Source organism: Tursiops truncatus, chromosome 21 (genome assembly GCF_011762595.2).
Source record: "Tursiops truncatus isolate mTurTru1 chromosome 21, mTurTru1.mat.Y, whole genome shotgun sequence".
Lineage (NCBI taxonomy): Eukaryota > Metazoa > Chordata > Mammalia > Artiodactyla > Delphinidae > Tursiops > Tursiops truncatus.
In genome coordinates, this window is record NC_047054.1 from 20,228,914 (window position 1) to 20,301,002 (window position 72,089).

Here is a 72,089-nt window from a genome sequence, read left to right on the forward strand (position 1 = left end):
TTTGGGATTTGCTGTTTAGATCCAAAAAAAAAATAAAAGGGAAAAGTTAATGATGCAGAAATGAAAGTGAAAGGAGGGGCAATTTCAGGAGCCAAGTTCTTAAGTATGGATCCAATGTGCAGAAAGAGGGAGACTTTCACAAACTTTAATGATTTTTTTTTTTTTTTACTTCTTGTATATAAAACCTTTAAATTAGAACAGAAATTTAAACTGAAAATGTAAAAATTAATGTTCAAGTTAGCAAACTTATCGTTCTGGTTGAATAGAAAGATTTACTGAAAATAAAGAGAGATGATACTAAAAATATGGGATGGTTTATGGAAGAAAATTATTACTCGACATGGGTATTTGGATTTCACAAGATTAGTAATAAGGAGACACTGTAGATTACTGTCACTCTAAGAGCACTGCTCTTAAGTATTCTCCTAGGTTATATTCTTCCAATTAAAAATTTTGCAGACTCAGGTTTATGAAAACACCTGAGGCAAAGCTTTTGCAAACACAATCAATTTAAGACTAGGTTCTGCTTCCTTCTTGCACTGGTCTAAACTTGTATGATTTAAAATACAGAAAAATCAAGATTACTAGCTAATAGTTTTGGCTTTATGGAATATGTTTGGTTAAATTAGGATAATCAGTCTACTAGTACATTGAGATCCTCAACCTATCAATATGTGATTAACTAAGAAAGTTTCACCCTCAATTAGCTCTTGGATGCAACTTGATGCAGAGGCAGAAACACTGCTTAAGTGACCAGTAAAATCCACTTATATTTCTGGTCCCATGTTAGTCAGTAGCTTGTAACAAGAAACCTGGGCACATACATAAGAACTACAGATGTACTTAACCAAAGATGATAAAATGAAAGTTATTTTAGACATTTAACAGGTCAATGATCCACACATATTAGTGTTTCCTTTACATAAAATAAAGCCTATTTTACATTCTTCCTTTAAAGTCTGTTTATAGAACGCTTTACATAATAAATCTCTAAGGTTTGGAGGAGGCAGATTAATAGCTAAATACATGACCTATTTTATAATTTGTTTCAAAACATATCAAAATATATATTTACATGGCAAATTATAATGTTGCTGAAGAAACCATTATATGCTACAGAACTGAACTAATATTGCTTATCTCAAAGGTTTCCAAAGTAATTATTTGTGAGAAGGAAATAGCTTTCCAATCTCTAATACAAGGACCCTTTGCACCTTGCAAGGGAACTATGAATCCATGTGAGTACCAAACACTGTCCTCGATCTGATCCATTGTATCTTACACAATTTTTTAAATTATCTATGGTAATACAAAATTAATAAAATATTTTAAACATTTTAAATACTGAGTAGTTTTAATAAATTGATTGTCTGAAGTTTTTTAAAAATTTTTTTAAAGACTTAATGAGATTATAAATGCAAAATACCTGCAACGTGGCTTGACAAAAAGTGGCATATATTTATTCAGCACATAAAACATGCCATGCTCTGTGCCATGCCCTTTGCACATATTTATTTTAAGATTCAGAATAACTCTACTGTTGAATATGATACAAGAAACAGAGAAGTTAAGTGATGTGCCCAAGGTCACACAGTGAGGAGACTGTAGCACAAGGGTTATAAGCCAATGCTCTTGATCACTATTGGCCTCTGCTTCATATGCATCGCCTGTCCTTTGTATGTTATGTAACTTATCTCCCAGTAAAGGCTAGTTTTCATTCCTTCCTATCCTTTCCACTTTTGCTATACGTCTGTGTTACTACTACTTCTCTACTGTACTATGAATTTTCAGAATTTCTTTTCAGTCTTAAAGTGCAATGACCATCAATGGAGGGTTAAATTTTTTTTAATTTTTATAAAGGGAGTTGCATCCACTCTAAGTCAACCGTTCTAAATCATACAATCTCAAATAAGGGTGCATCATAGTAAGACTGGGTTGTAGTATCATCTTCCACAGGTGCATGACCATGTTAATAAACTTATTTACTCTTCCATGATTGTTTGGTACCAGTCCCAAATGTCTCTCAAATCCATGTCTCATGTTCCATTTCTACTGGCTCTCCCCTAACACAGACCTGCTATATATTTCACGTTATGAACGGTACTTGTCTCATATAACACACTCATACCATCAATTTGACCTGACAGTCTCAAATATTCCTAGATGAATCTAACATAGTGTTCCTCTATAGTCAGTAAAACATCAAACACAGGGTATTTAATATTTGGTACGATTATCTTCTGTCTCAATGATAGGACCAATCATATTTTACTCTGGGTATACAGGATGTTTTTCAGCAAGCTTTACCTGCTTTACAAATATCTAATGGACTTCTCAAAAATAGCATGTTTCTTGGTGGGTGAATGAGTGGTCTGTTGTTAGTTACAGCCTACATTTATTCATTCATCAAATACACATCTGTTTCTTGAGTAGTTAACATATTTCAAGAGTGATCTGAGTACTAGGAATACAAAGTACTAGGAATACAAAGGAATGAGGACAGGATAGTTCCTGTCCTCATAGACAACGAAACACATAGTTTTAATATAGAGTAATAACTTACATATGGAAAAATATTAAAAATATTTAGAAAATAGGGTACTTAAAAGCATAGAGAAGAGACAGGTTATAGGATGAGGAAATCTTAGCCTTGTAGCAGAGAAGTGGGGGAAAAACATTCCAGGCAGAGGAAAATAGCTTATGCAAAGGCAAAGAGACTAAAGAACAAATTAGAAGGACTTTGGTATAGCTGGAATGGGGCTGGAAGAGCTTTACTAGGGCAGTCAGTAAAACTGGAAAAATTGGCAAAGACCAGACACAGAAACTCCTGTATGTCATGGTGGAAAATGGAGGTTACACTGATGGCAAGACAGAACCACTGAATAGTTTTAAGTTAATGACTGGCATGGTAGGATTTATTTTGTTTTGCTTTTTAAGAATATTACAGTTGTATTTTATTTGGAAATGTGGATTTGAGAAAGAAAAATTGAAGGCAGAGAAGGCTGTAAGGAAGCTACCATGGTAAACACATGAACAATAATAAAGAATTACATTAAGACAGAGGCAGAGAGGATAGTGTTCACAAAACTGGGTACTCAAGTTGAGAGAGGAGCAATTACCAATGTAGGAAATATACACTGGGGAGCAGATTTTAGAGCATCAGATCAGTAAACAAAACATGGGGTTTTGTGGTAGACATGTTAATTTAAAGTGCCAATGCTAACCTAAAAGAAAATGCATGGTACACAATTGAATATGCAGGTCTATAATCAGAACAGGGAATATTCACCAACTCAACCCAACTGTGCACTGGCCCATGTTTAACATAATGTCACTAGGCTGGGTGCGGGAACAGCTGTAATAAGGATGCTATTTCTGGCCATGTCTCCATTTCAAGGGGGGGAAGATTACTGCTGCCACTAGAGAGGTCAGCATTCCACTGACTGAGTCTCAGATGTTTCCACTTCTTCAGCAGTGCAAAATTTCTCTGTCTTAAATCATCAGATAAATCAATCTCTAAATCTGCTTCCTCCACTGCAGCATTATTCTTTCAGTTTTGGCAACCACTAGAGCTTTCTTTTTCTGATAATGCCAACTAAAGGGCAAGTATTTTAATAATGTGAACACTCCCTGTTTTTCAAATGAAGAAGCATGTTCACGGTTGAAGATTTGTTTAGGCAGGATAAAAAATAAATCAGAATGAGGGCACTGGATTTTCAAAGTCTGAAATGTGTGATGGCCTTGATAAAAGATTCAGCTAGAATGTTTTTGGTGGTGCTTTAGGAAACTGAGAGCCAACTGATGTAGCCAGAGGATGATTTAATGCACTGCTAATGCATTTAGCTCTGGTGAAACCAATCCTACTTCTTTAATACAATTCTTCCATCCCCCAGTATCCCATTAGAAAAACTTCAGCAAAGACGAAACATTTTTCTCTGAAGAGCTTTGATATTATAACAAGATAATTGGATGAGTACTGACTCGATACTTTTAGCATATGAAGACCACTTACCCATCTCACATATCTTTAACTCACTCTGAATTTCTAAGCTATCTGGTCATAATAATGTTCTCTGCGTATATGAGATGCAAACTACATCAGACCCAGCTTCCTATGCCATTTTCAAATCCTTTCATGATCTGGTCCCACTTAGAGGTAGATTTAGTAGGAAGGTAATGAAGTTTAATATTCAGGGCTCCTCACTGGCACAGGTCTCTTCCAAGGCCCTGGGAAGGGCCCCCAGCACTGTGTTCACAGCATCATATGTGAAACTGACAAAATCAAAACTTTTTTTTTAATTACTTAGGACCACTGCCCTTTCCACTCATGCCTCCCATTTGTCAGACTTGCCCTCATGTCAAGTGATACTGAAATGACTGTAGAGATTTGAAGGATCCAGTTGAAGGAGCAGACAGAACATTTAGTTTGTGCTTGGGGATTATTTGGGCTGTTCACAGTCACTATCATGCATACTTACTTCCAGCCACCCTAACAGAAATGGCTTTCAGGAATACTTCTGCCACCCACTGACCAACTCACCCAGTGTCCTGACAAGAATTGCAGGGCCAGGTGATATGCAGATGTTCTAAAATATGAGTGTAGTGGAGGAGAAACAAGGTCTGAAATGTACCAAAGAACACTTTATGAAGGATTTTCCATCCTCAGTCATGTAAAACTCTAAGCAGAGGATTTATTTCTCCTAGACCCCTAGCCTGACTCATCAATAATGAAAAATAAAGTATTCATGCTAGAGGAAAGACAGAACCATCTTTCTACTCTTCCTACACAAAATGATACTTCAAGATGATTATCATAGGAAGAGGTGATTATAAAGGATGCAGCCAAATCGTGTAGAAAAGAAGAGTGTCCTAGAGGAGTCTGGTGCTAAGTAATAAAAATATCATTTTTCTGGATATGCATTCATTTTTCAGATTTGTGATTTGTTGTGATTACTTTTATTCTTCCAAGTAAATGTTTCCTTCCATAACTGAGATAACGTCCAATCCTATTGTCAAATCAGACTCCTACAATTAGACATCTTTCATCATCAATAATTTCATAGAGGGGCTTCCCTGGTGGCGCAGTGGTTGGGAGTACGCCTGCCAACGCAGGGGACACAGGGTCGTGCCCCGGTCCGGGAAGATCCCACATGCCGCGGAGCGGCTAGGCCCGTGAGCCATGGCCGCTAAGCCTGCGCGTCCGGAGCCTGTGCTCCGCAATGGGAGGGGCCGCAGCAGTGAGAGGCCCGTGTACCGCAAAAATAATAATAATAATTTCATAGATATAAAGCAGTTATGAGGCAGAGACAAAGTGGGAAAGAGCCAGGGCCTCAAATGCAGCTCCTCCTGGGACTTTCTTCTCATATCTGAGCCCAAGTTAACACAACACATCTCTATGCAAAGTGTACAGTCGCCTCACAGTGGGAGCCATGCGGATCCTGACACATCTCCATTTTATACATAGATACACAGTTCACGTGATGTTTTCCAATACATTAGTAGATTCCAGGTTTATTTACAAAAGCTCTATAAAGTCAACCTCCTTGCGTATGTGGTGAGCCCCTCCTGAATCCCACCCTTGGCATGCTTTTGAATACAGCACTGCCACTTTATGACTGAATTTTGCTGGTTTCTCCCTCCCCATTCAAATTGCTTTGATATCACCCAAGACGATGACTGGTTTTTCCCACCTGCGATGTCTCTGCTGTGGGTTGTTTTCACCACTGCCTCGTAACTGACAGCTGCTTTCCAATGGTCTACATTGAGCAGCTGCTTCAGATAGTTTATAAATCCAAAATCCAAGATGTCTTCACTTTATTTCATTTCTGCCGAAAGCTCTGGTCTACGTACAGTCAATTATGATTCCCGGTGACCAAGTGCGGCTGCCTGCACCACCAACTTCTCTAATTCTTTTAACCATTATTTCTCTGCTCATAGCCCTCTACACATTCAAATTTTTCTAGTGCCTTTGTGAAGAGGGGCCATGAGGGGTCCTAGAAGAGGAGTGTAATTTCTCCAACATGTGAACAGTCCTGATGGCTTCTAGTGTCTTTCCTCTTGGCAGGGTCTCTGAGAATGTATTTCTCAGGGGAATGACCTGGATTGTTCCAATCCACGTAATTCCCAGGAATTTCAGACTGAGCCAGGCCTTGAATTTTAGCTGGATAGGTCAGCCAGCCTCTTTCTGTCCTCCAGAGCTTCTTCCTCTGAGGACTCAGTGATAATCATGTCATTAAGGCAGTATACTACCTTGCTCTATTGGTTATCAAGTCCAAGTCCTCCCTCATTAGATTGTGGACATATGCCTGAGAATTCAAATTTCTCTGTATCAAAACAATGAGTGCATACTGATTTCCATCCCACAAGATTGCAAACTGTACCTGGCTGGGCTCCAAATCTGCTATTGAAAAGAATGTGTCAGCCAAGGAGGTAACATCATACCAGCCCCCACTGGTCTTCTGTACTTCCTTGTGGAATCCATTGTGTCAAACACAGCTGCAGGAACCAAATAAACTACCTTGGTTGACCCTCCACAGTCTAGTATTAACCTCTAAACACTGTCTTCCATAAGTACTATCCACACAGAACTATTAAAGAGAGAGACAGCAACCATTTCTTAATGAGAGCAGCAATTTCATTTCCCTCTTGGAACTCTCTATAGCTTAATGCTTATTACTGAGGAAGGCTTGGTTCAAAAGGTTCCCATTTATCATGGCCAATTAAAATTGCATGAAAGGTGGATTTAGCAGATATCCTCCTTATAAACGGTAATATGCCCTATTTGCACATAATACCCATACCAAGCATGCACTCTTGGAAAAAGGCAGGGGCCTATCCTTTCCAGTCACGCTTCCCAAATCCTAACTCTACTCCTACCTTGGTTCCCTCAGGAGCACCTCCAACCCTCCTCCCAGCTCTATCGCCATGCCACTCAAAGCACACTCCCTACTCTCCCACACCCACAGGAATAATTTTACACTGAACACCTATAGTTAACGTTCCTAAGAAGGTTTTGCTCACCAGGCCACTTGCTCTAATCACTGCGTACAGTCTAAGACCCCTTGGCAGAGATTAAGCAAGCAGATCTTGGCCTTTCAGTCATCTTTTTTGGACTTTATGGCTTAGCCTTTAGCTGAGGGAGTAAACTTCTTCAGACAGGACAGTCAGAGGAAATTTTCCATGGCTTAAGAGGTAAGAGTGAGGCTGAGAATCTCTCTCACCCTTGTCCACTGCAGCTTGTTCGTTGCAGACCATCCAGATGCCTTTGCTCATCAAAGCTCTCAGCAACTTGGGGATCAGCCATCAACCCAAATAATCACTTCCATTCAGCGATATATAGTGTCAACTGTATACCTCCCTGATTGCTATTTCTAACAGATTATGCCAATAATAATTCTCCAGGCTTTTCTGATGATTTGCTTTTAAGTGTGCTAAGGCTTGAACAGAAAGGATCTCTAGGGATTCCAAAGTTACCTGACTGGGTCTCCAGATGCTTATATAAACTTCTGAGTAACCAACCGTTGTAGTTGAGTTACTTCGCTAATGAAAGTAACACCTCTCCTGGTTATTGAAGAGACATGAGATGCTTTCCAGGACTGGAAAAATCTGACCTTAATGATTTTATCTTTTCCCACTGCCATCTACTCTTCTTTTAGAAGTCTATCTTTTATCAAGGCTGCTAACAATGACCAGTGAATAGAATTTTTAATTAATCTGCCCCCTTTTCAACCACTCTTTGTCTATCCATTTAGCCATTTCCCCATATATAGGTGGATTTTTCTACAAATTCCACTGATAAGACTTATTTCAGTAATAACACATTGGGTTTTCACCATTTCAAAGACTGACAGGCCACTAACCTGATGTCAAGTCTTCATCATATTTCCCCATCTCCTCATTTTTTAGCCAAAATAATAATAATAATAATAATAAATGTCTTAGCTATTGGGATTTGTGGATCTGAAATACAACCCTGCTCAATGCACCAATGTGAAATGACATGAAAAATCATATTGTTTATTAGACTTACACAAATCAGAGATCAATTCTCTAATCAGACTAGATCAAGCATTACTAGTAATTTAAAGAATTCAAGTAATCATGAGGCTTAGGCAAAGCAGGAAAAGATCCAGGGCCTCCACTGAAGCTCCCTAGATGAGTTCTGGGCCTAGATTAGTAAGTGAAATCTCTAAATGATATGTACAGTCACACCCCTTACATAGAAGGAGGCATTCCTGTCATTAAAACATCTCCATTTTATTTTTAGATAGCTACATAGTTAATGTGACATTTTCCCCAGAGCCATCCCATAAAAGTTTAACTTCCACAAGCAATCCTAGAGAACTAAGTTTATCCTCTGGAAAAATAATCCAAAGACAGTAACTTTTCTGATAGCAAATACCATTGGTTCACTTGTTAAGAGATCTGTTATTAGGAAGTCTACACTGAAATCTGATGAAGTCACCTTCTTTCTCTCCTAGAAGCATCCCCCTTCCCTGGTAAGGGAATAGAACGGATCACAGACCTGCTGCTATTTACTTAGCAGTGCCTACATTTATATTTGTAATCTCGGATTCTTTCTCCCAACAAAGGGGGTCCTGAAATGATATCTTTCAAGTCTCACCAAATGGATCTATCCTTGACTTTGCTATATGCTAGCAGTGAGAGAAGAATTAAGATGCATCCCATCCTTCTCTCTTAACTCTCTTCTAATTACCTTTCCTGCTGTACTTTGTCTGATCTCCTCCAGGCCCCATCCATCCTCCGCACATTTCACCCTGGGCTCCTACACATCTGTTTAACTCTGCCTCAACTCACCTACCTTCTCTCTTAGGGCAAATCCTTTATAGCTTTCAAATTTCAGTTTTCTTCCCATTATCTACGCAAAACATTCTCTAATTTTGCTGCCCCTTGCAAATGTATCCTTTCTTTGAAATTTAATTGCTTATGCAAACTACTTTGAATTAACACTAACAATAGCTACTTCAATTGAATGTCCATTATTTGTCATGAACTTCTCTAGACAACTTATAGGATGATAATAACTACATCAACCCTACAAAATAATAATCATTGTACATTTTATAATCACTTGCCCAACATCATATAATTAGCAGGTAACGGAGTCTAAACTCAGATCTCACTTTGTGTCTGACTACCTTCAAAGTGCACGTTCCTCTCAGCATAACATGATGTATCAACCCTATTCTGTTTCACAGTTTTCTCTAAATGCTAAATTTTCCTATTTCTTAACTTTCCTATTAAACAAGAAGCACATTCACAGGAAGTACCACGCACTGTAATCTTAATGTCCCGCTTCTTCACCTTGAATGCTGTCCTACCCAACTGATATATTTGTCACGGTAAAAAATAGACTACTTCGGTAAACACTCCAAATGCAGGGATTTAAAGAACATAGATGCTTATTTCTCTCTTATATAAAGCACTGAGCTAGTAGCTGTCTTTGATCAAGTAAGTCATCCATGGACCAAAGACATGGGGTGAGCTCTGCCATCCTCAACATGAGACTTCCACAACTGCAGAGGCTGTCATTCCCAGTCGGCACTGTAGCCCAGGGAAACAGATACCCTTTCAAACAAGTAATATGGAAGTTGAATATATCAGTTTCTTTCCTATTCTGTTGGGGAAAACACAGTCACGTGACCCCAAGAGTGGACTGGAAAGTGTAGCCGTTGGCCCTCTGGGTGACAATATGCTAGAACAAAATTAGATTACTAGGTAGGGTAGGATAGGCTCAACTCAACAGTCAATCCTCAACTCAACAGTCAATCCTCAACTCTCAGTGGCTTAAAAGAACAAAGTTTTATTTCTTACCCATTCTCTATGTCCATCAGCAGTCAGCTGGAAGCTCTGCTCAGTATTTCCTCTTTGTCCTTACTCTGAGATCCTCCCTGGACCTATGCCAGATGCTGTGAAAGAAAAAAAAAATCTTAAGAGTCCTTCATTAGCATTTATAAGATCTGGCTCTGCCCTGGCATTTATATGTTCTGGTCCAATAGTGATACATGTCACTTCCATTAAAAAGTTCACTGAGATAGACTGGTTCAAGATGGCGGAATAGAAGGACACGCTCTCACTCACTCTTTCAAGAACACGGGAATCACAACTAACTGCTGAACAATCATCGACAGGAAGACACTGGAACTCACCAAGAAAGATACCCCACATCCAAAGACAAAGGAGAAGCCGCAGTGAGATGGTAGGAGGGGCGCTATCACAATATAATCAAATCCCATAACTGCTGGGTGGGTGACTCACAAACTGGAGAACACTTATACCCACAGAAGTCCACCCACTGGAGTGAAGGTTCTGAGCCCCACGTCAGGCTTCCCAACCTGGGATTCTGGCAATGGGAGGAGGAATTCCTAGAGAATCAGACTTCGAAGGCTAGCGGGATTTGATTGCAAGACTTCAGAAGGACTGGGGGAAACAGAGAATCCACTCTTGGAGGGCACACACAAAGTAGTGTGCGCATCTGGACCCAGGGGAAGGAGCAGTGACCCCAGGGGAGACGGAACCAGACCTACCTGCTAGTGTTGGAGGGCCTCCTGAAGAGGCAGGGGGCAGCTGTGGCTCACCAAGAGACAAGGACACTGGCAGCAGAAGTTCTGGGAAGTACTTCTTGGCATGAGCCCTCCCAGAATCCGCCATTAGCCCCACCAAAGAGCTCAGGTAGGTTCCAGTGTTGGGTTGCCTCAGGACAAACAACCAACAGGGAGGGAAACCCAGCCCAACCCATCAGCAGTCAAGCAGATTAAAGTTTTACTGAGCTCTGCCAACCAGGGCAACACCCAGCTCTACCCACCACCAATCCCTCCCATCAGAAAACTTCCACAAGCCTCTCATATAGCCTCATCCACCAAAGGGCAGACAGCAGAAGCAAGAAGAACTACAATACTGGAGCCTGTGGAATGGAAACCACATTCACAGAAAGACAGACAAGATGAAAAGGCAGAGGGCTATGTACCAGATGAAGGAAGAAGATAAAACCCCAGAAAAACAACTACATGAAATGGAGATAGGCAATCTTCCAGAAAAAGAATTCAGAATAATGAAAGTGAAGATGATCCAGGACCTCAGAAAAAGAATGGAGGCAAAGATCGAGAAGATGCAAGAAATGTTTAATAAAGATCTAGAAGAATTAATGAACAAAGAGAGATGAATAATACAATAATTGAAATGAAAAACAGACTGGCAGGAATCAACAGCAGAATAACTGAGGCAGAAGAACAGATAAGTGACCTGGAAAACAGAATGGTGGAATTCACTGCTGCAGAACAGAATAAAGAAAAAAGAATGAAAAGAAATGAAGACAGCCTAAGAGACCCCAGGAAAACATTAAACGCAACAACATTCACATAATAGGGGGTCCCAGAAGGAGAAGAGAGAAAGGACCCTAGAAAATATTTGAAGAGATTATAGTCGAAAACTTCCCTAACATGGGAAAGGAAATAGCCACCTAAGTCTAGGAAGCACAGAGAGTCCCATACAGGATAAACCCAAGGAGAAACATGCCGAGACACACAGTAACCAAATTGGCACAAAAATTAAAGGAAAGATTACTGAAAGCAGCAAGAGAAAAACAACAAATTACATACAAGGGAACTCCCATAAGGTTAACAGCTGATTTCTCAGCAGAAACTCTAAAAGCCAGAAGGGACTGGCATGACATATTTAAAGTGATGACAGGGAAGAACCTACAACCAAGATTACTCTACCCGGCAAGGATCTCATTCAGATTCGATGGAGAAATCAAAAGCTTTAAAATCAAGGAAAAACTAAGAGAATTCAGCACCACCAAACCAGCTTTACAACAAATGCTAAAGGAACTTCTCTAAGTGGGAAAAACAAGAGAAGAAAAGGACCTACAAAAACAAACCCAAAACGATTAAGAAAACGGTCAGAGGAACATACATATTGATAATTATCTTAAATGTGAATGGATTAAATGCACCAACCAAAAGATGCAGGCTTGCTGAATGGATACAAAAACAAGACCCATCTATATGCTGTCTACAAGAGATCCACTTCAGCCCTAGGGACACATACACACTGAAAGTGAGGGGATGGAAAAAGATATTCCATGCAAATGGAAATCAAAAGAAAGCTGGAGTAGCAATACTCATATCAGATAAACTTTAAAATAAAGAATGTTAAAAGAGACAAGGAAGGACACTACGTAATGATCAAATGATTAATCCAAGAAGAAGATACGACAATTATAAATATATGTGCACCCAACATAGGAGCACCTCAATACACAAGGCAACTGCTAACAGCTCTAAAGGAGGAAATTGACAGTAACACAATAGTGTTGTGTATAGTGGGGGACTTGAACACCTCACTTACACAAATGGACAGATCATCCAAACAGAAAATTAATAAGGAAACACAAGCTTTAAAGGACACAATAGACCAGGTAGATTTAATTAACATTTATAGGACATTCCATCCAAAAACAGATTACACTTTCTTCTCAAGTGCGCACAGAACATTCTCCAGGATAGATCACATCTTGGGTCACAAATCGAGCCTCAGTAAATTTAAGAAAAATGAAATCATATCAAGCATCTTTTCTGACCACAATGCTAAGAGATTAGAAATGAATTACAGGGAAAAAAATGTAAAAAACACAAACACATGGAGGCTAAACAATACGTTACTAAATAACCAAGAGATCACTGAAGAAATCAAAGAGGAAATCAAAAAATACCTAGAGACGAAGGACAAGGAAAACACAACGATCCAAAACCTATGGGATGCAGCAAAAGCAGTTGTAAAAGGGAAGTTTATAGCAATACAAGCCTACCTCAAGAAACAAGGAAAATCTCAAATAAACAATCTAACCTTACACCTAAAGGAACTAGAGAAAGAAGAATGAACAAAACCCAAAGTTAGGGCTTCCCTGGTGGCGCAGTGGTTGAGAGTCCACCTGCCGATCCAGGGGACGTGGGTTCGTGCTCCGGTCCGGGAAGATCCCACATGCCACAGAGTAGCTAGGCCCGTGAGCCATGGCCACTGAACCTGTGCATCTGGAGCCTGTGCTCCACAACAGGAGAGGCCACAACAGTGAGAGGCCTGCGTACTGCAAAAAAAAAAAAAAAAACCAAAAAAACCCCAAACTTCTAGAGCTAATCAATGAATTTGGTAAAGTTGCAGGATACAAAATTAATGCACAGAAATCTCTTGCATTCCTATACACCAATGATGAAAAATCTGAAAGAGAAATTAAGGAAACACTCCCATTTACCACTGCAACAAAAAGAATAAAATACCTAGGGATAAACCTACTGAGGGAGACTAAAGACCTGTATGCAGAAAACTATAAGACACTGATGAAAGAAATTGAAGATGATACAAATAGATGGAGAGATATAACATGTTCTCGGATTGGAAGAATCAATATTGTGAAAATGACTATACTACCCAAAGCAATCTATAGATTCAATGCAATCCCTATCAAATTACCAATGACAGTTTTTACGGAACTAGAAGAAAAAATCTTAAAATTTGTATGGAGACACAGAAGACCCCAAATAGCCGAAGCAGTCTTGAGGGAAAAAACACGGAGCTGGAGGAATTAGACTCCCCGACTCAGACTATATTACAAAGCTACAGTAATCAAGACAATATGGTACTGGCACTAAAACAGAAATACAGATCAATGGAATAAGATAGAAAGCCCAGAGATAAACCCACGCACCTATGGTCAACTAATCTCTGACAAAGGAGGCAAGGATATACAATGGAGAAAAGAAAGACAGTCTCTTCAATAAGTGGTGCTGGGAAAACTGGACAGTTACATGTAAAAGAAAGAAATTAGAACACTTCCTAACACCATACACAAAAATAAACTCAAAATGGATTAGAGACCTAAATGTAAGATCGGACACTATAAAACTCTTAGAGGAAAACATAGGAAGAACACTCTTTGACATAAATCACAGCAAGATCTCTTTTGATCCACCTCCTAGAGTAATGGAAATAAAAACAAAAATAAACAAATAGCACCTAATAAAACTTCAAAGCTCTTGCACAGCAAAGGAAACCATAAACAAGATGAAAAGACAACCCTCAGAATGGGGGAAAATATTTGCAAATGAATCGATGGACAAAGGATTAATCTCCAAAATATATATAATCAGCTCAGGCAGCTCAATATTAAAAGAACAAATAACCCAATCCAAAAACAGCCTGAAGACCTAAATAGACATTTCTCCAAAGAAGACATACAGATGGCCAAGAAGCACATGAAAAGCTGCTCAACATCACTAATTATTACAGAAATGCAAACCAAAACTACAATGAGGTATCACCACACAGCAGTTAGAATGGGCATCATCAGAAAATCTACAAACAACAAATGCTAGAGACGGTGTGGAGAAAAGGGAACCCTCTTGCACTGTTGGTGGGAACGTAAATTGATACAGCCACTATGGAGAACAGTATGGAGGTTCCTCAAAAAACTAAAATTAGAATTACCACATGACCCAGCAATCCCACTACTGGACATATACCCAGAGAATACCATAATTCAAAAAGACACATGGGGCTTCCCTGGTGGCGCAGTGGTTGAGAGTCCACCTGCCGATGCAGGGGACACGGGTTCGTGCCCCGGTCCGGGAAGATCCCACGTGCCGCGGAGCGGCTGGGCCCGTGAGCCATGACCGCTGAGCCTGCACGTCCGGAGCCTGTGCTCCGCAACGGGAGAGGCCACAGCAGTGAGAGGCCCACGTACCGCAAAAAAAAAAAAAAAAAAAAAGACACATGCACCCCAATGTTCACTGCAGCACTATTTACAATAGCCAGGTGTTGGAAGCAACCTAAATGCCCGTCGACAGACAAATGGATAAAGAAAAGTGGTACATATATACAGTGGAATATTACTCAGCCATAAAAAGGAACAAACTTGTGTCATTTGTAGAGACGCAGATGGATCTAGAAACTGCCATACAGAGTGAAGTCAGTCAGAAAGAGAAAAACAAATATCGTATATTAACGCATATATGTGGAACCTAGAAAATGGTACAGATGAACTGGTTTGCAGGGCAGAAATTGAGACAGAAAAGTAGAGAAAAAAAGTGTATGGACAGCAAGGGGGGAAAGTGGTGGGGGATGTGGGTGGTGGTATGATGAATTGGGCGATTAGGTATGACATGTATACACTGATGTGTATAAAATGGATGACTAATAAGAAAAATAAATAATAAATAAAAATTAAAAAATAAAATACAAAGAGAAAAAAAAAGTTCACTGAAAAAAAATATATATATATATGTATAGGCCAGACCTAGTCACAGGGTCTCATCCAACCATAGGGGGCCATGAAGGTGAAGCCTACTCTGCACCCAGAAGATGGAGAGCTGCCAATATTCGGTGAGCAGCAATAATGGTTACCATAGTCTAGAAACAGTGAAGCACGGATTTGCTTTATAACTGACAATATTCAACAGTGGCTCTCCCTGCATCTGAAAGAGGGCAATCAATGTAATCTAAGGTAGATACAAATAATAGGCTTTCTCATTTTAGGATTCACACAATTTGAGGAGAGAAAACTTTCCATATGGGATAGTTGATAACTGTTGGTCTGTTACTCAAACGCTATCAACCCTAAGATTTTCATTGGGAAATAACCCCCCAACCCATATTGAACCATATAGATGAACTGAGTTCTTAATCAGATGCAATGGTCGACATTTACTGGTCTAAATCAATCAGCATAATCTTATCCACTTGATCACAGTGATTTGAAATGAAGTATGTAACATAAATCATCCAGTCAGCACTGAATCCAGAATTTTAATTTTACAGTTGAGAGAGAGACAATACTCTCTGAGTACAGACAAGAAAGAGGTAGCCTTGGCAAATGTTAGCACTCACCATTTTGAGAGGGGCCACCCACACATGAAAATTACCATTTTTGACACTGTTCAAGTGCTAGATTAAATCAACCTTGGAGTTTTATCATTTAATACAGTTTATGCTAGACATTCTGTTACTGACAAAATAAAATCCAAAACGAACAATTTGACTCATAAGGCTTCAGACAATTTCATCAGTATAATCATAAGAAAGTAGGGTTTATAAATCAAAATAGAGGAATACTACTTACAAAGAAGTGCACCAGAATCTCTCTTAGCATTGCATTACAATATAATCTGGTAACAGTAACCAATCCCCTACTCCTTTTTTTGTCATACTGGCATAGCCTTTGATTTATTTTCTTATTTATTGAAATGTAGCTTACTTACAATAGCATATTAGTTTCAGGTATAAAACATAGTGATTTGATATTTTTATAGATTACACAAAATACAAAATTATCATAAAATACTGACTATATTCCCTGTGCTGCACATTACATCCCTGTAACTTATTTATTTATAGACTGGTAGTTCATACCTCTCCATCCCCTACTCTTAACCTGTGTCTCTGTGTTGGCTCCTGCAAAGTTTTCTTATAGGAGAACTAAAAGACTTTGTCAGTTACGGAGGAAAGCATTTCGAGTTCTTGAGACAATCTGAGATAGAGATAACAAAAAGAAATAGAACATTAAAAAAAAAATAGAGGCTGGCAAAGCTGCAGAAAGCTGTCAGCTATGGAATTGACCCCTTACTATAAACAGCCCACACCCCAAAAATGTATGTGCAGTAAAGTCCCCTAACTGGATGAATGCTTGGTATCAGACAGTTATTTTTATAAATGAGTTCCACCTCAGTGCAGAGGTGGTACAGAAGCTAAGCTCCACATGGAGAAGCCAGAGCCCAGGAGGCAGAGAGGCCAGAACAAAATTACACCTCAACCCCAAAATCAGCAAACAATTGGGTGAAAGCTTTAGATTGAAGAACGTGTGATGAAATCCGGAAGGAGAGAAGATTAAAACTAAATAAAACTACACTTCAAGAAAACCTCTAGATTACTTTGAAAGATACATGAGTAGAGTAATTTTACTTTCTCCACATTTTTCATTCCCAGAATCAACATACAGGAGCAAAAACGTTTCTCTTCTCCCACTGAAGAGCATTCAAATTGGCAGCGATGGTTTATAAAGTCAAACACATCCACTGTGTGTACACTCCAATGAGAAGCAGTGGTCCAAAACTGTGCTATATATAAGCCAGGCCAGGAGTCTTAAATCCTACTCCAGATTTGCCTTTAATAAGCAGAGGGACACTAGCTGGGCCTTACATGAAAGGGGACAGTATAAGACTGCCTTTGACTCTATGAACCTATGCAAGGTAGTAGTAACTTGGATATATGACTTAATATTTACCTCATGCCTATACTCTTTGCCAGTTACTCTGCTAGCCTATGACAATATACTATTAACCTATTTATACATGGCATTCTAACTTTGAAATTCCTTTCCTGTATACCTGGTTGTTTTCTTGGAAAAATCCTGTGCAAGAGGATAACTGATCAATAGTATGCCCATTTCCCTGATGAGGAAAATGAGCTGGAGTGAGGGCAAGGGATTTGTCCAATACTGGATAATCAACAGCTGAACCAAAGCTAGAATCCAAGACTTTTTATTCTAATTTAGGATGCTGGGACCAAAAAGAAAGTACAGTAAAATGCTTTTTTTGCCCCAGAAAGAACAATGAGTCATGGGGGGAAAAAAAGACCTTGATGCTGTGAACCAAAATGGAGTCATCCTGGAGAAGCAAAAGGTGCTTAAGAAGAAAATAATTTTGTTCGGGCAGACAAGTTTGCAACACATAAATGCCAGCATTTTAATAAAGGAACAGTATCTCAGATCTGACTGAAGTAAACCACAGTCATAAATTACAGTACCTGAACTTCAATGAGTTTTTAAAAATACATCACCAACCAAAGATTAATCCCCAAGGTCAACAGCACTGTCTGCAACATAGGAGAGCTAGTCCAGAGACAAATGACTCAGAGAAAGGAAGGGTTTCAACACTGAGAGCAGTGACAAGCAAGGTGCCATGGGAATCAATATGGAAACTATGATGGCTCACCTTTTATTTTTAAGTCTGGGGAGGAAGCAAGGAGTAAGAATGCTGAAGCTTGCAAATGCTGGGAAAGAAAATCCTGAAGACAGGATAAGTTAGGAGAACATAACTGAATTCAGTATAACTGTGACAGAACTGGAGTCCAGGGAAATAATTTACTGACTCATGTAACTCAGCATGAGTAAATAAATATGAAATAATAAGTCTAGTGATGAATATAGCAAAACCAGCAAGACACAGCAATAATGAGCAGAATCTGTATCCTACTGAGGTTTTTGAGTACCCAAAAATGGAACATTATACTAAATAATTCGGGCAATGGACCACTGCCCATGAGAAGCAGCTCTGATGCATCAACCTTGAATCTTTGGGATGTAGCATAAATAATGTCATGGTTCTGTAACTCTGTTGTATATTCCACAGGTTCCTTGTTTTATTTTTTAGATTTCAGTTTTTGCCTGCTCTCACCTTTCACATGTAAATTATTTTTATTTTATAAAAATTGCAGGTATTTACGATCTAAGGAAATTAGAATTTACCAAGTCCAACAGCTTCTGTTTTACAGGTGGAGGAGATTGAGACTCTATATTAATTTTCTGTAAATTTATGAGATGGCTTGCTCGTCCTATCAATCTCTGAAACTTTCAAGAGTACATGAATCTCACTGCACGTGTCTGTATAGGACAATAACCTAGTCCTACAAGGCAGTTAACAAGGGGATACCTTCTACGCTATGGATGTCTTATCCCTGTAAGTACAGGGATACTTAAATTTATACCAAATGTCTATAATATAAATGTTGTATGTCTACACTCTTAGCTATAATGAACAATACTTTTGTACTTGTATTTGGTGAGTGAAATTAACATTTCAACCGGAATTAGAAATGCCAGATTTAATAGCTTCCCCAAGATTGCACTACTTGCTCTAATTCCAAAATTCCTTACAATTTATTATGGCACTCTGCAGCCATGCTAACATCTAATCCCATCTCGGTGCCAAAGCTACTTCTGCTAAATAGAAAGAAAATCATATTTTGTGACTGTCAGTGAGGAAAAGGACAGCAATCCCTGGAGGTGATTTGACAAGTAGAAGACTCCAAGGGCACTGAGAGAACAGAAGCTCTACCGTATCCCCTGTGGCAACACACCTCCTAAAGAGGCATTTTGGGTGAAAGGGCAATGGGAAGTGGAAGCTCCTGGAAGAGCTTCAGAGAAGAATGGGCTGGAAGGTGAGACTGGGCATTGCTGGAATCTCAGTAAAGAGTAGCCTTAGCTGCTGATGCGGCTCGCCCTCCACTTACTCCTGTTCCTTCCACTTCTACTGAAATTCCATCAGTGGTCTTACATCTAACCAAAAATAAACAAATGGGACCTAATTCAACGCAAAAGCTTTTGCACAGCAAAGGAAACCATAAACAAAACGAAAAGACAACCCACAAAATGGGAGAAAATATTTACAAATGATGCAACCGACAAGGGATTAATCTGCAAAATTTTCAAATAGTTCATGCAGCTCAATATCAATAAAACAAACAATCCAATCAAAAAATGGGCAGAAGACCTAAACAGACATTTCCCCAAAGAAGACATACAGATGGGCCAAGAAGTACATGAAAAGATGCTCAACATCAGTAATTAAGAAATGCAGATCAAAACTACAATGAGGTATCACCTCACACCAGTCAGAATGGCCGTCGTCAAAAGACTACAAATAATAAATGCTGGAGAGGGTGTGGAGAAAAGGGAACTCTCCTGCACTGTTGTTGGGAATGTAAATTGATACAGCCACTATGGAGAACAGTGTGGAGGTTCCTTAAAAGACTAAAAATAGAGCTATCATATGACACAGCAATCTCATTCCTGGGCATATATCTGGAGAAAACCGTGGTTTGAAAGGATGCATGCATCCCAATATTCACTGCAGCACTGTTTACAATAGCCAAGACATGGAAGCAACCTAGATGTCCATCGACAGATGAACGGATAAAGAAGATGTGGTACATATATACAATGCAATATTACTCAGCCATTAAAAAGAATGAAATAATGCCATTTGCAGCAACATGGATGGACGTGGAGATTATCATACTAAGTGAAGTAAGTCAGACAAAGACAAATATCATATGATATCACCTATATGCGGAATCTAAAATATAATAACACAAATGAACTTATCTACAAAACAGAAACAGACTCACAGACTTAGAAAACAAATTTATGGTTACCAAAGGGGGAAAGGTTGGGGGGAGGGACAGATTGGGAGTTTAGGATTGATATATACACACTACTATATTTAAAATAGATAACCATCAAGGACCTACTGTATAGCACAGGAAACTCTGCTCCATATTATGTAATAACCTAAATGGGAAAAGAATTTGAAGAAGAATACATACATATATATATATAACTAAATCACTTTGCTGTACACCTGAAACTAACACAACATTGTTAATCAACTATACTCCAAATACAATAAAAATTAAAAAATAAATAAAATTTTAAAGAACAAAATCAATAAGGGACTAATATTGGTGAACTGAGCTGAAGCCAGTGTACCCCCGCTAAGAGGGCAGCCACTACTCAGCTCATGTTGCAATGTGGACTCCTCACGGCCAAAACTGAACATTTATTTTTTTTAAAGAAAAGCTGCAAATATGAATTTTTATGTAAAATATTTAATTTTTAAGACAACAGTCAGTTCAGTTTTATTTTTAAAATACCATACTGACCAAACAAAATATATCTACAAGCCAATTGTGGCAAATGGGCCACCAATTGGGAAGTTGTATCCTGGTCCAAATTCTAGCTTCTAGTATAAAAATATATTTATTCCAGGTCAGAATATGTTAAGAGGATCTGTTTCCCTTTTCAATAGCTCTTATGATAAGTAGCCTTATACCCTGTGGGGTTTTATAGGATTCACGGTTCCCCAGAACTATTACGAAAATGAAAGCAAGATGAATTTTTGTGTGATTCATCACTGGAATTTGTTCAAAGAGTGGTCTGACACCTATAATCATCCCATCACCTGATACCTAATTTCAATTTTTATTTCCACAAAAAATTTGGAAAATTAAATTTAGATTTTTAAGCAAAATTAGCAGTCTATTAAAAGCAACGAGGAAATATCTTAAGGACACTGAATCTCAAAACAAAACATTGGCCATCACAAATTACTAAATAGTCAAATAGAATGAAATCATAATGTGAGAAACCTATGTTCACAATGACACAATTATTCTATTTTTGATTTTAGATCTCGTAAGCTAATGGGCAAGGAGAAGAAAAGGATTTAATATTACCAGCCAAAAAGCACAAACCTAGAGTGAACAAAACTTCTGTGGCTAGAATATAAAACACTTACTTATAGATATTATTATTATTATTTTTGTGTGTGTGTGGTACGCGGGCCTCTCACTGTTGTGGCCTCTCCCGCTGCAGAGCACAGGCTCCGGATGCGCAAGCTCAGCGGCCATGGCTCAAGGGCCCAGCCGCCCCACCGCATGTGGGATCTTCCCGGACCAGGGCACGAACCCGTGTCCCCTGCATCAGCAGGCAGACTCTCAACCACTGCGCCACCAGGGAAGCCCTACAGATATAATTTTAGATTTTAGTTGGAATGACATTTCTGGATCTGAAACATTTTATTAATCAGTGTATAAATTAGAAACAACTCTGTGAGAAATAGTTTTTTTAATTCGGGTGGTTTTTTTTTTTTTTTTGCAGGGGGGGTGTTGTTTTTACCCTCTTCATCTATTTCTTACATGCCCGATAAGTCAGAGAAATACGTAGGTGTAGGATGTTTATTTTTTGTTCTTGGAACATCTCTTTAAAAGGAGCATGAAAGTAAAGTTTAAAGAATAAGAGAAATCAAGAATGACAACAAGTTGTCATATCTAATTTTAAGCATTACCCCTGAAATTAGTGTCATTATATTAGGTACTGCATCTGCATGATACTATAGGCTTAGGGTGCAAATTAAGTTAATTTGGAATAAGAAAAATCAGGTTTTAGAGATAAAGAGTATAATAAAAATATATAATTTTACTTGCAATATAAACAATTTTTAAGTTACTGCTGATTCTTACTATAATTTCTCACATTAACAGGTGAAAAATAAGAAAGAGACTGCTAGGTTGCCTCCAATATTTATTTCCTCCTCATTAAAAAAAAAAAAAAAAAAGCCCTGCTTTGTATCTGAGTGCATAACTGCTTAGAATAAAGGCTTCTTTTCCCAAGTTAACCTTGAATCCTGGTGTGGCCATGCGGCAAACTTCTGGTCAATGCGATGTGATCAGAAATGATTTGTGCAACTTTTGAGCCTTGACATTAAAACTAAGTGCACTCTCCTCTTTATCTCTCTGCACCATCTCATTAGCTGGAGTGCAGACAAGGTGATGAGCCATCTTGAACTACACAGTAACAGGCAATTCCCTAGAGATGCTGCAGAAATGATGTGGAACGAACCTGGGTCCCTGGCACAAGGCCGTCCTCATATCACCCACCCTGGCCTAGTTATGGCCAGACCACATATGAAAGAGATAACACGTATCTTGCTTAGGCCAGCGTAAATTTAGGTCTGTGTTACAGTACCTGAATAATCTAACAAATACAAAATTTGTTTATAACAAGATCCAGAATAACTAGCAATCAAATCATTTAGAAGTCAGTTGCAGCAACACAGAAACTGCAAAAAAGGAAAACTAGTGCCCTTATGATGCCTGAGAAAGCATTTGGGGAAATTATCTGCAATCCTGGGAGGCAAGACCACGTGACCCTGAGCTTGCAGAAACTATGAGGGAAAATCACAAAACTGATATGCATTGGTTGTTTCTTGTCACTTTCAGCAAAGTTGAACAAGAGCTACTAAAAGCAATGCAAGCAAATTTCTATGCTGAAATTGAAAGGAATTTGGCTTTTTTTTTTTAAGGTAGACTTTCGCAGCCCAATGTCTGAAATTTAAGGTGACTAAGAACCTTGTAACTTGGGGCTTTGCAAAACTGATCAAGCCAACTGAAATAATTTTAAGATGTGAGTCTCAAAAGGTAGTTTCAGTGAGAGATAACTCTATGGCCCCAAAGCTTTCTCCCTTAAAGACCAGACAATGTGAGCCAGCTGAGCAGCTAAAAATCAGATTGCGATTACTGCCTTATCCTCTCAGCTTATTTTCAAGTGGCAGATTCTCTCCAAAAATGTATCTCTGAACTCACTACAGATGTGACTTGTGCAGATTAACGGACAATGAGGAACCTTCCAGACAGCAATATCTGGAATCATAGAGAACAACGAACAAAACAGATTCTTCCAGAGAGCAAATCAGGAGGTGCCCTAACCAAGGAACCTACTCATCTACCAGTTTAGGACTCTTCCTGCCCAGCAGCACGTGATATTTTATACAGATTACTGACTTCTGATATTTCCCATTCTTGCCTTTTTCAAATAGTAGATTGTAATATGGCCATGCCATCATTATTGTCCATTACATGTACTGGGGGGACAGATAACTTGTCGTGTACTTCAGAGGTGATATACATGGAGAAGCATATCTCAAATATCTAAAACTTTTAGTTGAAGATGGTCCTGGTACAGAAATTTGGATTGTCTTTCTTGAGAAGGAGTGACTGTGTTCTATACATGGGAAGAAGAGAATGCATTGGTATTTGTGTGACCAAAAGGATGCATATGGTACAGACGATTTGTTTCCAAATACCCATTCTTCCCTTATCTAAGAGTAACAGATACTGAGAATTATTAATAGGTTTTTAGCTGGCCTAGAGTTGCCACAGTACAGACTATATTCCTCACATTTCTCAATATTCCCAAAATCCATATAACAAAGCCTTGGTCAATGATGTATGAGAAAAAAGTAATATGAACTTCTCAAAAAGTTAAACATTAAATTACCATATGGCCCAGCAATTCCACTCCAACGTATGTATCTGAATTTAAAACATATGTCCACACAAAGACTTGTACGTGTTTGCTCATAACAACATTATTCATAACAGCCAAAAAGTGAAATCAATCCAAATGTCCATCAACTGTTCAATGGATAAAATGAATACATCCATATGACGGAACAGCATTCTGCAATTAAAAAGTATAAGATACACATATATGCTGTAACACAGATTCACCTTGAAAACAGTCTGCTAAGTGAAAGAAGGAAATCACAAAAGGCCACACACTGTATGATTCCGTTTATGGGAAATGTCCAAAGTAGACAAATCCATAGAAAAAAGAAAGCAGATGGATGGTTGCCAGAAAATGGAGAAGTGGGGAATTGGGAGGTAGGGGGTTCTTTTTGGAGTGATAGAAAAATTATGGAATTAGACAGTGGTGATTATTGTACAACTCTGGGAATATATTAAAAAACACCAAATTATACATTCTAAAATTTTTAAGTGTGAATTTTATGTTTTGTGAATTTTACCTCAATAAAAAAAGTAATACAAGCAACTCCCAGGTCATATAAAAAAGAGGTGTGTCCTCTCTTTCTTTCCTTCAGCTCCCTGGCTGGAATGCAGATGTGCTGGTAGGGACTGTCTCGGATACGTAGAGGAAGGCAACTCACTAAGCGGAGAGTGAGACAGAAGAAGCTTTGTGTCTCATACTGCAGAGTTAACTAAGCAACACTGGACAGCACTGTCCTAGACGGTCAGGTGGAAAATAATTAAAATTCAATTTAGTTTAAACCTTTGTTATTTAGGGTCTCTGTTACAGCAGCCAAACCTTTATTATAATTCAAGTAGTAGAAGGAAAATTACGTAACTTCCAGAATTGCTAGTAAATTACTGTTATTATCTTTTAACTTCTGTCCCACCATCATACAGAGATTGAGATTCTAAGTAGAAAGCACATCTAGAGATGCAGAGTGGTGCTGTCTCCGGGTGCCTAAGCTTTCTCATTGACAACCCTAAAATTAAGTCCTCCTCTGACACATGCTCCCCTTATGACTGATTATTTAATCCCCACAGCCAAATGTTTCTCATGGGTAAACTGAAAATAATAATATCAGCTCTATGCCTAACACATCACTAGGGCTCAATAAATTGTAGATTTTTAGACACAACACTCACATTTGGGGTATCGTTGGAGGTTTTGATTTTTCTTTATATATGCAAGTTTTTCTCCACGGAAATCATTACTTTTATTACTTTGTCTTCTGCTTTTTAAATGCTCTCTAGCTCTAAAATTGATTGCTGACCATACAATGAAAAACTGCTTCTTGATTAATGTTCAATATTACCAATTAAAAAATGAATGAGAGCAGTCAACAGCTGTGATTGGCTATGGCTGATAGTAACTAGATGAACAGGTAGAATAAATAAGAAATATTCGTGATTAGCTATTTTTTGAAAGCAATTCAAATTAGATACTCTTTGGTATAAACCCTCTGGGGGTAACAGTGCTCTTGAAAAGTTGTTATTCATGCCCAGGAGATGCAGAAACCAAACTGCAATCGCCAAAAACCTGTGTCATTCAGCCGGATGCACGGTGCCAAGTCACAGTTGGCAGTCAGGAAGAAAAAATGCCAAATTACTGTACTGTCTGACGCCTTTAAATGAACCTTAAATGAACAATGCATCTCTTGAGCTCAATATGCTATAGGCACGTTACTTCTCCCTGTGTAACGTGCTTCTCCCTGTGTCTTCAATGGTCTTTCCTGTGTCCCTATCTGTGTGCAAATTTCCACTTCTTATGGTCAGTTTGGATTAAAGTCCACCCTAACGACTTTCAGATTAATCACCTCTTTAAAATCCCTATTTCCAAATATAGTTACATTTTGAGGTACTGAGGGGTCAGACTTCAACCTATGACGGTTTTAGGGGATACAGCTCGGCCCACAACAAATAGCAAAAGAGCAGTTATTTTAGTGAGACTGATTAGACTCTTCAGATCATAACTTTTTGAAATTATCACCAAAAACAATCTTGAACCAAATGTACCACTACCCTATCTTTCTTCCTTTGCATAAGCTATTATATCACATCCTTCATTGTCTTTACAAACCAAAGAGTTCATTTTTCCAAGTTTTACTTTCTGTACCAACTCAGGATCAGCTAGTTTGATTCTCTCATAACCTTTTCAAGCAGACAGCTTCTAAGCATATAATAAGCCTAATATTATGCCCACTGTCATCTCCCACCTCCTTCCCCCCAAAAAAAGAAACAGTTAAAATGCTGGCTTAAAGACATTTGGCTTTTATTAATCTCACTAAGTCTCGATTTTTGCCACGATGAAATGAATATTATAAGGGTCCATATTATGTGTTGTGAGGTTTAAAAGAAGCAACGATATATGGGAAGTGTTTAGCATCATAGCCAACGTGTAAGAGATTGCTCTGTAAATACTTCTTCTTCTGTTTATTATTACATCACATACAATTTTGACCATAATCTTTAATAATTGTATTTACATTTAAAATTATTGGATAGTATGAAATATTTCAAATTAATTTAAAATACAAGCAATGCAAAAACTACATGATAAAAAAGCATGACACCTTAGTTGATGATTTCCTATTACAGGCATATTTACTGCCCTCTGGTGGCCACTGCCTTAACAGAGCCATTTCTAAAGTAAATGTGTACCAAAAATTCTGTATCACAGTCCCTTAGAAAATATTATCAATCTGTATTAATAATTAAGGGAATCATTAGATATAAGCAATTATACCCTGACGTTTGATTCTGAGAAACTAAATATCTCTACTTTATAAAACCACAGTCTTTAAAAATTTGTATGCTTATGAAAAGATTCATTTGGGGAACTCTTTAACTGACTCAGGAGACCTTCACAAGACTTTAGTTTTGCTGTCATTTAAATATTTGCCCATCTGAATTTTGAAAAAGCACTGAATTAGATCAGTGTTTTCGTAAAGGTTGTTTTCTTAAATATCTGGCCAAAGTTACAAGGTTGCTTTTAAGGACCCATATGACAACCTTGCTTTACATCATCATTACCATCTTTGCTCAAGTGTATATCTAGCTTAGTTTCAGCTCTATAGTAATTCATAATGTTCCCATAACATTTTTATATTAATTTAAATATTCCAAGCTGGAAGAGATTAAAAATTTTAACACATGACTTTGTTTTCCACTAATGCAAATCCATCAGTCTTGATAATTTTAATAAGAAAAATTATAGAGGGATAGGCAGAATACGGGATCTAAGAGTTAACTGTTTTTTAAGTAATTATAGAAAACATCAATGATTGAAGTTGAGTATCAGGAAGAACCTGATACAGTCTAGGGAAATTTCATTAATCCAAAGAAATCTCTATCTCAACCTTTCTTTTTTTAACATAAATTATTGTTATTTTAATATAATAACAATTTAAGAGACATAAATATAAGCCTAAGTTTAAGTTTTTACACATTTATAAAACCTAAAGTAGTTTTTTAAAATGAGAACAACCCACAAAACTACTTCAAATTAAGAAAATTAATTTCACAATAGTCACTAAATTGCTGATTGTAACTTAAATATGATACTGTTCCGGGGAAGGCAGCTGGTCTATCCCACCATGAGCTGGGTAAGGACTCAATTCTTCCACAATACCTACCCTACTAAAACTCCTGCGAAATTTTGTTTCATGTTGAAAATCTCAATATCCCTTAAAACTCTGTTGACAGGTCCTATAATTTATCCATATTCAGAGTTTCTTAACCTCTTCTCTGAACTATTTTCTGACCTACAGTTTCTCTCCATCAATAAGAATCTGATCAGAATTGAATTAACTGGAAGGCTACCTCTGCATGTAACTATCTGTATATCTATGCTGCCAAGCCATGTTTGGCTTCTTACTCAAATTACAGCATTGATAATGCAAGTTAATTTATTATGCCTCATGACCATTTGCTGACATATATTTTGCTTGTAACAGTTTTAAGACACATCCACAATTTTTTTGACAACTCATTCCATTAAGAAGTGGTATCTATAACCTCTCCCTTTGAATCTAGGCTGGCCTTAGTGACTCAACAGAATGGAATCAATAGAATACAGCAGAAGTGACGCTACGTGACTTCCAAAGCTAGATCATAAAAGATGCTGTTGCTGCTTCTTTGCTCACTGGAGCACTCACGTTTGGAGCCATGAGCCACCGTATAAGAAGGACCATTCTGATGCCACCATGCTGCAAGGAAGCCCAATCCACCAGAGAAACCATGGGTAAGTGCTCTGGTTCAAAGATCTAGTCACTAAATTTATTCACATTAACTTCTGTGCATCAAATTTTACTTTGGGGTCACAAAGCTTTGCCCTGTGTTCTTACGTTCTTCCCCTGTTGATCAATGAATTTTCTGAGATTTTATCAGGAAAAATAGTTGAAAACAAAAAGACAATATTTCTAAAATTCCAACACGGCTGATTTTTGGTAGCAGAGTTCAGAGGTGTTAACAAAACACAATCTGAAAAAGAATACTGGCCAGGGACCTTCAACACCCTCCAGAAGAAAAGGTGAAGAATCCAAACATAAATCTTTTAAAAAACTGATACTCCACTGTGTAGTTTGTTTAATGCTAAATACATATCTTTATCTAGAAAGGATCAGAGACCGAAGGGACATTTTTTGTTTAATACTTTTTGACACATACTATTAATACAGTCATTTGCACTTCTAGGTGTTTAGCAATTCACCAAGGAAAGCCTCTTGTGGGAATTATTATATCTGAACAGCTGTAAGTTGACTGATATTTTTTTTAAAAAAGATAAATAGAAAGAGGTAACCATCCCACTTTCCCATACCAGTTAAAACTAGGTAGTTAAAAAAACACTGTACAGATTTTACTTTTAATGCTTAATGAGAACAGAATGTTGGAATAAGCAAATTGTTTCTACCCTAAAATTATGAGAAAAAATATTTGGAACTTGGTCCATGCTTTTTAAACTTCCAAAATTATGCTTATTGCTTATACGCACTCTGTCTTTCTTTAGGAGGCCAAAGTTCCAAAAAGAATAAAATAAAATTATTCTCCTTGAAGTTAAGTAGATGCTAGTCAGTTATAATTGAAAACACCTTTCCTCTGTCTGTCTAACCAACTGATTTATTCTTTGCATTATCCAAACATCCTACCAAATCTCTCTTTAAGGTACATTGATTGATTGTTGCATTCATAATTTTTTATAAAGGCATTTGTAACAAATCTAGATGCTAAACACTTTGCTTCTTTGGGATTGGTGTAAACAGTCTTCTAGTGATTCTAAGCACAGAACTGAGAAGCCAGGGTCTGCCAGTCCAACAGAGTCATCTGCAGTAGAGGTACTCAATGCCCAAAGCCATACATCAATTCACAGCCGCCAAGAGTGCAGGCTGGACTTTTCAGGCTCCTGTGAGCGAGTGAGTCAGTGAGTGCGTGAGTGTGTGTCTGTGTGCTTAAACAAACACCGGTGCAGTCCCATGAATTCTCCTTTCAATGTGTTACCTGCTTAGTATGAACGTGATAATGAGAAGCAAACATTTCTAGTATTTTGTTTTCCTTCATGAGCAGAAATTAAGTATAGAAACTAGAAAAACACACAGTCACGTCAACTGTTACTTACTTAGTACCACCTGTGTGCTATACTGATACTGGGTGGACTAAGTACTTTATTTCCTCTGTGATCTTTATTATCTCCTTCCTTCGGCTGACTTTAGGTTTTGTTTGTTCTTCTTTTGAGGCTAAGTACTTTGGTTAAAGCTCAATCAATCCTGAAAAACACCGATTTTGCAGATGAGGAAACTGAGGCTCACTGAGATCAAGTGATGTGTTCTGGTTATATAACAATGATGTCATGCAACCAAAAGAAGGATTTACACCTAGTTTCTTCTGATCTCAGTGTCAGATTAAACTACAAAATAATTTTAATATTCAATAATCAACACAGTGAAATCCTTTTTCTCCAATCAACAAAACTTATGGAAAAAATCTCTGAATAAAGTTTTATCAATACTGCATTTTATTTAAATATGAAAGTTTACTTGCTTAAGTCTTCCTAGGTCCATAAACTCCAGTTTAATTCTTCTCTATAAAAATTCAGCATTTTGTAGTTTCTCTGTCAGAGGTAAAAATGACCTTAAATAGCCTGATCTGTTTCAGATGGCAAGGCTCTAAAACTTCATACTTAAAAATAAACACTATTTATACATATTATTTGTATACCTGTTGTCTCATGAAAATTTCAAAACTAAAATTAATAAAAATTGGTTTTCAGTCATTTGCAAGTGAAGTTACATTGATTAAGTCTTATACATTGATTAAGTCTTGTTGAACAGAAATGTGCAATGAAAATCCATTTTTATGAGGTCACTGACAAATTTCCCAAAGTTAAGGCTTGAAAACAGAAACTGTAATGTTATTATACATTATTATGACAGATTAATATATAGGTGTAAATTTTCAATTTCTACAGAAGAATATTAACATATTTTAAAGTATCAATCTATCACTTTTTCCTTTTTTAATCTGTAATAAAGATTTAATTTTTAATTGTAATTTTAAAAAATTTTATTGTATACTGAAAAGTCAGTAAAAGAAAATTTTCACTGTCTGCATATTTTTCTGGCCATAATTATTATGTATTTCATTTCATAATTATTGAAAATAGTCATATCATGCTGTAGAGAAATATTAAGGACATCAGGCATGTCACTTCTGTGAGGTATGTAACATGCTTTTAATAAATTCCTTTTCTATTTAAAGTAGTCAGAATGGATCCTGTTATTTGCAACTAAGAACTCCAATCTATATAAACGGAGGATGAAAGGGATTGTTTTAAAAGAGATTTCAAAGGTCTAGAAGCCACACTGCAGAACTGCCCTAAAATAAAGAAATACATAAAAGAATAACAAGAGTCTTGTGATTATTATTTTATGTCTCTAAGACTCAAATAATATTATAATTTCACTTCGTATTTATTTTTATTTTATTTTATTTATTTATTTATTTTTGCGGTACGCAGGCCTCTCACTGTTGTGGCCTCTCCCATTGCGGGGCAGAGGCTCCGGACGCGCAGGCTCAGCGGCCATGGCTCACGGGCCCAGCTGCTCCGCAGCATGTGGGATCTTCCCGGGCCGGGGCATGAACCCGTGTCCCCTGCATCAGCAGGCGGACTCTCAACCACTGCGCCGCCAGGGAAGCCCTGTATTTATTTTTAAATGGTAGCAAATACTTCAGTGTCTACCCCTTCCAAATTTCCCTTTATTTAGAGGGCCTCCATCCAACCTAATATTGATAATAATACTAAATGTAAAGTTTCACTTACGTGTCATATGTTAAAGCAGATACTGAGTTCAGAAATAGAAATAAAGCCTACATCCTTGCCTTCAAGGGATTTACTGTGTTATTTGGGCAGGAAGACACATACATTAAAAAGGTAAGTTGCATACCTCAAAGGTCAATATGCAAAGGTGACAGGACTGTTCTAAGTATATTAAATATTGAAAGTTTTAAAAAATATATTATTAACTTTCCCATTGTTCAACATTCAGTTATGCCATTAGGAACAAAGTTCTATAAATGTTTTTTTGAGTTATAAGGAATAATAACAAGAAGAATAACCAACATTAACGGCTTCTTTTGTGCTAGACACTCTTCTGGGTGCTGCATATACTTGAATTTATGAACTGAGATTATGTTGAACCTTCAGCTAGCTTTCAACCTTAAAAAATGAAAATCAATGAATCATTAAGTAAATACAACCCAAACTTACGGGAGTAAAATTTATCAGGGGTAAATAAAAGTTGTATTTCTTATGGTTTTTAAATTTCACTTTTAAAAATTACTTAAGATATAATGCTTTTTCATTGTATTTCTCCTTTCTTGTGTTCCCATTTCCTGAATACGTTCCACACTTTTTCTCTTCTATGGACGATCAAAGGCTTCTTTCCCCTTCACAGACATGGTATTTTGGATATCCATCACTGTACATATGACCCTACGGCATGCTCCCCTGGATCTCTAAGCTGCCTCCATCATTAGAGAAACTGTATGCATTATCACAAAATGCAGAGGACATAAACTACCTTAAGCAAGAATGATCTGAAGTGCCATCTGCATTCTAAAAATCATTTTCACCAGGTAAAAGATAAGAGCTTCTTTACATAATTGATTTTACTTAATTGTTCATTTGTTCTCCACTATGGTGTATTAAATAAAGCAGCTCATAAACTTTAAATAAATGCATAAGTGCATTGACAGTCTTCTCAAACGAATGCTTTTTAAAGGCAACACCTTTTGTAATCAATATTATTAACTTACTAACTTCTGTAATAGTTGATGCATTATGAAATCATTTGGTGTTAATGCACAGCTGCCAGTTTTTCTGGAGGGCAGTGATAAAAGGCAATAAGAAAATGAGGAGGTATACTTTCGAAGAGACAAACAGATTATAGCTTGAATAAAACTATGTATCCATTTAGCAGCCCACTAAAGTGGAGATACTAAATGCTATAATACAAGGCACAGAGGCTAATATTTAGAAATAACTACGAAAGAGAGACTGGCCAGTCTTTGAAAATCTCTGCTCATTCTCTCAAACCTAAGGCTTCCACAGGTCTAAAGTTTAGAAGTAAATTACATCACACCTACGTGTGTTCTTTGGCTATTCCTAGGCCTCCTTCTGTAGCACCTCGCCTCTCAGGCCCGTCCTTCCCCACAAGGTGCCTAAAGCCTTTGAAATCCTAGTTCTGCTCTTCCCCACCTCCACCCAGAGCCTCTCATCACAAAAGCAACAGATTAATGTATTTATTCAAAGGATAAAGAAAAATGAGAACATAGTGTGTATGGATTCTGCCCTCATACAGGGTGTCCACACTTTTTAGTTTTATAAAAACAAATCCATTGAGACTGTTCCAAACCCAAAATTATAAGATAAGTCTTCAGACAAGGAGAAAAATTCCAAGAAAATTCTAACAACTCTATGATTTGAGTTTCAGAAAATAGCAGTTAGGGTCCTACTTCACTGAACATTACCTTTGTTTTGTGGATTCAACCAGAATCAGATTCCCATGCTCACTCCCATCCCCAAAATATCAACTGCCTTGAAGTTTCTCCATTACCTGTACACAGCAGGAAGACCAGCTGCCTCTCATCAGCCAGTTACACCCAGAGTTATTCCACCCCAAGCTGCTACTTTTAGACTCATATTACTCACACAAGGCCCTTTATCCTCCTTAGCAAGGATCCTTTTACTGAAAACTAACCGGCTTTCTCTTTAACTAACTTCCAGCATCACCATCAGTGACTTCAATATCCAAATTTATTACTGATACATAAGCCTGACCTTATACTCCTGTGATTCCATCTCCTCTAACCTTCAGCTGTACTCCATTCAGTCACCTACTCACATGGTCAACCCTCTCGTTATATCCTTCTCCTTACCATATAGATTTGTGCCTCTATTAATTTGTGGTCACTGACCTCAACAAAGGAACACTTCCCAGCAACTCATTTACAACTTGGAATCTCTTTGAAGTTCCAATCCTCCTCACCTTTTCATCAGCCTCAAATTTTATCTGACTTATTTCGCTGCAAAATATGCAATATGTCAGAAAATAACCTCTATAGTTCTTGCAATAAACATGCAAACCCATCTGCATCTGCATTTATCCCCTCCTGCCTCTCTGCTTTTTAAGAGAAGAGCTTACCCTCTTCCCATCCAAAACCTTCATCTTGTGCTTATGATCCCATTTTCTCCAACTTCACATACACGTATTCAGCTCCTAGACTTCACTTTTCAACCAGGCATTCCCTCTTCTCTCTGTTGGCTTCTTTTCATCAGCATTTAAATCTACTCAGATCTTCCTCCAATCAAAGAACAAAACAAAATGTATCCTGCCCTCCCCATCTCTCTCTAAAGGATTTTTCTACATGCACTGATTGTTAATTCCTCACTGCTCATGCTTCCCTACTCTGCTTCTCCTTCTAGGTTTCTGCAGGATATAAAGAAACCAGCTTGCACCAATTCATGAGAGCCAATTGTGCGCACCTTTTCCCAGCTTCAAGGGGATGTTAACACTGGTAGCTCAAAAATAAGTAGCCGGAGGAATGCTTACCCATGGAAATTGGCAAATGCTACAAATCTGTGAATCAGCTTTGTTACTTTGTTTTTTTATTTATCTGCACACTGCTGTTTGTCTTCTACAATCCCCCAAATGCCATTTCTCAGCATTTCTCAGATGCTACTGCAAACACACTAACGTTTTATCCTTCTTTTCATTCTCAGAAATTCAAACATCACTAACGCATTGAGAATTCTCACATATGCCACCAGCCCAACACTCACTCCATAAATCTACCCAAATTCTCCTTGTTTCTCTCCATTGAAATTTTCTCACGTACACGTCAAAACTTAATATTTCCGAAATTGAGCTCACGTTGTTTCTTCCAAAAGATGGGTGCCTTCTGCCATTTTTCAGTAAGTGACTCAGTTGCTCAAACAAGAAAATTGGGTATTATCCTCGACTCTTCGACCTTCCTTCATTGCAAGTGTATTCTACCACCTAAGTATTTCTCAAATTCACAAACTTCTTTTCTTTTGTTGTTCTATAGCCATAAGCTATAATTTAAGTTACTTCAACAGCCTTCTAACTTGTCTCTTTGCATCCAGAAATGTTCCGGCTCAATCCATTATCTTCACTACAACAAGAATATTTTAAAAAAACAAATTTAAAAATCATGTTACTCTCCTACTTAAAACCCTAAGTGTTTCTGATAAAGTCCGAAACCTTTTCATAGTTCATTAAATATTTTCTAATCCGGCTCCTGATGACCTGCCCAGGTTCACCTCTCTCTTTTCTAGTTTATTGTATGCTACAACCATTTCAAATGCTTTCAGTTTCCCAATTTTATCATGCTTTTGCTTTTCCACCTCCCAAAATCCTCTTCTTCTTCCTGTGTCATTAGTTGTTGCCCCTAATTTTTAATTCAGTAACTGTTTTTCTTTCTACACCTTTAATTTTGCATCCTGTACAGGCATCCCTCGGTATCAGAGGATTGGTTCCAGGATCCCCCTCAGATACCAAAATCCCTGGACATTCAAGACCCTTATATAAAATGGCATAGTATTTGCATGTTTTATAACTTTACTTTCAAAGAATTACATTACCATACAGTATGCCTCCCTTATAAATGGAGAAACTGTGTATCAGCCTATCATCAAAGGTGTTTTTATTGTAACAATGTTTTTAATACTATATTATGAATATGGTTGTAATACTATGTGCCATAAAAATTGTATAAAGATTCATTACTTTATAGGTGGCTACCATGAAGCAATCTTATAGATTGCACTAGGCTACCACCATAAAGCAATCGTACTGCGGCTTCTTTAATTATCAATGTATAAATCATTATACCTGTAAATAAATACGAATTTCTCTTTCACATTATCTTTTCATTTTTGATGCCTAGTGTTAGTAATACGTATAACACCCACAGCGTTTTGTATCATATAAGACATGATGCAGGTACTGACACACAAAGGATTCATTTTGTAACCAGACGAAATAAACTTAGGTTATCGATAAATACAGTATAGTACTGTAAATGTATCTTCTCTTCCTTATGATTGTCTTAATAACATTCTCTTTTCTCTGGCTTACTTTATTGTAAAGATATGGTATGTAATACATATCACATACAAAACATGTGTTAATCAAATGTTTACGTTATCGGTAAGGCTTCCAGTCAACAGCAGGCTATCGATAGTTACTTTCTGGGCAGTCAAAAGCGATATATACAGATGTCCCACTGTGTGGGGGAGGGGGAGAAGTGTTGGTGCCACCAACCCCCCCACTGTTCAAGGGTCAACTGTAACGTAAAGACGTGAATATCACTATAAGGAAAAAGTTCTTTCTTTTGCACTGTACTATTATCTGAGCCAACAGTCACTAGTATATTATAAGGTAAAGATGTGACATGTATTTTCTTTATGCATAATATAAAAATAACAACGTGCCTAGCACAAAGCCAGGTACATCACAGACCTCTATCAAAGTCTGCTTAATGTGAATACATGCCAAATATATAAAGTTATAGATTTGTAGAAAAATCTGAGCATCCTCCTAAGGATAAGAAAATGATTCCCCTCTTCTCTGTTTATAACCTATACTCTTAAAAAAAAAAAAAAAAAAAAGGCTTTGCAAGTATTTGCATGTGTGAGACTTTGTGTATCCCACACTGACCTGAGCAGACGTGGTATAATGGGACAACTGCCAGAAAAAGTTCTTCTGTCCCCAAAATGTTGTGTCCTCTGGCTTGCTGACCAAGGTCAGTAATCTTCCACTTTAGTTAATTTAGAATTTGAATGCCACAATTAAAAATGCTTTTACTTTCAAAAGGGAAAGTCACAAGAAACCACTGATTAACCACTGCTGCCTTTATTGGTTTCTTGGTTAAATACTAAGCTACCTAGGAAGGCATTCAAGGATAAGGACAATGAGAAGTTTTAGAATGAAAAGTTTGGGAAAGAAATAGAGTGGAGAGAGAGCTGGGCAACTGGGCCGCCAAATGAGGCCACAGAGACTTCAAGGGCAGGAAGCATTTCAGAAAGGAAAGTAGAGGGGAGCTCCTCTATGTCACAGTTCTGCCCAGGGCTATCCCAGCCAGGGACCATTATATTTGCTTTATTTACTCTTTTAACAGAGTCTAAAAAGCATAAAGGACCTGGCCTGGTCAGGTCTCTTCTGGGCAGCTTTTTTTCTAATAGAACCCAGTAGCCACAGCCATAGAGAGCATGAACAATCTCTAAAGGGGACAGTCTACTCAGGGCTGCTCCATCTCTGCTTGTTCAGATTGGCCAGAGAAGTAATGAAATGTCCTCTGAAAATCTTTTCAAGTGGATAGTATTGTGGGATTTTTACCCAGCTTTACTGAACTATAATTGACAAATACATTCTGTGTTTACTTCCCATTTCAGACTTTTTTCTAAAGAGTAAAGACATAAACTGAAAGTTTAAACACCTCTTTCCTTTAAAAAGAAATTCACCAAATATATTCCCTTTTTTAAAAAATGGATGAATTTTAATCTGCTTACCATGGCTCAAAAAAGAAGCACTTCCCTATAATTCAAATATTTAAATGGTACTTTTTTTTTTTCTAACCAGACTCAAAACAACTTAATATGAGTGGATGCTAGTGAATTTCAAATATCAGAATCCAGAAGATCATCCACAGTCTTCTGGACCTTCCTTTGCAATGCTTTTTACATTTATTAGAAACTCCTAAATTTAGCAGTTATATAAAGCCATATTTTATGTAACTAGAAATTTGTATTCAAATGCTATAGTAACTTTAATGTGTATGAAGCTCTCAAGGGGCTTCTATTTTTTCTCCTAGAAGGGAGAATTTCCATAATTACCCTCAAATGTCATTAAAATATGTTTTTAAAATTTATTTCAACTTTTCTCAGTCCCCAGAAAAACTACTTTCAAAACGGTTACCTTGAAATATATATATATACACACGTATACACACACACACACTCACACATACTGTGGAAACAGCTGTTTGATACTGAAATGAAGGACTATCACTGAACTGTTTACACTCCTGATGCATGCGCCTTTTCAAATTACCTAAGGCAGACATGGTATTTCAAACACATAGAGTCTAAAGGTAATCTGAGTGAGGAGACTAAGTCATTGTACTTAAGAAAAGTGAATCGATGTACATCACTGCAAAATATTCAGCTTCATTCAGATGACTCTATATTTCACATTCTCTTATCAATGATAAACGTTGTCTCTAAAGGAATGTTGTCTATATATTTTTTCTAATGATAGAAATTGTCCAAATTAGAACAAAAGTCTGAATTTTTCTAGTTATGCTATGAGAGTCTATATCATTTTCAGACTGTGACTATGATTGGGAGACAGCACAGGAGTATTAGTGTTGATATCTATTGGGCAAGTGTTTATTTCTTGAGGAGATTTTTTTTGCTTTTTGTCTTGAATGGTACAAATTTTAGAATAAACCATCTAAATAACGGCATCACTTACACCCCACTGCCTAAGATTTGTTTAAATAGTCACAAGGCTGAAAATTCTGTAGAGTTATCAAAGCAATATGTTTCGAGATTCAAGAAATGATACAATAATAATGTAAATCAAAAGCTAGGAAGAAAACATAAATTATTTTTAGAAGTATTATGTTAACATTGTCAACTCATTAGACAACCTGTAAAATGGAAATACTAAATTTTGGTAAATTTATTATTTGCAGAATGTTTCTTATAGACATGAGATTTCTTCACAATCTTTAACCCCATGAAGTGAGAAGAGCTTGAGGTCTTTATTTTTTTACTTAATCTTGCCGTTTCTAGTTTGTGATTTCTCCTTCTCAAGTTATAAAACATTAATGATCATTACAAGCACTATTTCACAAACTACAAATTAAAGTTCTATAGCACTTAGAAAGCTTAAGAGGCTACATTTCTGATTACATAGCAGCTATCTCAAACAGTTATTACATGAGAGGTTTCTAAGTAAAATCACAATGAAAGCAAGGTAAAATTTAACTGCATGATTCTAGCGTGGCCTGATAACATTTGCTATCATGCACTGACAGCCGTGGAAAACAGTCTTTACGTCTCCAAGGAAAAGCAGACTTTAAGGTCTCCCAACATTGGATTAGATGCCCTTGTTTCTAAAATAATCTTTCAGAATCAATGAGTTATTAAAAGGGGGCACATACCACCCCCACCCAGAAATTAGTAACATTGTTTTTGGCAAAATTCTACCAAATAATAATAAAAAAAACTTTATTTTGCATTCTGCCTCCCTTCATGGAATTTGCAATCCAACTGGAAACATAGAAACAATATCTGGAATACCAAGCTATAGCAGGTTGCAATTTAGAGTTATGAAACTGGGTTCTTTTCTCCTCATATCTTCCCATTTTCTTTCTGACAATGCAAAAGGGAAATTGAGTCTTTATATTTTAAGGTGAGGTCTATGGCAGGATAGAAAAACAAAGATGGCTTCCAAATTTTTCCATTTCTAGCTATTTACTCCAAAATCCTAAGACTTTGGGGAACTCAAAGAATGTTGGTTTCCACTAAAGGGAGTAGATTCAAGGAAAAGATTTTTCCACAGTATAAAATAATTGTCCTGGCCTTCTTTTTTGTTTTGGTGGGGGAAGGGAAGATGAGGTAGAGATAAAAACAAAAGAAAAGAAGGAAAATTAGAATGATAGATCACAATCATAGAGAGCAAGAATGTCCAGAGGAAATGGTTAACAGGTACACACCAAGAAAGACAACCAAGAGAGACCGTTGCTCTTGTTCAAGGACCAAGTTGCCCCACAGGACTACAGAGAGTACAGTGCATAAACTAACTACCCAAACTTCACATGATCAAGTTTGGCTCATGGAATAACCATTACCATTTCTGATATGATCTACAGGAGATTTCAATTTATCATCAGCTAACACCTCGCCCAATAGCCACCCAGAAGGAGAGCTGCCCGTGTTGCAAAACTGCATATGCCCCACCTGAATTTCTTCCTGATAACATGTCTCCTCTCAAAGCTTAAGGGTTCTTCACCTGAAACTAATACAACATTGTAAATCAACTATACTCCAATAAAATTTTTTTAAAAAGCTTAAGGATTCTTTTAAGCCCAAGAAGAAACAGGTGGTAAGCTATCTAGTAGGCAGGTAAGGCTGGAAAAACTGAATTGAACCAGCTTGAAACTGTGTTTAGACTCTCTAAGGGTATAGTCATTACATATCATACGAGGGAATTTGCACTTCTGGGGGAACTTGGCCACCAACCAGGAGGTAGAAAGTCACAGTTAAAAATCACTGCTGAACATGTATATCTTCGTGGAACTTAAATATTGTGTTAGGAATTTTAAGGAAAATATTAAGAAATTTAATGGTAACTTGAAGCATAATTTTTACATATGAAAACAGAATAGACTCTTTTATGAAACAGAAAATAAAATAAACCAGAATACTAAATATTATGGCCATTAACTTCAAACTCAAACTCAAAAGATTCCCTCCAACTCTGCCCTAGGGCTTTAGCTCCCTCCGCTCTGAGAATAAGATACTTCAGTAGGAAATGTAATGAACACCACTACACAATAACATGTGCAATTCATTGTGAATCTTTCCGGTGCTCTAAATTTTCAGGAAAAAAAAAACTTTTTAAAAATGAGTTTGCATAGATAAACTATTATAAGCTAATTATTGAAAAAAACAAATATTACATAAACATAGGATATTTACATAAGTATGAAGAAGCACTGCGTACTTTGATGTGCAGAGTTACTTCCCTTACAGTCTTCATTTAGGTAAAAAGATTTTGGGGTTGTTTTTTTCCCAACTCACCAGCTCTACGCAGCAGCATCGCACACCACGTGTGGCCTCACATGGCTTCTCCGCCTCCTTCAAGGAAGAGGAGCTGGAGACAATTCCCGTCGCTTCCTCGTGGGCGCAAAGGGTGTGCCCACCACACGACGATGGTCGATGACGGTGTCCTTGCTGGGGTCAGGGTCGAGGCCAGGTTCGGCACCGCGGGCGGGAAGACGCTGGCATGGCGGCCTCCCAGCACCCAGCCCGGACCAGAGCCTCGTGCAGGCACCCGCAGCTCACCCTCGCAGTTGGCGCAGGCTTGCCTGGGCTCGTTCAGCCGCACCAGTTCGGTCCTTGGCTCGTACCAGCTCCTCTGCGGGTGTCAGGCTCAGCTCCACACCCAGCACCTGTTCCAGGGCCTTGATATTCTGGCCCGCACCCTGGCAGCTTCCTCTGCTGGCTCCACGGGGTGAGGCCTGCAGGCTCGAAGTCTGGAAACTTGATGCCTGCAGTCTCAGGAACAGTTGGCTTCTCGGCCTCCTTCTCCTGGGGCGGCTGCTTCTCGGGGTCCTCGCTCCGCAGCGGGGTCTGCGGCTGTGAGTAGCTTCAGCGAGTCCTGGCTAGGCTCTTTGCGCTCCTCTGCCGGGACTAGATCTGGCGCAGCTTACGTAGCGGGTACTTCTCCGCCGCCACCTGCTCTGAAGCTTGTTACCGGGCAACGCTTCAGCTGTTCCTTCCGCCGTTGCAGGTGCCCAGCATCAAACCCTGGTATCTTGAGGTCTGTGTTTGGCATGGCGTGCATGTTGGCCAGCTTAGCACAGATATGGTAATACCGCTCCTTCAAGTCCTCCACAGACCTCTTCTTAAACTGCTGGTGATCATCCCGATCGTGGCTAATGACAAAACTGCCTGTCGCCAGTGGAAGAACGTGGCTTCAGCCTTGCAGACTAGGTTGGTGAATGGCATCCACTTACAGGACCACGCCTTCTTGGGGCCCAACTTGGCCTTAACTGTGCGGTGGCCTTGACCAGGCTCACTGGGTAACAGTGGAGGTGCATCCTTCTCGTCAGAGTAGCACAGTGCTTAGAATTCCTGGTGCATGTCCGTGGGAAGGTCAGTGTCTCTGAGGACTTCCTGGACTTTTTCTTCCGCGGGTTGGTATTGTCCTTCTTGCTGATGGTCCCGGAAGCCGCATGACCCTCTTATCCCCGAGTTCTAGCATGTCCTACCCATCTGTGCCCACAGACATTGCGCCTGAGAGATAGGGGAGTGCCCCGAGGTCAAGGATCAGTGCCTGGACTTCCGCACTGCGGCCTGGTGGCTCCATTATCCCCGCAAAACCACAGACCTTTTTTCTTTGCCGGGGGTGGGAGAGGTGGCTGGTACGCAATAACTTTACTGAAAGAAAAGTGTAGTGAAATCTGTCGAAAGCTTAAGGAAGAGAACTTCGACACCTCCCCTCAAGCTCAGGACCAAGTGCAACGAGTGGATTCTTTCAGGATGTTGTCAGGCAGGGTGCGTCCATCTCCCTGCTGTTTCCCTGCAAAGATCTGCGTCTCTATCAGCCAGTGTCAGCTGGCGGGCAGCAACCAAACCAGTCGTTTGCACTGGGAAATATGAAGAACTATTAATTCATAAGAGGGAATTTACCAATAAGAATGGTAAAGAGAATCTAAAGAATACAGAAAAGACAGATGTAAGTGGCAGTCACTACCTCTAGGACTAAAAGAGAGTATTCAAGGAAGAGAAACTTGGAAGAAAGCTACGCAGACTGATGTTCAGAACCAGTTGCAGAAAGTGCGACTGTCTCCCACTGGAGGGCAGAGTATTTCACCGAGGTGTTGCACACCACGCCTGCCCGGCAGAAACTAACTGCACAAAGGGATTCGAGCAACACTACTAGGAAGCCACCAGCTGAAGAGGATGGGAGCAGGGCACTGAAACTTGCTGGGAGTGGCTACCTCTGAGGTGAGAACAAATCTCACGAGAAAGCTGCATCTGGAGTTCTGGCAAAACGTGCTAAGAATCCACTCCACAGGGGACACACTATTGAGTGACCCACATGAGAATGGCAGCTCAGCTGCATATCACTATAGCAAAAGGGGAAAACCACTGGTTTCTGGAAGAGGGGGTCTTCTCCCCTGTGGTATCCTTCCAGAGCCTTCTACTGTAATGTTTAACATTATGCCAAGTGTTAAAGGAGAACTGATTACGAGGTCCAGCTCCAATATTACAAAGCAGGACAAAGGAGGATGGTTTCGGGGCTGAGGTTATATGTTGAGAACAGACACCCTGTACTTCCAAATAACTTCAACTATAATCCTTCAGCCATAAAGGAAGACCAGCATTCGTTTCAAAATTCTGCATGTCCATGTATCATCTATACATAAATATTTTGAAGTCTGAGTCTGTGTCGTGGTGACGGGGGCGGATTAGTATCAAGGAACTCTTGCTTCTGGCCACCTCATTTCTTAGATGAAGCTGCATATCAATAAATAACAGTAGGTGATATTAAATGTTAAAAATCAAGGTAAAATAATGATCGCAGCAAACTCTTTTCACGTGATATTAGAACACTGTTTAACAAAGCCACTTGAGTCATCTGAATCTCTAATGGAAACATTCTATATCCTATTAATATTAGGCTAGATATTGAAAAAACAAACTGATGAGATGCAAATGATTACTGTCTCATGGAAATGAGTTCTGTATGGTAAAGAAGATAAGCCCAAATTTTATGGTTTTATTATCCTGTATAGGTCATTATACCAGTTCGATATCTAACTAAGCAAATTTATATATATATATATTTATACGATCCTATATATATATATATATATAGGATTGTTTCATTTATTCACATTTAAGTTTTTATTGATAGATTACATCTGCCACATACCTTCTGTTTTCTGTCTTCCTCCTTTACATTGAGTATTTTTGCACTAAGTGAATATTTTTAATGTAACATTCTAATTTCTTTAATGTTTTTTCACTTTTGAAAAAAGGACTTTCTTAGTTGTTGCTCTGGGGATTTTTATATATATCTTAATTTAGAATCTACTCTAGATTTATACGGGTTTAATTCCATTGAGATATAGAAGCATTAATTCTGAAGAGCTTGATTTTTTGTGGTATTATTGTTATTCAGTTGCATCTGTATATCATACAAATCCAACAATAAATTGTTATAATTATTACTTTATATAATTTCATTTATTTTAAAGGAGCTGAGGAAAGAAAGGAGAGCAGGTATATATTTATAACACTTATATATGTAGTTATATCTTCTTATGTACCATTTCTGGTTCTCTTCACTTGTGCCTGTGGATTTGAGTTACCATCTGGTATCATTTCCTTAGCCCAGTACAACTTTGCTCCCACTCACCTCCTTCGTGCTGGTGTTGGCAAATAACATTTCTATATGTTATGGGCCAAACAATACAATTATATACAATTATATTGTTTTATACAATTTATTTTGTAATCAGTTAAGAGAAGAGGAAATAAGGGCTTTATCAATTTCATAGTTCTCCAAACTTCAAGAATGAAATCATTTTTTGTGTAAGCCTTGAACTTTGAGTCAGGAGTTGGGACTTCATACCTAGATCTTAATTAAGCCGGACTAACTTGAGAGATGAGGATTCAAAAGAAAATGTGCAAGTGTCTCCTCCAATTGCCCTCAAAGCATGAAGGAAATTACAATTTGAATGTGTTACGGAGTCGTACTCAGTTAATATTTACCAGTCTTTTAAAAAAAGTCCTATATGCTGAAGGTCTGATGACTGAAATATACTTAAAAGCCTAAATTGATGACTTAACAATGTTGAAAAAGAAGCATTAGGCCTTGATGCCACATAGCAGCATAAAAAGATTTTAGACCCATTTCCCTGGCTGATTTAACAGCAAATGTATCTGACAGTGAAATAAATGACCTGTCAATGTATCATCCAGCCATGCATTTCTGTGATTTCAATAGTTACAAACATTATTACTCCAACTCCTCAGTTTTATTCTTTTTCTTTTTTTACTGACATGTAAAAATCAGATATTATGTGTGACAGAATAAAGCTTTTGTGGAAGGTAAAAAGAGGTTTTATCTGAAATAAGCACCACTTCTCATTTTACACCCATGATATCAAAAGAGACTTATACTCTGACCTTGCATTTGAAAGAATGTTGTATGTAGTGTGATAAAAAAATCATGTAAGGATTTAGCAGACTTGTAGGTTCAGGCACTAGAGTCCAAGGGTAAAGATGCAAAGAAATATTAAAAAAAAAAACAAAAAAAACCTGCTAAAGCAGAATGACTCCTTCCCTCTGGCAAAATCACTGCCTCCCAGAAATAAAATGTAACATCCCAATTCTTTCAAGTGAGACCCTCTGATTTTCTCTCACCATAGCCCTGGGGCCATACCAAAGCCATCCTACTCTTATTACGGTAGCAAGGTTACAATGAACCTACCCAAGGAGCTGAAATATAAATGGGAATGCCTCTAAATTAGAAAAGAGTGGTGAGGAAGACTACAAAAGAAAACCTAAAAAGCCAAAGAAGTAAATGTAGTATAATCTAGAAAGACAAAAAAGAGAAACATAAATTTAATATATCAGAAAAAACAAAATGAGTTTCCTTCATTTTTGACGCTTTCTAACCAAAAGCTGGAAGGAATCTGAGAGCTCATCTAATCCAGCTTCTTAGTCTTCCAGATAAAAAAATTGTAGCCTAGAAACGTACTTCCCCAGATACATTCTTTGAGATTCTTCTGAACTTAACAGTTTTAGGAAGAGTAATGACTTTAAAAAAAAATTAAAGGGTGAACACAAAAATTTTAAAGTATACTTAAAGTTAAATTTAAATACGTATTACTTTGTAGATATATCCCAAATACTAACAGAGAAAGTGAAGTGCCGTTCTTTAGATGTTTATGGTGACCATAAACACAGGTTTCTATAGAGTAGAAAAGACATTACTTTGGGAAATGAGTAATTGAGAAATGTAAAAATATTGCATTTTATCAATATTTTTGACATGGCATGCATTGGTAGTACAAGAAAATATCCACTAAAGAAGCTGGATTCGTTTTTAATAACTTTTTAAAAAATTGACAATGATAAATACAATATTTATATCTGACAGCTAAAATTGAAGAGGCCGATGAAGAATTTGAAAAGTTAACAAACACCATAAAATCATACCTACTAAGATGGATAAATCTATGGAGATTATTCAACTTAAATAAAGGAAAAGCAGTCTTCAATTTTATAAAGGGTTTGTAAAAAATTAACAAACAGAAACCTCAATTAAAGAGAGTTGGGAGACCAGAAGGGGGAGCTCTCAGACCCTGTGATGACAGCAGAGCCCAACAGGAAGGAGAAAGACTCCTCTTCTTTCCTGGCAAGGACTCCACCAGTGAAGAGCCATGCGCTCTGTTTATTGTAGCTCCCTCCCCGGCCCACCCACCTCCCAAGGCCAATTTCCTTTTCCTCTCTTGAAAAGCATTCTCCTCCCTATGCCTTGTGGCAATTTGCAGGGTTGCAGAACTCGAATTGTAATTCTCTGCTGATCCCAAATGAACCCATCTTTGCTGGAGAAATATCTAGCAGTCTATTTGTTTCGGGTTCACAGGTTTCTACACAGAGGATGAATTAGTATCTCTTTACTATCAAAGAAAACACAACAGAATAGTTATTCACAAGAGAATAGAAGATACAGAGAATCTATAAGAAGCATTTATTAAAGAGCTTACTTTTTCCACCTCTATCATCAGTGTATTATGGCAACAATTAAAATAGTTTTGCAAAACTATGTTTTAAGTATCATGTACGTTTTACGTTTTATGGAAAGAAAATAGTTTAAAAAGACAAAAACAAGAAACGCATGCAGGTACACATGTGTAGCCAGGAATATTACATTATTTTATGCCCTCAAAAAACCCTACAGTCTAAACTATTATTTCCCCCTAGATAATATACAAAAGTAACCTTAATAGTAGGAATCAGATTGTGGTTACTTTTCCCAGAACAGCTACTTACATGCAATAATTAAAATGAGGAATTCTTTAAGCACTGAAAGGCAGATGTCAAAAATGTCACTTAGGGCTTCCCTGGTGGCGCAGTGGTTGAGAGTCCGCCTGCCGATGCAGGGGACACAGGTTCGTGCCCTAGTCCGGGAGGATCCCACATGCCGCGGAGCGGCTGGGCCCGTGAGCCATGGCTGCTGAGCCTGCGCTCCGCAACGGGACAGGCCCGCGTACCGCAAAAAAAATAATAAAATAAAAAAATAAAAAAAAAAAAAGTCACTTACTACATACACCTCAGGATGAATTTTCCTGCCCACTCAGTTATCCCTTGAAGGTATAAAGTTTTCCTGAAAATCGACTGGAACCTATTTTCATTTTAAAAATTAAGCCTGGTACACCATACTCTACATAGATAATGACTAGGATGTATTAGAGGTCAATAAATATTAAATGAAGTCCAGGGCTAGGCAGAATTATTCTTTTTTCTGTTTTGAAGGGATAGAAGGCCCCAATTAGCTGCAAAGAAGGCTTGAAATGTGTTATAGTTGCAGATTAACTCCTGCTAAAAATGGAGTTCAGTTAGAAAATAAGGATGCAATGAACATTAGGCAGGCATCTAATATGCTCTGACACATCCTGTAATAACAATGGAATAATCCACCCACTTCCTCACCAGCATCACCATATAAATTGGATCACTTTCATATTATTATTACTATTCATACCAAAATAAGTCTAGTTCACTTTCTTCTTTTCTGAAATTCTATGATTTTTTTTTCAGTTGCTTCACCACAATCCACATCACTATGGCAAATAGTATTTGCATTTCATGCATCTTACCTGAGATCAAAAGCCAACATAAGGTCTTCAATTTGAACGATACTGGGTTCTGAGCAATTAAATTAAAATACTATGTAATTTCGGAAGTTGTCTCAAGTGGACCTGAGGAAAATAGACGAGGGCCATAAGAAATTAGAGCAAGTCCTGTGATTCATTTGTTTATAAATTCCTTTGGTTAATTTAATTCTGCTTTTGCAACCACAATAACAACAAAAAGTCCTCTGTTGCACATATGTACATGGTATCATATACAAATCTAAATTTTCATAGAAAGACAACAAAAGTGAAATCATATCAGCCTAGTTTCTAGTTTTAATAGTTATTTGGGTAATAGGCTAGACTCTGTGAGTCTTATTTTCAGAATCTCCAACAAGTATCATAATACCTGGGTGATCGTAGGCTGGTCCATGCTAGTATGCCCACACATGTTTTCAGCCAGCATCACTTCTAACTGGTCAGCGCTCATGTCATTTACATCATTAAATATTTTTAATAATCCTATGGTACCTATAATATAGGATATTTTTAAGAATTAAGCAGAGTGTCTGCAAAGTTTCAATAAGTAATTCCCTCCTTTGAGTCACTCTTGATAAATAACTCTATAAAATTTGTTTCTTAAACTTTTCTTCTCTTGTACAATATTCTGACATCCTACCAGTATTTGTTTACCGGGTTTTTGTTTTGTTTTCTGTTCCATATAATAGTAGCTAATGTTGGCAAAAATTGAATTTTTTGAAGTATATAGAATGTTATGGGTTTTGGAATTTGTGAACACAGATTCAGAAGACCAACATTTACAAATAAAATATTTTACATCTGAAAATATGTATTATATAACACATATCAAGTTATTAATGCACTTTCAAATGCAAATTGTATATTCTTTTTCTTTAAGATATGAATATTAGAAGGAGTCATATTCCTGAGTGTGTGAAATCAAGAATTATCCTCTCACAGACATGTTAGAAATTAAGTCAATGCCTCATTAAAGCAACATTCTAAGTGGTAACTTATACTTACCACTCTGAAAAGAAATTGCATTTAATATATTCTTTACTTGATGAATATTAAGTAAAATAGATTATTTTTCTACTGCACTTATTACATTAAGTACTTATAACTCATAGATTAGAATTGTAACAAACATTTCTAATCCAATTGATTTAGATGTACTATCTTATCACACTTCATAATTCTCTTATTTTTAGTGTTTGAAAGGGTTTATACAGTGCATCTTAAATGACGGTACCAAAGATTTAATTCAGACATATTGCAAAACAGTGGTAAAGAGAATATTATAAAGTATGTTGGCTTTTTAAAAAGTGCTTTCCAAGGATGGCGATCAACTGTAACAAGCAGAAAATTTAAATTCATATTTAGAGTTTGGCTGCCACCTACAGGGCTATTTTTAGTCTTGTTGTCTTCCATTCCCAAATGACCAATATGACTAAAGCTCTAAAAATTTGATAAAATTTGGTGGAAAAAAAGAGACTTGTAAATAAAGTTGTTTCTTCCACTGACAGACTGTTCCAAAGAAAGTTTAAATGATCACTCTTGAAGCTCTATACGTACATTGATTTAGTTGAGATTTGGACTAATCTTTGGACCAATCTGTGGATTTGTACATTGATTTAGTTGAGATTTGGACTAATCTCAACTCTTGTTGAGATTTGGACTAATCATTCTCTTTTTCATGATAAAATGCTTAAAAGCTCATTTTAGGACCACAATATAACACCACATATAAAGTGATCCTAATTTAATGCAATGTATTCTTGTGAACAGTGAAAATCTTAATTTTAATAACATTGCTCAATGTTTTAACCAAGGAGATTGAGAGGCAGTGGATGAAACAAATACAGCTATACAAGATAAATAGCAAATAATTTGAAGGGGGATGATAAGAAAATATTTCCTTGGGAATGTAAAAATGTTATCATGACCTGGAGCCTAATATAAAATTATAATAAATCGAGTCTATTATGCATACTACATGTGTCTAGGTACAAACTGAGGTTCTGTGCAAACCACCAAAACATCAAACATCCTCCCAATCCTGGCTAACGTGAGTGACTTCCATTTATCAACTACAGCTCTACGCTCTGGCTTACATTAGTTGTTCCTTCTTCTAGATAAGGTTTATTAAGACACCCTGTTCCCTGACAGCATCCAACCCAGAGCTAAGCTTTCCTTCTTTAAACTGTCCCCCAAATCACCTAACACAAACCCAAATTCTATTATACATTTTTCTAACATCCTCTGATTGAGACACACACACGGTTCCCCATGGTGTGTGTTTCCCTTGCTGCCACTGAGTCATAAAGCCCAAAGCTGATTCCCGACCATAGAGGGGTTTTTTTTCAGTAAATCACACAATCTGGTTTTTAAAAGTTAAATTGATTTTTTCTTTATTCAGTAATCCCCTTCTATCTTTTTTTTTCAGTGTTTTTATTCATGCCCATTTCTAATGATTACACTATAATTGTTCATTGGATTCATTTTTCACTATAGTAGATTTTTTGCAGAAATAATAGAAATGATTCATCTGCCTGAATACAAACTCCTGTGCAATGTGATTTTTCAGGTCCTCACACCAAGAGTTAGGGTTTATTAAATGTCCACTGGCCTTGTGACTTGCTTTGACCAGTAGAATGTTTCAGACGTGCTGGTGCCAGTCGTGAGGTTAGCCCTCAAGAGACATGCACTTTTGTGTTCTCTCTCATGAGCCCTCCACTGCCATGTGATCAGCTCTGGCTCAGTGATGAATCAAAACCAGAAGAAGCAGAAACAAGCTCGCCAGCCAGCACCCAGCCAAACTGGCAGCTTTCTGCAGACAAGTGAACGAGCTCAACAGAGGCCAGAAGTACCCTGACCCGATGACCTCAACCTCAAATTCCAACCCCAGACCTGTGAAATAAAGGGTGGTTTTTAACCCAGTAAACTTTTTGGTGATATATATATATCACCAAATATGTGTGTGTGTGTGTGTATATATATGAAGTGATATATATATATATCACATATGCATAAGAAGTGATTTTATATAGTCTCCAGCAATCAGTTTCTATTGGCCAAATTTATCATTTTACTTTTATCAAATTCACAATTTTTATATCTGCTTACTTAGTAGTGTATTGCTCATTAGTTCAAACAGAGGCAACAACAAATAGTGAAGAAATAGTACAATGCATGTTCCTTGTTCATTAGATTGTCTTGTATTAAATAGTCAAAAAGAAAAGTTAAAATTAACATACTTCTAGAGAAAAGGATTAACTATTTGGCAATTATCTGAGTAGCGCCGGAAAGAGACATTTCATGTATGTAGCCACTTGCAGTAGTTTATTCATTTGACTGCTTAGAATAACCTATTACTGATGTTTCCTTTAGATAAACTATTGTGGTTTTCTTCACTATCTTTTTCTTTGTTATTTGATTTTGACTTGCAAATGGGAATGGATGGGTTATAAATAGTAATAAACAAAATGGTGCATTAGTAACATGGTGGCACTACTTTTAACCTCAAAGTCTTAGTTAACCTGGAATTATCAACTTTCATTTCAAAAAATTTCTATACCTATGAACCATAACATTATGATGCTGAGAACAACTCCTACTGGCTTTTACAACCCACTGTGAAACCCAGACAGTGCAAAGTGTGATGCAGAAAGAGTAATTATTCCCTGCTCTAATGCTAAGCAGGTGTAGATAATGCAAGATGGGAAATTATAAAGCCTAGTGAATCTAAATGCTTAAATTTACCTGAAAAAATAAAAAATTAGTGAGTTAAAAGCCAATGATTCACTGAAATCTGTTCCTTCAGTATCAAATGAACAAAAATGATGTAGTTGTTTTAGGAACACAGGCTTGTCTATTTGAGGGAATCAATCAAATATTCCACTCTACTTAGACTTCCTCTCTCTCTTCAAATATCCAACGCCTTGTCTGCTATCCTCACTCTCAAATGATGGCCTTACTTCCTACTGAAACCAGAAGAGAACTTCCATTTCCATGAGGTCTCACTATGGCATCTTATCTCCCTCTGAATCTGTGCCCAGTACTTTGCCTTCTCTTCTATTGCTGTGGATGAACTCCTATCCAAAGTCATGTCCTCCAATTTCCCCTACATTTCTATATTCCTTCTGCAAATTTCCTCTATATCTTCCTTGTTATCAAGAGCTCATTCTTCTAATATTCTTCTAATATTCTTATATAATTGGCTCCCACCTCTTCTGAAACAACAATTATCCTCTCTCTGCTAGATCGTACTTATAATCCTGTTTTATTCTCTCCCATCTTCATCTTAAATAGTATCTCCTTTGAACCCATGGACTGCTCCTGCTATACCCCTGTCATTTTTTTTCTTCTTTTATAGAAAAATCTCTTCAAAATTATTGCCTAGAACCAATTTTTCTCCTTTCATATTTATAGAATTCACTCCAATAAAACTTCTGTTGATCCCACCCCACCGAAACATTTAACAAGTGACCGTTATGTAATCAAATCTCGTGTATTAATATCAGTCCTCATTTCATGTGACTATAGCAAGATCTGACCCAGTTGAATAAACCAGTTGAAAAAACAACAACACTTTTTTTCCCCTCTTGGTTTATGGGGCATTGCTCCTGGTTCTTTCCATATCTCAGTCGTCACTTTCTCTGTCTCCTTTGCTGTTTCCACATCAACTCATCAACCACTAAACATTTAAATGTCCCAGGTCTTAGTTCTAGGATAATTTTTTAATGTAAATCACTTCCTATGTGGTCCTATTTAGTTTCATGGCCTTAAATGCTAGCAGTATACTAACATCTCCCATATTGTTTTTTCTTTAATATTTATTTATTTGGCTGCACCAGGCCTTAGTTGAGGTGTTATATAATCATCTCCTCAGGGATCTTTAGTTGCAGCAGGCAGGGTCTTTAGTTGTGGCATGCAAACTCTTAGTTGCAGCATGTGGGATCTAGTTTCCTGACCAGGGATCAAACCTGGGCCCCCTGTATTGGGAGCACACAGTCTTAGCCACTGGACCACCAGGGAAGTCCCTCCCATATTGTTTTTTACAATGAGGAACTCTCACCTTTGAATGATGGTAGAATATTTGATTAATATATTGTACAACATACACACACATTCTAATTAGACAATTTTCTTAAAGCATGATGTTTTGTGACTTAAAATATCATTATGAACTCTGACTTCTCACATGATGGAGTAAGCAGTCGACAAATCCTTTCCCCAAGAAAGCAACTATGAAGTTAAATGAAAGTGTCCAAAACAGACATTTCAGCATTCAAGAAACAAACTTTCCCAAATAGAATCATCTATTCTTAAAAAATATTGAGCTTCACATAAGAATTCTGTCAGGGCAGCGGTTTTAATCAGAACAGGGCAGGTTATGGAAACCATAACCTGCTACCTTTGCTTTACCTCTGCTACCTTTGCAGAGAGACCTAACTTAATTTAGAATGTTACCTGTTAAAATAGCAATCTCAGAAACAAGTGAACAAGAAGACCCAATGGCTCTGCCAGCCTAAGGTAGCAACTAGTTTGGGACAAGCAACTAACCAATGGACGAGCATGTTAACAGAGAAACTTCGTTGAGGTGAGACAGCCATGTAGGGTTTTCTCTGAAAACATCTGGTGGAGCAGAGAGAATTTTAGCTATTCCTCAGTCCTTTTTTCATCGCCATCTCCTCTATAAAGCAAAAGTTTTAAAGTCTGACCAATTAAATCATAAATGGGTACTAAATGCTAACTCATAAAATACAAGTGCTGTATTTTAATGCAGGGGAGATAATATAAAGATGGATGTGTAGTGTCAATGTCTGAGAACGTTGAGAGGAAACCCTGGGACTTCTGTAATCAGTATATCCATATGCAAGGAGATAAAACTTACACATCCAATCATGCAAAAAGTAATTCCAGATGAACTGTAGCTCTCAGTAAGAAAAGCAAAACAATAAAACTTCCAGAAGGTAATATAGGAACATATCTTTATCACCTTGCTATAGGGAGAGATTTTTTAAAACCATATATAAAAAGCATTAAGCTTAAAGGAAGAGATCAATAATACAAATCACTTTAGAATTTAGAATGTCTGTTCATCAGAATATATCATACAGAGTACAATATGTAATACATCTAGCCAAGAAAATCCTCATATCCAGAATGTTTAAAAAAAAAACAAACCTCATGCATGAATCAATAAGAAAATGTACAGCCAACACAGTGGAAAAATGGGCAAGAATTACAAAGAAGAGACTAACAATTGAAAATATGCTCAAACTCCATTAGTCATCAGTAAAAGTCCAATTAAAACTTCAGTGAGGCATTACTACTTATGCAGCAGAGTGGCTAAAACTGGAGAGAACGGCACCACCAATCACTACTAACATTGGCAAGAGGAACTCAGTACTATTCATTAGGAGAGTACATGGTATGACTATCTGGAAACAGCATTTTATTCACTATTGACATGAACAGACATGTAACACAAAGATCCCACAACCTACTCCTCAGTATACTGCCAACAGAAGTATACACATCTAGGAATTCCCTGGTGGCACAGTTGTTAAGAATCCTCCTGCCAATGCAGGGGTCACGGGTTTGATCTCTGGTCCAGGAAGATCCCACATGCTGCGGAGCAATTAAACCTGTGTGCCACAACTACTGAGCCTGCGCTCTAGGGCCCGCAAGCCACAACTACTGAGCCTGTGTGCCACAACTACTGAAGCCCCTACGCCTAGAGCCTGAGCTCCACAACAAAAGAAGCAACTGCAATGAGAAGTCCGTGCACCACAACGAAGAGTAGCTCCCACTTGCCGCAACTAGAGAAAGCCCGCGCACAGCAACGAAGACTCAATGCAGCCAAAAATAAATAAACTAAAACATAAAATAAATTTTTAAAAAAGTATACACATCTACATTTTTATCTCTATATCTAGCTATCCATCTAGTGATCATCTATTATAGATAGATATTATATAGATTAATGTATATAAATAATGATTCTAATTAAATATATTTCCAAGGTAGGGAAAACTAAACTATTATATTAGAAGTTAAGCTAGTGGCCACATTCGGGTTTAATATTTGGGAGGGGACATAGAGGTGCTTCTGAACTGCTGCCAACATTTTATTTTGACTCGGGCATTGGTCAAACGCGTGCTCACTTTGCAAGAACTTACTGAGCTGTACATTTCTATTTCATGTATGCATTGATATTCTTCACAATTTGTCTAAAATGTAATAACTATGTTTTTAAAATAAATATGGATCCTCCTATTTCCAAATGAAGTGGAACTTCTGTGACCTGAACAGGCAGAGATTTCAGGCTTACAAAATATAGATGCTCCTTCAGTGCCTGATGTGGAATATAGAATCCCACGCCAACTCACAAAACAGAGTTCTATCAACTGAATTTCATTGGTTAAAAACTAAGGATAAGTGTGTCTTATCAACGAAACAGAGAAAAATAATTCCATGCTAATTGGAGGTTGTCTAAGCCTTACCCTTCTTTCTTCTTCATAGAAATTTGTTTAATTCTGTGAAGCCTGTTAATTTCAAAAACAAAAACAAAAAATGAAGGACCTTGAAAGAGTTCAAAGTCAAAGTGGCATTGTTTTGGGAAATTTTTATTTGGAAAATTATTTTTCCCTTGCATTGTTTGATGGAAATCCTGCTCTGCAAAAAAAAAAAAAAAAAAAATTAGGTCTTAGGCAAAGTCAAATTTCCTTGAGAAATACAAATTAATATTTTTAGGGGCTAAATTATTTTCATATCAGTGCATGATACTGATAAGCAGCATATAGTCAGCCTGAAAAGTTTTATTTAGCAGATGAATCCAAGTTCTCCAAAGTACCATGCCTCTGAAGCTACTTGTAAGGTGAATTGAGAGCTGTTAGACTTCCAGAAGAGCAACTGGATGCTCTGGGACCTATACTCATCTCTGAAGGAAAACCAGAGACAGAATTCTGTTCTGAGCAAAGAAAATCAATCTCTTTACCTTTTATAACCCATGAGTAATGGTAAAATGTAGAGTGAAAGAAATTATGAAAATCTTTCTAGGTTATTAAACTGCTTATATTGCCCTTGAAACATGGTGCCCAAAGTCAGGTACTGCTGTTGGACAGAAAGTAAAAGTCTGCACTTTGAATTCAGGGCTTAATAGAACATTAACAAATAGCTTGGTAAGTGAAGAGCCTGCCTTTCCGTGAGTGTGTGCCAAGGTGGTTATTAGAAGAAATCAGATCCTGTCTGAAGGAAGCATTCAAACCAAAATGAAACCAAATTGACTACCTGGACTGGCCCAGCATTGCAAAGAAGGAGAATTCATTGTACTTTCTAGTGCAGACCCCAACTAAAGCAGTAAATCAAAGAAGAGATTCCATGACCTATTTATTTTTTGCCCATAAAATGTAGTTTGCTCTGGTACAGAACTGCATAAAACATGAAGAGAAATCTATTTCAGTTAAAGAAAACCCTGGGGCAGAGGAAGGAAATCCTTGTTCTGGCCGGTAGCCGCCATTCTGAGTTATTATCATGCCAGCCATTCAGCATGTGAACCCCGTCTCTAATTTAGACGTGGCCTCTCCTACCAGCTGCCTCTCTGGAATGAAAGGGTGGGTAATTGGGAATAGAAACCCCTCTTGAGACCCCTCCCAAATAATCAGGAAAAGGAATCTCCTCAGTATCTCAGCCCATCACCATCTTGCATCTTCCTGTCTGAAGGCAAAATAGTTTCACTTTGCTTTGGAAATGCTGGGAAGAGGAAACCCTGCAAAATGTCAAGCACTTCTCTGGATACAGCAAATTGCATTAGAGTTTTCCCCCTGAATTACTCCCAGATAATTGCCTTAAATCTCTTCTACGGAAATACAAGCCTGGCCTCTGTGTACAACCCCCTAAACATTGATTGTCATTCTTACAATAGGGGAGCTTTATTTAATACACTGCAGTATGTACCTCTCAAATTATACGACAATGCTGTTCAAGATTTTAAATCTATCTTTTTTTTTTAACCTCAGAAATTACATGTATCATTACCAAATTATATAGTTGATATTTCTTTAGACTTACCCACAGGTCTTCCATTTGCAGAGCTGACTCAGTTCTTGCTTCTCAGATTTTCCTCAGGGATCATTTTTGTTCTTCCTAAATCACATTCATTAAAAATTCCTTTAGTATAGTCTGCTGGAAATAAACTCTCTCAGCTTTTATTTGTCTGAAGCTACCTTTATTTCACCCTCATCCTTGAAACATTTTTCCCAAGTCTACAATTTTAGGTTGATAGCTATTTTCTCTCACTCTTTTAAATCTATTATTCCACGGTCGTCTGGCTTCCTTTGTTGCAACTAAGAAAGGCATCAGTTTAACTACCATTCATTTATGTGTAACCCATTTTTCATTCTGACAGTCTTTTATTTTTCTTTCTTTTTCTGCAGTATCTGTTATACATAAATTTAATGTATCTTAATTTATATTATTTGGTAAATATTTTGCTTCCCCTGTATCAAGACTATTATCTTTAATCCATGCTGGATATTTATTAATTTTCATTGATTTGTATTTTTATATTTTACTTTCTATATTTATATATTATATATATTTTTCATTGTGTTTATCCTCTCATTTACTCATAGAATTCAGATTATAGCCATATTAGACTGTCCCACTCTGTCTTCCAGTTCTCTTTACACCAATAGACAGCAAGAAATAGCAACACACTCATATTAGAAAAATTCAAAGAGAAAGAGGTTGTATATAAACTGTCTATTTAAAAGCTGAGGAATCTAAAGTACAACACAAATGAACATATCTATGAAACAGAAACAGACTCAGACATAGAGAACAGACTTGTGGTTGCCAAGAGGGAGGTGGGGGAGGGATGGACTGGGAGTTTGGGATCAGCAGATGCAAACTAGTATATACAGGATGGATAAACAACAAGGTCCTACTGTATGGCACAGGCAACTATATCCAATATCCTGTGATAAACCAGAATGGAAAAGAATATGAAAAAGAATATATATATGTATAACTGAGTCACTTTTCTGTACAGCAGAAATTAACACAACCTCGTAAATCAACTATACTTCAATAAAATTAAAAGTGAATAAATAAATAAAAGCTGAAGAGATGAAGGGGAACCATGACACCCGCAGTGACCAAATCCAGCAGCCGTGACTCTGTGAACATCCCAGATCCTAAGGAACAAGAGGTGGCGTGGTTACCAGAACTCAGAGAGACAGACCTGTGAGTGGCAGGCCACCTTGTGATAAGCAATGACATTCTGTGCAAGGATAAAACTAGACTAAGGCAACTTGCAAGGAGACAGAAGATTGACTATCCTTACACCATTCATCTTCAGCCCTCTAACCCTCTGCCAGGGCTCCAACCAAAAGCAGAGGGCATGGCATGTTGTCCATACAAGTCAGCCTGTTGGAGAGTCCCAGTGTTAGACCATCCTGACAAAGACTCACAGACTATCAGTCACGTCATGGCTCATGAACCCCAGCAACAGGAACACTGCAGCTCTCTCGATTTCGCTTGGTGTCTGTGGCGTAGCTTGTTTAATGGCTCCACCTTCTCTGCGGAGGTGACTTTCCAAATGTGATCAGGAGATCACCTCATTCGAAATCACCTGAAACCTTTATAAAAATGCAGATTTAGGACCCTAAAAGCTCATAAGGATCATTATGCTTAGGAATAGGTCCAGAAATCTTCATATTAATTTAGTCTCTCTATGATCAAGAAAAGTCACTGAGTTATAAGATAAGAATTTTGTGCAAGCACCTTCATTCTCTTTCCTACTAGGTCCCTTGGAAAGGAGTTGAAACATTGTTAGGTGGAAATAATCATGAGTTTCTATAGAAAGTAGGAAGTTCTCAGAGTCCTGTGACTTCTTTGTTTAAAATGATTAAACATCTCGCTAAGAGAGGTCCCCAATGCATTCTTTTATTTTCTTCTATAAAGCATATGGATATTATTCACACCCTACAATTTAAAAGCTACAAATATATCACTTATTTTAAATGGTACCTACCAGTACATTTTAAAAATGTGAAAATCAATGTAATGTACATCTGTGGAGAAGATTTCATAAAGCAAGTAGGACTTAAAGAAAGAATATGAAGGAGAGGGATCAGACGTGTGCAGTAGAAGCAAGAATACTAATGCAGCATCTGAAGAAGAGTGAGGGATCCCTGCGAAGGAGTAAAGAGTCCCTGTCAGTTTAAATAGAAGATAAGTCAGATTGTAGCCGGCTGCTCGCCGCTCAAAAGCCAGTACAGTAAGTCCCCTACATGTGAACCTTCAAGTGGCGAACTTTCAAAGACGCGAACGTGCATTCACACGTCCAATCATGTAAGTTAGTTCACATGTCTGGCGTACATTGTCACATGCGTGCATCCTCTACAAGTGGTTGTGCTTTTGTGTACTTTACCGTACAGAGTACAGTAAAGAATAAAGTAGCAAAGTATCTTTATCTCAAGCTAGATCTGCAAGAGGACGACTTCATTGAACTCCTTGCTGTGCAACACAAGGAGCTTACTAGGGAAGACCTGATGGAATTGGAGGCCCAGAGAAAGGATGAAGAGAGACAAGAGGAAGAAGAAGTAACGGAAGACCTGAAGAGATTCACGATGCAGGAAATGGCAAGGGGATTTTCTTTATTTCAGGAGGCACTGTTAGGTTTTAAGGGACATGACCCAAACGTAGAACGGTACACAAAGGTTGCAGCAGCCGTTCAGAATGTAATCCAGTGCTACCGTGTCGTCTATGACGAGAAAAAGAAGAGCTACTACCCAGACATCACTGGATTACTTTTTCAAGAGGGCAGATAGAATTGAATCCAGCAAGGAACCAGAACCTGTGCCATCAATGTCTGGCGTGAGGGAAATTGCAGCTCGACCTCCGTCTCCTATTGCTGACGATCCTTTACTCTACCATCTCCCACCTCCTCTCCCTCCTCCAGTCAGTAACTCTTCTTGCCTATTCACTCGATGCCAGCCCCTGTATGCCAGCTGCTGTACTGTACTACTGTACTTTTCAAGGTACTGTAGTGTAAGATTAAAAATGTTTTCTTTATTTTTTGTGTTTATTTGTTTTTATGTGTTATTTGTGTGAAAAGTTTTATAAACCTATTACAGAACAGTACTATATAGCCGATTGTGTTAGTTGGGTACCTAGGCTAACTTTTTTTTTTTAACTTCTTTATTAGAGTATAATTGCTTTACAATGGTGTATCAGTTTCTGCTTTATAACAAAGTGAATCAGTTCCACATATACATATATCCCCATATCTCTTCCCTCTTGCATCTCCCTCCATCCCCCTCCCACCCTCCCTATCCCACCCCTCTAGGTGGTCACAAAGCACCGAGCTGATCTCCCTGTGCTATGCGGCTGCTTCCCACTAGCTATCTACCTTACGTTTGGTAGTGTATATATGTCCATGCCACTCTCTCACTTTGTCCCAGCTTACCCTTCCCCCTCCCCACAACCTCAAGTCCATTCTCTAGTAGGTCTGTGTCTTTATTCCTGTATTGCCCTTAGGTTCTTCTGACCATTTTCTTTTTCTTTTTTTAGATTCCATATATATATGTTAGCATACGGTATTGGTTTTTCTCTTTCTGACTTACTTCACTCTGCATGACAGCCTCTAGGTCCATCCACCTCACTACAAATAACTCAGTTTCGTTCCTTTTTATGGCAGAATAATATTCCATCATATATATGTGCCACATCTTCTTTATCCATTCATCTGTTGATGGACACTTAGGTTGCTTCCATGTCCTGGCTATTGTAAACAGAGCTGCAGTGAACATTTTGGTACATGACTCTTTTTGAATTCTGGTTTTCTCAGGGTATATGCCCAGTGGTGGGATTGCTGGGTCGTATGGTAGTTCTGTTTTTAGTTTTTTAAGGAATCTCCATACTGTTCTCCATAGTGGCTGTATCAATTTACATTCCCACCAACAGTGCAAGAGGGTTCCCTTTTCTCCACACCCTCTCCAGCATTTATTGTTTGTAGATTTTTTGATGATGGCCATTCTGACTGGTGTGAGATGATATCTCATTGTAGTTTGGATTTGCATTTCTCTAATGATTAATGATGTTGAGCATTCTTTCATGTGTTTGTTGGCAATCTGTGTATCTTCTTTGGAGTAGGCTAACTTTTTTTGACTTACGAACAAATTGGACTGAAGAATGAGCTCTTGGAACTGAACTCGTTCGTATGTAGGGGACTTACTGTAGAGAGGCAAGGTTGGTGGAAAGGAAAGTTTGCTTTATTTTGGATGTGGCAACAGGGGGAGAGTGGACTCCTGCCCAAAGGCCAACTCTTCCACCCCCCCCCCCACCACTGACGATCAGTGGGCAAGAGTTTTTACAGACGGAGGGAGGGGGCTACATGCACAAACAGCACAGTCAGCTCTGACAGTCATAGTCATGCAGTGGTCTGATCAGTGTCATCTTGATTGTTTAAGTAAAGTTAGTGTTCCGTTCCAGGGTCGGTTTGTTCCCATTTCTTTGAGGCCAGTTCTCAGAATTGTGGCAGCTTATGTGATGCTACAGCCTGGTCATCATGTAGTTAGCTTCTTCCACCCGGTGAGGGTTTCAGTATCTATAAGACAGCTCACAGGATATGGCTCAGAATATTATCTATAGCCCTTGAGGAGGAGCTAAAGGTCCTTGACTTTGTTTAGTGACTAAACTATTACTGTTTTTTACTGTTTGACTGTTTTCCTTTGCTTTTGTAGTTTTTCACTTCTCTGATTAAACTTATCCTTTGGCTAAAGTTTTTCCACAGACAAAAGGCAGGCAGAGGACGTGGCGGGGAAGGACCATAAGGTCCTGCTCCGTTTCAAGATCAGTCGGGGCTAGACTTGGAGGGCCTTATGTACGGGCCAGATCACTTTGGAATTTCAGTGCATGGCAGATCCTGTGGATTAGCTGAACAATACCCCATACCAACTCCCTATTACTTGTTTACTGCCACTCTAGGCTATGCAAAAATACTCACTTCCCAGCATCACAGTAAAATGTGGTCAGGAGAAAGAGTTCTTGGCAAAGGGAAATTGCTGGGAGGTTTCAAGTACATCTGTTGCTTTCCCATGAAAGGAACAACTGGGATCAGCACAGCCCCATTCTCTCTTCTTCTTGCCCCGAACATGGACACAAGCCTATATCTCTCATGGCTCACCTTGTGACCCTAAGATTCAAAAAATTAACAGAAGAATAGGGTCAACATGCTAATTTGGGAAGGTGGACACTAGCGATCAGCTTGGTGACCTCTGAGCTTGGTGTTTCATGAGAAAAATACATCCTTATGTTTAAACCACCTTTGGTTGAGTTTTCTGCTATTTGTAGCCAGATGCATTCCTAACTTCGACTTTGTGGATGTAAGAAGTATGACTTAATTTTGCAACACTAGTGGGAAAGAAATGCCACTTCCCCTTTATTTTTCCAAATGGAATATAACCTGCTTCAGTTTTCCATTTGCCTGACTAGTGGAAAATCCAATGTCAGTCGTGCTTGTGGAATTCCAACTTCTACTTTTAGGTGTTTTAACTGGTCATAAACGTTAGAGGAAATAACCCCATACATCTTTCTTCAGTAGTCGTCCACAATATGCCTCTTGTTCATGCTTCTTTGGCAACCTTGGCCTTGAAGCCTTCTGTCGTTGTTCCCAAGGCCCCAGGTCTTCATCAGTCCCCTTTGACATCTTTCAGCAACACTAGAAGGATTCTCATGAAAGACTCTGCAGGAAATCAGGTAGTTGTACTCAGATATTCACAAGACCCATAGAAGTCTCATCTGATGTCTAGGCTAAGTAAGGTCTCCAAATATCTCCAGGTCCAACTATCTCAGATCTCCAGCCAAACAATCCTTGCCTCCAACCCATCCCTTCTGGAATTATTGTCCATAAAATTCCCTCAATATGCAGAAGTTTGGAAAACTTGGATACTGTATTTAGTTTGCCTAGCAACTTCTCCTTTTGGTTCCACAACATAAAATCCCCTAAAGCAGAGGGCAAAGGAAGCTTTGGTTACCTTCTTGCAATGAGGGAATTGGTAGCGGGGAGGAAAATTACACAGAGCTGAGAGAAGAAAACATACCTTACTATCTAAAATGTTATCGAGTCACACCCAGGTGGTGTGGAGCCATCAAAGCTTTTTAAGCAAGTCAGTGGCATTTTAAGGATGATTAATCTGGTAGCAGTGATGGCATAAATGAGAAAGGATAACTCTTACGTTGAGAATCAAAGATAATTTATCATTTGCAAGTAAATAATCTAAAGTAATTTTATAGATAACATGTTTCTATTGGAGCCAAAGATAATTATTCATTAAATACAAAAAGAGTATGATCATCTATGAATGTTCTGATACGCCATAGTTAAAAACTGGAAACTACCCAGAAGTCCATGGAGAGGGGAATGGATGAGCAAAATGGTATGTCCACACAATGCACTATTCATCAGCAATCAAAAGGAACGAACTATTGATATATATAACAACATGGATGGATTTAAAAATAAGCACTTTGAATGAAAGAAGGCAGACAAAAAAAAGAGTCCACACTGAATGGTTCCATATATATACAATGTATAAACCTAGACCACGCAAGCTAAGCTATAGTGACGAAAAGAAAAGCCTACCATGGTTGCCCGGGGCAATGGGAGGGTTTGGGGAGGGGCAGGAGGGAAAGATTACACAAAAAGCTTGAGGGAACTTTTGGAGATGACGATATGTTCACCATCTTGATTTTGATGGTGATTTCCTGGGTGTACGTGTACGTCAAAATGTATCAGATTGTATACCTCAAAAGTGTGTAGCACATTATACGTCAGCTATCTCAAAAACACTGTTTAAAGTGTTTTTTGTTTATCTGGTAAGTGCACTCTTAACATTACTTCCCAGAGCCACTGATTGTATCATAATAATGCCTAAATATATTTCAAGTTACAGCCCACATATATATTTTTAATGTGTTTGATACAAAGATTTTTCCTCTTTTACTTTTAGCATTTTGTTCCCTGATTCATAGGCTATTGCTGACCCTGTTCTTGCTTTACGTTTTCATGACCTCTTTTATGCCCCTTCCTTCCAAGTTGACTTGATTTCTCTTTAAAAACGGGAGTTTTATAAAACTTATTGAAAGTACAAGTTGTTGTACTTATAATTACCCACTAATGGAGTGCTTCAATTCTGATCACTATGCTAGATGCTGGAGATGTAAAGATAAGTAAACCAGTCCCTGCCCTGAAAGACAATACCTAGTTACATTGCAACATCAATAACTCGTGGGAACTTTTTTGCATTCAAATACAAAGTTCATGCATGCAAAGCCCTGTTGTTTATAGGTAGGGAAGGTAATAATATACACACAAAATAAAACCTTCCAATAAATCACATTGGAAGGATTATAACAATATTTAGATAAATAAATAAATAAACAAACAAATAAAACTTTAGGTTGAAAGATGACCTAGGTAGAAAAATATCCAGAGTCAAAAATTCAAATTTTGTGAAGGGTCACGTTCACATCCTAGTTTCTCTTTATGCTTAGATTTTTTTTTTTTTTTTTGATAATTCTCTCATAAACTCTTAGGAAGTGAATTTAGAAAGAGTTGTTATTACTAATACATAAGGCACTCACTCTGCTAGCTTCTGAGGATTTGAGGATGAATAAGACATCTGAGCCTTCCAAGAGTTTTCAAACTAGTAGTGAGGTTGACAGATACACAACATACACACACATAACACTTACACATATATGCAGTCTCAACAACTGTGAATATTGGGTATTTTCTACCTGTTTCCTGCTCTATAAGCTTCATAAACACCTTTAAGATAGATAGCATTATCTTCCTTATACAGATAAGAAATCAAGGCACCTAGACATTAAGTAATTTTTCTAAAGTTCACACAGCTAGTAGCAAAGTCTGTTACAATGAGCTACTTACTACAATTAAAAAAAAGAGACTTCACAGTCTAAAAAGTACAAGAGTAATTACTGGAGACAAAAGGTCAGAATATTTGAAACGATGTTTGTTCTGAAAATGTTAGGATGTATTGTTATAGTAACTATGCTAGAACCAAATTAATATAATTGCTATAAAACAAATATAGACAAAATGTTATGGAGGCATAAAGCAAGGAGTTAAAAAAGAACACTTCTATTAACTCAATTTTCAGGCATAGGCAAACATAAAAATGAAACAAATGGCTCTAAACTCTCACTATACAGATAACCCCAATTATTTTATTAGAAATAAAGTAGAATAAGAGGAAAGTAATATATGTGCAAGATAGAGATTTACACAATATAGACAGGGATTGTTTTAAAAGTAATGAAGCCATACCTCCACCAAGAATTTTCCTCCAAAGTAAACACTGTTAAGAGTTAAAATGTCAACATGTATAATACCTTCTATCAAAATTATTCAAATATATTCATTTACATACAAAATCTATATTTGAATTAAAGCAATAATACAATAAAACACACTGTTCTGCACTTTTCTCTTAGATTTTCTAATAAATCTTGGAACTACTTTCATTTCAGAGTCATTTCATTGTTTTAAATACCACATAGTATTTTGTTACATGGGTATACCACAGTATACGAAGGAAATGAGTTATTATTTCAAACAAAGCTTATAGTTATTCGTAGCTCACAGGAATTTAATCATGTTTGTCTATGTACATCTTTGATAGGCTCCTTTAAGTCTTTAGTGTCAGCCTCCTCGAGTTCCAGCAGATGGCGCTATAACAACACTCCAGGAAAAGTGAACTGCCTAACGGTGCCAAGCTGTTTAAAGTCAGCAAAGGACTGTCTCCTTCCCAAATGAAAAATCCACTTCACAAACGTCAGTCTTTCATGATATAAGGATGATTTTGGCCAATATATCATTAGGTATTATGTGCTTCAATGGTTTAAGTGTTCATTTAAAAGCCTCGCAAAAGAGTAGTAACAATAGGAAATGGGTCAAAGCATCTAAGCACCTACAGTGAAAGTAGTAGTATTTTTTAATAGCTTATCACTAGTGACACATCACTTCCACTTCCAATATCCAAATTGGTCCTTACAATGACCCTACGAGTTTAAAAGGTCAAAAGTTATCTTCATCATACAGGTAGGAAAGCTGAATTTCTCATGCTTTGCAAAAGTTCAGTCCAGAAACTGGGCTCAGAGGCTGGTCTTCTGACTCCAAAACACTGAGCTATTCCCAATCCACCCATTCATTTGCTGCATCTATTCTTGGTTTTGCTTACTTGTTTGTGCATGAGAGCTGTAGATTATAATGTTTTTAAAATAAGATAATGCATTGGTAAGCAATGCGTACCACCAATATTCTCACCTAGTTGAGAGAACAGGAAAGAAAAGAATAGAAGAAGGATAAAGGCAAATTAGAAGGGAGCACAGGGAAAAGGCAATGAAGATGGAGGAGGCAAGAAATGATAAGGACTGAGGAACACGAAAAGGAGATGCATATACAATTGGACAGACTTTCACTTAGTGTTAGATTCAGTCCTAAACACTGATTACGCACTCTACTGCTCACATTTGAACTTGTTATCCACAGCCCACAGAAATATTTTAACTGCTTTGATTCTTGAATGTATTTATTTGATGTGTGTGTGTAAAATGTCTGGCAGATAAATATTTTACTATTTCATGTTAAAGTCACCTAAAAAGGAGCACGGAGAACTGGATTCTTTACCACGTTTTACCACACATTTTCTGGTGAAAGTTGAGCATTTAATCCTCTTAAGTAGGATTTAATCCTCTTAAATCCTACTTCTCATCTACAAAACTGAGCATTTGAAAATAGAGAGTTATTGTGAGTCTTTAATGAGATTGTCACACAGCAGGTGTACAAATGTTCATTTTATTTGGATGATACACAATGCCTGTATGTTTTGGCATTAGAGCACTAAGCCTGTGTGATCTGACCCATGCTTATTTCTCCAGCCTTATCTTGTCCCAGGTTTCTCTTCAATCACAGCGAGGACAATATCCTTCCTTCCGGGGTTTTGTTTATTTGTGTGTGTGTGTGGGTGTGTGTTTACTTCACTTTACTCTTTTCCTCTTTAAACTCCTTTTTATCTTTTTTTTTTTTTTTTTTTGGACTCACATGCCCGCTAGACTGTAAATAGCAAGGTGGGGATCATGCTTGGTTCACCCCCATCGTGAGGCACGCAACTCAGAGCACAAAGCAGATATGTGGCAGAAATTCAATTAAATTATGTGAAGTTCATTACTTCAGGCAAATTAGTATGGCAGCATCTCTAATTGCTAATGAGGAAATCAATTTTTCTTCCAACCTAGGACCAACCAAAACTGGGTACCATGTCTTTGTAATAGACCAGGTCTAACTTAGCTTGTTTGCATCACAGTGGGTTGTAAATTTAAGGACACCAGGAAAGTGATCAGTTAATCTCTCTCAATGTAATGTCAGGAGGGATGCTGGTGTTGCCTACGCAGCCTCCAGGACTCCGCCTAGGGTGGGACTCTTCTTTCTTGAGGACCTCCATGTTTCCAAGGTTCACTTAGTCATGGGAGCTGGTAAGAAGAGTTGGTATAGACAATAACTAAGGTTTTTGTGGGAAATAAGGTAACTGCTTCAAAGAGAAATTTTTCTGATTCCTTTTATTACCTTCTCTAAAGCAGAAATATGAAGTACAAGGTGTCATTCATTACTCTCACCTTAAGGCAAGTTAAACGGAGACATCCAATCACACACTAATCTGAGGCACTTAGTAGGCAGAATTTTCTTTAGACAGCCATAAAACAAGCCAGAATAATTTGCAGACAAAGAAGCTTAGAGCAGGAGCTTCTTAAGTATACTGATTTCCCCTTCCCAACATTATTTACATTCCTGGAAATGATGTTCACAGATCTGAGCACATCTTATTTAATAATGGACAACAGTCATAATTAGATAATTCCAACTTTTCCACAACAAAAGAAAGAGTATCACTGGATAAATGCCAGTGTTCATTTCTATAAGGGGAGATTAGCCTAAGCATCTCATAACTCATTTCAAACTTGAATACTAATTCTTGGTTGGATTTGAGAAAAATCCTGAAGCTTGCTTTAATAAATGAGAATGTCATTTTGTGATTAGATTTTATTTCTATTCAATACGAGGCTCATGCCATGGTCCTTGATCTGGGAAAGAAAGAGAATCAGCAGTGGGGATGAGGCCTCCATCTCGACTGTCATTCTCTTTTTCATCCCAACCCTCTTCCTAAAGTTTCCACCAGGATTCCAACATTTTCAAACCGTAGATAAGACATAGATGTAAAACTTATCTGCTTTACCTTCCCGTAAGTTAAAGTAGAAAAGAATGAATACATACTGAGGTACAGTTGAGGTTTTTATTGCCCTGAGAGCTGAGGGAATCCTAATTATGACTAATACTCCAAGACTATGGTTTTCTTCATTTTCAATAGAATGTTATTTTATTTTGTGTGTCTACAAATTTCAAAGATATGAAACGAACAAAATGCAAATGCATCAGCACACTTTCATAAATCCTTTCTGAGAAGGCAGGAGTGCCCCTGGTATAAAAATTAGCACAAAGTGGCACTCTTTCTTAATGTTAACCTCTTTAAAAATCTAGATTATGCTGATGGTATTGGACTTCCAACCTGGAACTGGAAGATTCACTGTTATTTTCCATATCTCCAACAATTCCATTAGTTTGGTGTTTTGGTAGATTAGCTGACTCATTCATTCTTAAGTGACCCAATTTTTCTTACCATAAAATTTAATAAATGTGTTTCATGGAAGTGATGCTATTGTTGTGAAGAGGTGTTTCTGAATATGGAGGTTGCTGATTAAGGAGGTGCCTCAGTAGAAAGAGCAGGGGCTCTAGAACCAGAAGATTTGGGTTTGGATTCCAGCTCAATTGATTTATGCCCTGAATAAATTGAAAACCTGCTAAACTAAATGAGTCTGAATTTCCTCCTCTAGAAAATGACCATCATTGTACATTCCTCAGGTAGTTGCTTTGATTATTAAATGAGATCATGTACATAAGCACTGAACATAATAGTCTTTTAGAAAGGTGCCCCTCCTGCACATACATATACCCATAAAAGCCAACCTGTGCCTAACTTGTCTAGACTTCATAATGATTTCTTCTTATTCTCAGAAATGAAAATTATCTAATAATTTGTGTAAGCCTTTTTAACCCCAAACCTTTTCTTTGATTTATTAAACCAAGGAAAAATCTATATATTTAAGATATTAAGAAACTTTATATCATATTTAGTCTAATATTTATCAAGTGCCCATTATATGCCAGCTACCTATATCCTATATGCTTAAGAAATAGCAGTGGGGCTTCCCTGGTGGCGCAGTGGTTGAGAGTCCGCCTGCCGATGCAGGGGACACGGGTTCGTGCCCCGGTCCGGGAAGATCTCACGTGCCGCGGAGCGGCTGGGCCCGTGAGCCATGGCCGCTGAGCCTGCGCATCTGGAGCCTGTGCTCCGCAACGGGATGAGAGGCCCGCGTACCGCAAAAAAAAAAAAAAAAGAAAGAAAGAAAGAAAGAAAGAAAGAAAGAAAGAAATAGCAGTGAACAGAGAACAATTTCTTCCCTAAAGAAATCAGACAGTAAATATGTAACTAGAGAAGATGAGGTAGTGAGGGAACCAATGAGATAGTATAAAGCAGCCAAGTAGGCTTCGTGAATAAGTGATATTTGAGGTAAAGCATAACGTTGAGAAAAGGAGAGCCTTGATCAAATCTGGGAGGAGAAAAGGACAAGAACAAGGAGCAGCAAAGGTCCTGACATTGTAATTCTCTTGAACTGACTGAAGGCAGAAAAGAAAGCTAGCACGACAAACATGCGGTGAATCAGTGAGACGTGGAGTGAGAAAAGTTGGAACGGTAGGTAAGGACTAGATCATGTGGTGTTAGTCCCTGAAAGTAGCTTAGATGTTTTGCTGAGATGAAATATCTCTGGGGTTTTAAGCTGCAGAGTGACTATTATCTCATGTGTGTTTCCGATTCACAAACATGATGTAAACAATAAATGATGGCTACTTTGCTTAGTTATATTGTTTAATAATTCCCAAACTGGTGCTTGTTTACAATCAATGACATTGTACTTTCTGAATATTTGAGAAGAACAAACACTTGATCCTGTGATTGCAACATAATTTAAGAGTTGCTTATGAGGGAATGATTTTCAGACCACCATGAAAACACTGAAATTATTTCTTAATGGCATTAACATCGTGTAGTAGTATGTAGTTTCTCTTGCCTCAAAGACTCAACTAGCTGTTCTCTAAAAATGTGTGCTTTCCCTTCCAGAGGCCTTGGAACCAGGTGTAGCCAACTGACAAGTACTCACTGATAGATTATGAGCAGAAGTGATGTTGGTCACTTCCAGGCTAAGGCCGTTAGGAAGATGGTGAGTTTTCTCCATTCTGTTTTTCCCCTTCTTCCACTAGAAAACAAAAGTCTACTAGAACTGAGGCATTGGGGGACCCATAAATGGAATGAATCAGTCCCCTGAATTACTGGGTAGAAAAAAGCAGCCCACCAAACTGAAACACCCCCATTAGGCTGTTACTTTACTCCACCCTCCCTTTCTCCCCCTCTCTACTATATAGTTTTCTTCCATGAAGTTCTATTCATTCCCTGCAAGATAAGTAGTACCCTCAACAAGAACATTCTACTCTGTCAAATCTCAGATTGCTTGTGTGCTCTGCGTTTCATCCCAAAGAACCTCTTGCCTCTCTTTCCTGCTCTGGAGAGTTTGGGGTGGTAGAGATCTAAGCGTTTAGTGATCATTTTCTCTGCGGGATATTTTTTCCCACTCAGTTCTTATATTCATTAAATGACATTCGTGTAGCTTGGGAACCAAAAGCCTTTCCTCCCATGTGTCAAGTTTTCCTGATAAAGACATGTCATATTTGTCATGGAGCAAATAATTAAATCTGACTGCAAGCTGCAGAGAATTGTGGGGCTGATGGAAATCCCATCATTTTTTCTGGTATTTATCCCCTAAAATCGCTAAGGCAGGAGGTCAGGTAGTGAGAATCACAGAGTTATCAAAACTGAGGTGGCTATTCTCTTACTTCTTGGAAGAGCTATTCGTACCAGGAAAACCAGTCTTGAGTCAGATATTTAATAAGGACATGGAACAAGCAGCTGAGAATTTAAGAATACAAGGTTGTCGTTTCCTGAAGAATCCAAGCATTTGACCACAAACTGAAGTGATTAAGGGAAACGGTCCAGATCTTGTAAAGATGCTGGCAGAGTAGACTGGGATAGAGCTGCCATTTTAAAAAGACGCTCCAGGTTTCCCACACATCCTCACTAAAAGGTGTCTAGCCAAATCTTATGGGCCTAGACTGAATTTTTTTTTTTAACATCTTTACTGGAGTATAATTACATTACAATGGTGTGTTAGTTTCTGCTTTATAACAAAGTGAATCAACTATACATATACATATATCTCCATATCTCTTCCCTCTTGCGTAGACTGAATCTTTTGAATAGACTGGAGATCTCCACTCATGGTCTCACATGTTCAAGGAAAAAGAGATTTGATGAAAGAACAAGGAAGACATTAGAGGGACATTGGGAGGGGAAGATATTTCACTAGTGATCAGTAATACTAAATTGTAAGATTAATGAGGGCAAGAATCCCTGCTGTCATGTTTAGTACTCAGATAATGTCTGGCATGTAATGGATGCTGAATGCATGAGTGCTGTGTGAGTGAATAGATGAATGGATAAATGAATGAATTAGCGATGACAATGAATTTTAGCTTTCTGGTTATCATATCAACTTGGCAGATGGAGATGGAACTATTCACATTCAACTGAAGATCCTCACTCAAAGATTTGGATATATGCCCTGTCCTCCTGCACAGCGCTACTCCTTGTAAGAATCATTCTTCAAGAATCACCTTGAGAGGGCTTCCCTGGTGGCGCAGTGGTTGAGAGTCCGCCTGCCGATGCAGGGGACACGGGTTCGTGCCCCAGTCCGGAAAGATCCCACATGCCGCGGAGCGGCTGGGCCCGTGAGCCATGGCCGCTGAGCCTGCGCGTCCGGAGTCTGTGCTCCACAACGGCAGAGGCCACAACAGTGAGAGGCCCGCGTACCGCCAAAAAAATTAAAAATAAAAAGAATCACCTTGAGAGATGTTAGGGAGTGAGTATGGAGCAATGATGAGCTCAAAATTACTAAGGTGAAAGAAGACAAGAGTCGGGAGTTGGATCTCAAGTCCCCTGGAGCCAAGGTTCTAGATAAGCAATGAGGACTGGATATAAAGCAAGAAAAGAAAATCTAATTTTAGCCTCAAAGTGGTGAGAGAAAGAAGAATGACGTTTTGGAAAAATACAAGAGCAAATACTAGATTTGATGTTAAAATAAAAACCTATTTCTCATTCAGTGCCTCCCCCACACCCTTTTGTATACTATCTATGCATCAAGATTGTATTCCTTTCTCCCCATGAGAAATATCCAGTCTTTCAACACAATTGTATGGTAAATAAATTGGCCTCTGACTTCCCATTTAGAATAGCTGTCTCTGCAAAAAGAAGCATGTGCCTATAAGCACTTAAACAATTTTTGGAACACAGCCACTAACTGGGTAATTGAAAAATGTTCTATAAATATTTTCCTTTGCTTAACAAATACAGAATTGATTTTCCTAAACATGTGGAGTACTAATCTTAGGAAAAAAGCAACACAAGTCATAAAATGAATATTTTTAAAAAGAAAGAAAACAAGTTAATAAATTTTAAATATTTTAAATATATTTAATCCTTTTGCTAATAGTGAATTTAAAGAGTGATTAGCAATGTCTACAGGCAATTTGTCTGGTGTATGTTAAGAACAACAATGTTCTTAAAGCATATATTTTTAATTTATTTTATTTAACATCTGACTTCAAAATATCCACCCCGAGTCCAAAT

General features: G+C 37.8%; 1 long non-coding RNA gene and 1 pseudogene across 1 annotated transcript; both read right to left on the bottom strand.

Moving 5' to 3' along the window:
* Positions 1–9,803: 9,803 nt before the first annotated feature.
* LOC141277492 (uncharacterized) lies at positions 9,804–56,313 on the bottom strand. The gene is made up of 5 exons (XR_012328966.1): positions 56,218–56,313; positions 54,651–54,822; positions 47,528–47,649; positions 47,143–47,244; positions 9,804–9,929 (listed from the first exon to the last, which is right to left on the bottom strand). It is a non-coding gene; the product is annotated as an uncharacterized lncRNA (long non-coding RNA).
* Positions 40,277–41,534, bottom strand: LOC101322997 (DNA methyltransferase 1-associated protein 1 pseudogene; annotated as a pseudogene).
* Positions 56,314–72,089: the final 15,776 nt, after the last annotated feature.